The 71,159-nt window shown below is 48.2% G+C and overlaps 1 protein-coding gene and 1 long non-coding RNA gene across 24 annotated transcripts; one reads left to right on the top strand and one right to left on the bottom strand.

Moving 5' to 3' along the window:
* Positions 1-12,058: 12,058 nt before the first annotated feature.
* On the bottom strand, positions 12,059-12,701 carry LOC115640515. Its single transcript, XR_003997891.1, has 2 exons — positions 12,604-12,701; positions 12,059-12,488 (listed from the first exon to the last, which is right to left on the bottom strand). It is a non-coding gene; the product is annotated as an uncharacterized LOC115640515 (long non-coding RNA).
* Positions 12,702-35,887: 23,186 nt separating this feature from the next.
* Positions 35,888-67,742, top strand: LOC115640488 (uncharacterized PPE family protein PPE40-like). 23 transcript variants are annotated; one of them, XM_030543283.1, is made up of 24 exons: positions 35,899-36,065; positions 36,488-36,508; positions 37,910-37,966; positions 39,063-39,086; positions 39,534-39,590; positions 41,369-41,392; positions 43,449-43,472; positions 43,914-43,970; positions 45,976-45,999; positions 46,448-46,504; positions 48,270-48,293; positions 50,418-50,441; positions 50,890-50,946; positions 52,864-52,887; positions 55,034-55,057; positions 55,492-55,548; positions 57,326-57,349; positions 59,486-59,509; positions 59,958-60,014; positions 61,728-61,751; positions 62,202-62,258; positions 65,868-65,891; positions 66,198-66,254; positions 67,463-67,742. In XM_030543283.1, the coding sequence occupies exons 1-24, from the start codon at positions 35,994-35,996 to the stop codon at positions 67,472-67,474; spliced, it is 906 nt and encodes a 301-aa protein (XP_030399143.1). In that variant the 5' UTR covers positions 35,899-35,993; the 3' UTR covers positions 67,475-67,742. The 23 variants fall into 23 exon arrangements, with proteins under 23 accessions (XP_030399164.1, XP_030399152.1, XP_030399159.1 ...); XM_030543286.1 differs by lacking the exon at positions 48,270-48,293 and having other exon boundaries at positions 35,893-36,065; XM_030543287.1 differs by lacking the exon at positions 43,914-43,970 and having other exon boundaries at positions 35,895-36,065.
* Positions 67,743-71,159: the final 3,417 nt, after the last annotated feature.

Here is a 71,159-nt window from a genome sequence, read left to right as displayed (position 1 = left end):
TTCCTTGTGTTCGTAAAATCCGTCAGGGCATCTGCTGCTCGGGGCTGATCAGACACCCGGCCTCTCCTGCCGCTCCGAGCGGCTGCGCTCTGTTCTCAGGCGCTAGCTCTCTCCGCGCTCGGGTGCCGACGGCTCTCTGAGGAGGGAACCCCCCTCCAGCGCAAAGCGGGGATCTGCCCGGAGCGTCTCCTGTTCATGTTGGGGTGAACCAGTGGGACGCTCTGACACAAATACCCTGAGAACTGGAAATTCTCAGTTTCAAACAGGGAATCAGATCCCGTCAGGTCTACAGAGCAAATGCTGCTCATCCACCGGGAGTGTAGAGTAGGCCCCGGTCAGAGTGGGCGACCATGAGATCCCAGGGCTGGGCTAGCAGGGGGCTGCGGGACGGGGGGGGAGGGGCTCTGGCAGAGTTGGGTGTGAGGAGCCCAGGGCTGTGCAGGTAGGGGGCTGTGGGGGGGGGGCAGGGAGTGAGGGGCTCAGGAGAAGCTGGGTGTGAGGAGCCCAGGGCTGGGCAAGCAGGGGGCTCTGGGTCCAGGTTAAGGGACAGCAGTAGCAGGGCTGCCCAGAGGATTCAGGGGGGCTGGGGCAAAGCAATTTTAGGGGCCCCTTCCATAAAAAAGTTGCAATACTATAGAATATTATAGTCTCGTGGGGGCCTCTGTGGAGCCCAGGGCCTGGGACAAATTCCCCCACTTGCCCCCTTCCCGCCCCCCAGGCAGCCCTGAGCAGCAGAGCTGAGAGTTGGGGCAGCTCAGATCTGAGCTAGTCAGGGGCTATGGGGAGGAATGAGGGGCTCCAGCAGAGCTGGTTGGGGCGGGGAGCCCAGGGGAGCCCCGTGCTGTATGTCTCTACTTTGCAGCCTGTCAGAGACCTCCCAGCCCCTGCCTGGCACCCCCGTGCGGGGCATTCCCAGATTTGCAGCCCAATTAACCCCTGAACCCGCCTGGGAGCCAGGCATGGGCCAGGGGCTGGATCTTTGCTCTCTGCCTTTCACCCGCACCCCACAGGGTGTCTGAGAAGTGGGGCCACCTGGCCTTTGAATTTAGGGGTGTCTAGGGATCTGGGCTGTTTGTAATCCAAAGGTAAAGGGGTGACTCCCCCCGCCAGTCTATGCTGGTAGGGGAATGGGGATCTGGCTGTGATATCACCTCTGTACATGGCATTACTCAGAATCATGGGGTAACCCAACTAAATCCCAGGGGCAGGGAGTCCCAAGAGTTAACCCTGCTACTATCCAGTGACAGAAAGTTCGGGGGTTAACCCCACTGATACCCAGCGGCAGGAACTCCAACAGGTTAACACTATAAATATCCAGTGTAGGGAGTCACGTGAGTTAACCCACTAATAACCAGTGGAAGAGGATCCCACCGGTTAACAGCACCAGTGCATACTGGCATGGAGTCTCGCAGGTTAACACCACTAATACCCAAAGAAAGATAGTCCTGCCATTAACAACTCCGGACGGCCTAGATTTGCTCAGAGAGAGCGAGCTCAGCACAGCCCCTGCAGTGTGAGCATGAGAAGGGGGGCAGGGGAGAGGATGGGGCAGACCAGGGCCAGCTGCACCTAGACCCTTCTCTGACTGCAGCCGTCTCTGAGCTGCCACCTCCCCGAGTGGGATCTCGCGCTCGGCCACAACAACCGGGACCTAGACAACACTCCTGGGGGATGAGCAGCATTTCCTCTGCCAACCCGATGGGATCCAATCCCTGTGAGGAGTCGTGTCTGAAAGAATGACTGTCTCTGGCTGTTTCTGGGCAGTACCCAGCACAACATGGCCTGATCTGTTGCGGTCTATCTGTGCAGCTCTGTAATATAACTAACAACAAGTCCTCACAGCACTGGAGTCTGGGAGAGCAGCACCTCCCGGAATCTTTTCTAAGCTGATCCACCTGAAAATGTTGCCCTGTGTCCTGCTAACAAGAAGGCCAGAGCATGGAGTGTCTTAAAGGGGGCTCCCCATTCCCCTGTCAGCCCAGCCTGGCGGGGCATTCGCCCCTGGAGCTTTGGATTAAAAACAGCCCAGATCACCAGACACTCCTAAATTCAAAGGCCAGGTGGCCTCACTTCTCAGACACCCTGCGGGGAGCGGGTGAGGGGCAGACAGCAAAGATCCAGCCCCTGGCCCATGCTCAGCTCCCAGGCGGGTTCAGGAGTTAATCGTTAACCAGGCATGTTCCAGTAACAGGCCGAGATCCTGGCTCTGGGGCTGCAAATCTGGGAATGCCCCACACGGGGTGTCGGGGAGGGGCTGGGAGTCTGGACTAGCCCCAGCTCTGGGAGGATCCAGTGGGGGTGGGGCTGAGAGTCAGGACACCTGGGTTCTCTACCCCTGGTTTCAGGACCCCTTGTGGTTCCTGGCCAAGAAAGAGCAGGGCCAGTGCTACTCGCGGTGTGACCCCTCTGGTATCAGCGGGATTGTCAGTGCCTGGCAGAGCCGCAGAGCTGGGGGCAGCACGTCCCCTCTAAGGCAGGACCCCAGTTTGCACGGTCGAGCCCACACGCCCCCTGCCCTGCTGTGCTGTCTGCGGAGGGGACTGATCACATCCTGTCAGGGTGTAAATCCAGCACTCGTGGCTCCGCTTTATTTGCTCAGGTCTCCGACAGTCTGCGAGGTAGAGACAATTGACCACTGAGAACAGTCTAGATCCATCCTCTTTGGAACCCCCTTTCAGGTAGCTGAAAGCAGCTGTCAAGGGATAGCTCAGTGGTTTGAACATTGCCCTGCTAACCACAGGGTTGTGAGCTCAATGCTTGAAGGGGCCACTTAGGGATCTGGGACAAGATTAGTACTCGGCTCTGCTAGTGAAAGCAGCGGGCTGGATTCAATGACCCTTCCAGTTCTAAGAGACAGGATATCTCTATTAATTTAAAAATAATACTGGGAGAGAGGGGCAGCTTTCTTACCAGGCACATTGCTACTCCCAACAGATAAATTGCTGCTCCTCCAGCAAATCACAGTTACCTTTTTCAGGTTCACTTTTACAAGCTGTACTAGCCAACAATCCATCACCCATCAAAAATCTACCCTTTACATCCTCAGTTAGGGCTCTATCTTGACTATCCACTTTAATCTGCTCCTGAGAAATATTTTCCTGAACAACGAGATCTTTCTGTGCATGATCTAATTCCAGATTCACTTCTGAGACATTTGACAGACATTCAGAAACTTCATTCACAGACAAACTGCTCTTTTCCTTAGACAGACATTTGGAGAAACCCTCCCCAGGCAAATCATTGCCCATAATAGACACAGGTTTAAGATCATTCCCTTTCTGTGACTGGCTCCCTGGACTGAACAAAGCTTTAATATTCTCCCCAATCAAAAGATCCTCTGACAATAACATCCTTACACCAGCTATAACTTCATGTTTAGCACCATTCCATTCAAGGTGGATTCTGGCTAACGACACACGTACAGAAAACTCATGGAGGATCACAACATTCACACTGATTTGGTAAGTAATCTTCCTCTTTGACAAGATCCACTTTTACAAGGGTGATGTCAGAAGCCATAATTTGCCCTAAACACTTTTTACCATTGACTTTTACACTCTCCATGAATTTTTCATTACCACTCCCGTAACTAGCTTCTACTGAACTGACAGTAACAGTATTTACATAAAAGGTGGCAGTGTTGGGGTACATTTGGTTACACCCAGACAATAGCTCAGAGTTATACAACATAACAACATTGTTATAACCTGAACTTTCAGGATAGCGTTTCTGCTGTTCTGCACTTGGAGCTGAAGTCCAGCCGTGTCCTGTTGCTATTGGTGAGTCTTCTGTTGCATTTGGTGAGCTTTCTCCTCAGCAGCCAGCAGCACCAGATGCCCCTATGAGCTCGCTCTTCTCTTTTAGCAGCTTCTCTTTCGAATTCAGCATTCCTTTCTTTGGCTTCTTTCCATAGCTGGGCCAAGGCTTGCTTCTCTCTCATTCAAATTTCTGCCAGTTTTTGTTCATGTTCCAATGTCAGGCTCTTTCTCAGGGCTTGCAGCTTCATTGCTTCTGCAGGTTCTGTAATATCAGGTGTGGGCTGTGCTGCTGCCTTCTGATCAATGGCCATATAGAATCAGATCTTACCCACAAGTCACGTTGTTGCCAATCCTTTCGAATCTAAAATTTAAAGGTTTATTAATAAAAGGAAAAAGGTAGAGATGAGAGCTAGAATTGGTCAAATGGAATTAATTACATACAGTAATGGCAAAGTTCTTCGTTCAGGCTTGCAGCCGAGCTGGAACAAACTGCAGGTTCAAATCAAGTCTCTGGAGTATGTCCCCAGATGGGATGGGTCATTCAGTCCTTTGTGTAGAGCTTCCCTTTGTAGCAAAGACCCTCCAGAGGTAAGAAGCAGGACTGAAGACAAGATGGTGATGAGGCATCAGCCTTTTATAGTCTTTTCCAGGTGTTAGAATATTTCTTTGTTTTTACTTTGGAAAATTACAGCAAAATGGAGTTTGGAGACACATGGGTAAGTCCTTGCACACTTTGCTGAGTCACCAGGTGTATCTGCCTTCTCTCAATGGACCAATTGTATAGCTGATGGTCCTTAATGGGCCATCGAGGAGGCTAGGCAGAGCTGACATCAGCTTGGCTGGGGTGTCACCCAGAAGCACAACATAAGTTTGAAATACAGACAGTATAGAGCCAATATGTACAACTTCAACTACAAAAATGAACCACACATATGGACAGCATAATGATACCCGCAAACCATAAGCTCTTCATAGACCATTTACACAACAACCTTTAGACAATATTTTGCTGCAAATATATAACAGTGGTCGCAACAGTGATCTATACAGTTACAGGGCTTGGCTACACGTGAGAGTTGCAGCGCTGGTGGTGGTTTTACAGCGCTGTAACTTACTCCCTGTCCACACTGGCAAGGCACATACAGCGCTGTATCTGCCCGGTACAGCGCTGGTTGTACTCCACATGGACGAGAGGAATAAAGAGAACAGTGCTGGTGATGCAGCGCTGGGGTGCCAGTGTAAACAGTGATTAATATTACGACGCTGTAACTGACCTCCGGAATTTTCCCATAATGCTTTTAACTGAAGAACTGTCTTTGGTTTGTTGTGAACTCGGGTTCTCCCGGAGCTGCTTATCTAAAAAACAAACACAGCAATTGTTTGCCGGAGCAGAGGCAGGCAGGGAATGTCCACAGCTAGTGTTTGCTTGAGGAGAGAAAAAGCGGGGCGGGGAGGAGTGGGGAGGGAGTCCTTCGGAGCAGCTGCTTAGCTGGTCTGAAGGCTATTTGCATTTAAGAGTGAATGGGAGAGGGGTGGGGGAAAATCCACCCTCTCTCTCTCTCCCACGCTCCCTGTCATACTCCACTCCACCCACCTCTTTTGAAAAGCATGGTGCAGCCACCTGAACGCTGGGATAGCTGCCCATAATGCACCACTCCCAACGCCGTTGCAAATGCTGCAAATGTGGCCACACTGCAGCGCTTTCCCTACACAGCTGTACGAAGACATCCTTAACTCCCAGCGCTGTACAGCTGCAAGTGTAGCCAAACCCACAGATTGTGTCAATAACGTCATATGTGGGGAGTAAGAACTGCCTGAGCTAGCAACTGCCTGAGCTCAGGGGCCAGAACAGACAGAGGTGGGGTGAGGAGCAGGTGTTGTATGTGGGAGGAGAGATATAGGGGGTGTCTGTACAGCACCTGGCACAGCCAGAGCTGGTGCAACCACTAGGCAAACTAGGCGGTCGCCTAGGGTGCCAAGTGGTTGGGGGTGCCAAAAAGCGGCGAGCCCTAGCAATGGAGGAGCCGGCCTGGTGCAGGGTGGGCAGCAGCCCTGAAAAGGGGGCGGCACCACTAGCAGGGAGCAGCCGCACCCCCCCTCCCCTCCTGCCCAGGCTGCAGCTGGCGCCCCCCCCGACTCCTGAAGGCTGCAGCAGATGCATGTGGGTGGCAGGCAGCCCCCATGGGCCCCCCTGGCTCTCCTCTCACCACGCTTGGGCTCTGCAGCTCCTGGGCATATGAGCCACCGCCACCACCTGGGCGCAGGGCCCTGAGCCTGCTCCTGGGAGCCGCAGAGCCTGAGTGCGGTGAGGGGAGGAGCTGGGGGGGCGCACGGGGGCTGCCAGCTGCATGCATCCGCTGCAGGAGCCCTCAGGGGGTGCACTCCCCAGTTCCCCCCTCACCGCACTCGGGTTCTGCGGCTTCCCGGCGTGTGAGCTGCCGCCACCAGCATCACTGCCCCTGCTGGAGGGCTCCGGTGATCTGCGGGGGACAGAGGTGGTAGGCAGCATCCAAGCACGCAGCCACCTCCTCCTCGGGCTCCAACTTTCCCGACTCCCGCTGCTCTCCAGCCCGTGCGCTCCCAGCCAGGCCATTCCCCAGTGCATCAACAGCTGGAGCTGAGGAGCGATTGGGGTGGCGGGGAGGCAGGAAGTTGATTCAGGCCCCGTGGTTCAGGGAGCCGGGAAAGTTGGAGCCCGTGGAAGAGGTGGCTGCGCACTAGGATGCTACCCGCTGCCTCTATCCCTTGCAGATCGCCCGAGCCCTCCGGGAGGGGCACTGGTGGTGGGCGGCATCCAAGTCCGCAGCCGTCTCCTCCCTGGGTTCCAACTTTTCTGGCTCCTGCCGCTCTCCAGCCCATGTGCCCCCAGCCGGGGGCTTCCCCTGTGCAGCAGCAGCTGTGAGGGTTGGGGTTGTGGGGGAGGCAGGAAGTTGATGCGGGCCCTGTGGTTCAGTGAGCCAGGAAAGTTGGAGCCCAGGGAGGAGGCAGCTGCGTGCTCGGATGCCACCTGCCGCCTCTGTCCCTCGCAGATCACCGGAGCCGGGGTTGGCTCCTGACCTGGGAGCAGCAGCGGGAGGTGGTGCAGGACTAGGAGAGATGCTGCCATGGACTGTGGCCACCAGGCAGAGTGGGGTTCCCGGGAAATGTTCCTGACCATCCCCGTCTGTCTGGCTTGGCAGGAAACTGTCATGGCGCCGACTCCTATGGCCGATGACCTGAACCTGGGAGTTGTAAGTTGCAGCCCTGTGAGGGCCCTTCCTCACATGTTGCACGGGCCAAGCCTCCGCAGCTCAAAAGAACACGTGGAGTTTCTAGTTGTATTTCCCTATATGGATTAATCTGGGCTCTCTATGAGAAAACAACCTATTTAAAAAGTTACATGATTAAATTATTGATATTTGCATTAACCTAACTTTCAAAAATATGCCCCAACTTTTTTTATTTGCAGTGTTTAAATCAAGAAAACAATTCCAGTGCCATGATGTATCCTGCTCTTTAAACTGTTCAGAAAGCCACAGCATATAAAGAAATTAATGTAGCTAGCATTTTAAAAAGTAATTCAACTGAGTATAAAACACAGCCACAAAACTAGGAATATCATGCCAAGACAGTTGGTTTCACACTTCCCACATAAGGAAGTGATCAGTAAAGTAAGAAACACACATGCATAAGCGGAGTCAATGGCAAATAGAAACAGAAGTTTCAGTAAATATTAGTTTAAACTTAAAGACAAACTTTAGAATCATATGGGAGGGGCCTATTTTATGAAGAACATTTCAAAAAAACACTTTTCATCAGTTGTTGGAAAGTTGTCAGGTCATTTTTAAGTAGAGATATCAAAGGTCTGCAAATCTGTCGTTGAACTTATTACTATGAACACTTGAAAGGTATGAAGATCATGATTTTTAATGTCTAGCAACGTTCTGAATTCAAGCTCCCAGACTCATCTTTTGAAAAGCGTTTTGCAGGTTTCCTTTGAGGATGAGGACTGATAGGTCAGATATTGAGTGATTTTTGTGGGGGCCCAACTCATGAGTTTGAGGTTGGCAATACGGAATATTACATCATGTCACCAAAGAAATTTAAGTCATGGTTTCTCAAACTTTTTCACAGGCTGCATCTTAATACAGTTATTATTTCATGGGCCAAATCTTCCCTCTCTGTATTAATTCTAATGAACAATGCCATATTATGCCATATTCATTTTTCAAAGTTTATACTAAGCGATGCTCGGGAGGAAAGGAGGGAGACGGGGGCACAAGGTAGAAGTTTCACCTAAGGTGCAAAAAATCCTTGCACCGGCCCTGGGCACAGCGGGGCCCGATTTCAGCTGGGGCCGGGCCTGTCTCTCACTGTGTGCCAGGGGAGGGCCCGGTTCAGGGGGCATATATTTCTCAGAGGAGTTGGTGAATGGGAAAATCTGTTTTGCAGCAAAACAGGCGATTGTGGTGCGAGTGCTTGGGGGTCTGTATCTCAGTGAGGGGTGATTGGGATGGGGGGGCTGACAATTTTATGGTTCTCTCAGCAGCCCTGAGGGTGAGAAGGGGGGATTACGATCCCCAGGTGGGGCCCCCAGGTTGGGATCCTGTGAGCCAGCCCAACGGGGTCACACCTCCCTAGGCTGATACCCAACAATATTACTGCAGAAAGGTCATGGGGCCATGTTACCCATCCCCTGGCTCAGGCCCAGCTCCCATCCAGCTCTCCCTGGGGCTCCCTCAGCCCCTCCGGGCAATAAGCAATGGGTCACCACAACTCCCCACTGCCCCTCCCTGCCATGCAGGGGGCAGCCAGCAGGGGCAGGGGCAGGGACAGCCCTGCTCAGGGCACGTCTAGCTCGGGGGCTGCAGAGGAGGCAGCAGGAGCTGTGAGGAGGCAGCCCCAAGTGCCTAGGTGTAGATCTAGTACGATGACCTGGGAGACACCATGAGTCCATGGGGCAGAGTAGCCCCCAGGGCCTGGACTGTACCAGAGCCCCTGCTCCTGGGCATCTGCTGAGGGTGCAGAAGGGGTGAGTAGGGTCCCATTTGCTCAGGAAGTGTCCGTGGGAGGCTGTGAAGTCCTTTGCATTTAGGAGGCAGAACGTGCGTCACCCACAGGCTGCGTGCGGATCTGGGTTCCCTTCATGGCCGGGTCACCTGCTGAGCCACCTGCAGAGTTCCCTGGAACTGCGTGAGAGGGAGGGAAAGAACCGAGCTGTGTAATGTAACTGTTGCTGGGATGAGGGTTTGTGTCTCAGGGAGGGATGATTGGGTGGGGGTGGCTGGGGGGGTCTGTGTCTCAGGGAGGGGTGATTGGGGTGGGGGTGGCTGGGGGGGGTCTGTGTCTCAGGGAGGGGTGATTGGGTGGGTGTGGCTAATGAGATCTGTGTATCATTGAGGAGGTAAGTGGGATGGGTGGTTGGCTGAGGTTTCTGCCAGCCCTTTAACAATCCATTCCTCTCACCCCAGACAGTAACACAAACCCCTGAGTCTCCTGCTCTGCCCATAGCCAGCTGTTTAACCCTTTGGCACCCGCTGGGTAGCAACTCCTAGACAAGTAGTCCCTGCCAGGCATCTCATCCAGAAAAACATTGCAGAGAATTCCCGCTCCCCCCCAGACACAGAAACCCTCTGTCCTCTTGTCACTAACGGTGCACAAGTGGGAGCAGACTCAGCCCCAGCCTCAGACACCCAGGTTCTTCTCCCCAGGCTGCCCAGGTCTGAGGCAGGCAGGGTGTGTGAGAGTGAGGGGCTCCTCTGTGGGCTGAGGGCAGACAACCGCTCTCTGCTCATCGCCAGAAGCTCTGTGATCAGCGAGGTCAGTGCGATCTCCCTGCCCTGCCCAGGTGTGAGGTCAGACAGACAGGGTGAAGGGCAGCAGAGGCTGGAGCTTGCCAGAGCCAGCGAGCTGCAGCCTTCAGCCCTCCAGCCCAAGAGAGGCCGGCACAGACCAGGCTGCAGGGGCCAGGTCATTAGAATCCAGGACGAGGTTCTGGAGACTGGGTCTAGCCATTGCTCAACGGTGGTGCCAGGGCCAGGTGCTCACAGTGCCTCTTGCTCTTACCCTAATGCTCTTCCTCAGCACTGCCAACACCGGGGGCCAGCCCAGCCCCCTGCCAGCATTGCAGGGTCCAACGTATCCCTGGCACTGCCAGTGCCTGACTCTGCCAGTGTCTAAACCCAGCTGTGGGGTCTGTGACTGTGGGGCTGTGCTAGAGCCAGGCCCTCTCATAGGTCCAGAGAAGCCTGGGCCACTTCCACCTCTTGAGGCCCCCAGCCATAAGAAAAATAAAAATGATGGCACGTGAAAACAAAATAAGGTACAAAAAAAAGAGTGAGACAGAATTTGAATATTGGTTTATTTAACTGTAACCCTTCTGCCCGTCAGAGCTGGCAGCACTAGGGGCCGGGTGAAGTATCCAGGGGTTCCGTTTCAATAACGCAATGCATAACCGGCTCGAGCCCCCACCCAGTGACCTGGGACAATTATATACCCCCCCCCCGGGCGCCTCTAAGCTGCAATTCTTTCCCTCTCCAAGCACAGTCTGAGTGTAGCAAAAGTCTTTTAATAAAGGAGGGAAACAACGTGGCGTTATCTTGGGGAAACACCACAAACACGAGTCATAACACAAACTATGAGCAAAGACCCACCCCCAAGTGAGTTTGGCAGTGTGCTTTTCCCCTCAGGGTCTTAAGTCCAGCAACCAACCGTCACCCCTCCCACAGTTTCTGACCTTGGTCAGTGCAGCCCCAGAGTTCAGAAGTTCATCTGCAGAGTTTACCTCCCAGCCTTTGTTGCCGGCATAGATAGTGCCCAAGGCCAAGCAACAGCGGGGGGTCCGTCGCCCAGTGTGCCGCGCCAATAAACACACCAGGGTGGAGAAGCAAACAAAGTTTATTTGAGATCTCAAAGCGGTGCAGGGAGGCTGACGCCTTAAATCATGCACACCTAACACAAGCAGTTTCCTCCTTTTATATCCCAGTTGCTTTCTGAGAATTTTTTCTTGCTGACTAGCTGATCTCTCACTCCCTCCTCCTTTCCCATCCAGCTGCAGTATCTTTTCTCACTCAATCTTTTGTCTTCCCCCTTCCTCCCCCCTCTCTGCTGCTGAGACATGTACACAGTATTTTAAAACGGCCTTGAGCGGGCTTTAGCCTAGCTTCAATGTATTACAACCGAAAACTAACTGCTAATGCTACATTTTTGCAGCTATTAGTACATTAGGTTACACAAAGTGTTTAACACGGAGGAACATTGGTTTATTGAGGCCTGAGCAGGAGGCCTTCATCGACACTCGTGATCGTCCACCCTCCCGAGCTACCTAGATTTATGCCTAGTGACACCAACAACTCCCTCCTTTGAGAATACTCAACAAACTTTTGGCTGAGTGTTGTTACATTTAAAGGATAACATGTGATTAAGCTTTAGGGAGCTGGAGTGCTTTACAACAAGCAAGCAAGAGAAGAGTAACGATACACAACACCACACCAGTGAGCAGGAGGTGAACAATGCCTTCCCCTAGTTTTTCCATGTTGAGTAACCAGCCGCAGAGGGAATCAGAAATAGCGGGTTTTCTTTTCTGGGCCTTTTACTGTTTAAAAGCTTGTTTGACTGACAGGATGTGCTTGTTAATATTCTGTGTGTTTTCTGGGACATAAGTACAGCATTTATTTCCTATAAGGGCGCACACCCCGCCCTGTGAAGCCACACTTCCACCCAGGAAGTGTCCATGTATGTCTCCATGATCACAGATTAGATGGTATTCCTGATGCGTCTGTAAGGGCAGTGGGCCAAGTCTGGTACTTAAGATTACTTTGAATGGCCATCAGCTGGTTATTCAGGAAATTCCAAATTTCTAAACATACTAGATTTCACTGCAATGTCTTTTTAGCTTTAGTTATATTTAATACCTTTTTTTTGGTGTAGTACTATAATACACCTGTTATTTAACTATTTTTAAGTACTGTTAAAAGGCATTAACATTAATAGCATAGGAGGGGAAAGTTACTGGAATGGTTTTAATATGGGTAAAATTTCTAGTGGCAGAACAAACTTTTTGGGTACTTGTTATTTAAACTTTAATTAGAGAGAACTATACATGCTGAAGGATTTATTCAAAACACAGGGAGCAGCCTGTAGATTAAACCCCAAAATTTAATTAATACCACATTCCCAAGCATGGGTTCCACAAATGTTCTTCTGCCAGTGTATAATTTTTTGTTTTTTTTACCAGGGTCAGTCTTTAATTTTTTTTTTAGTTAGGAATTTCTGGACTTAATGGCAATTTTAGTAGAGCTAATGTTTCTTTTTTTAAAAAAAAACAGTCGTGGTTTAGCATTTTACAGAGGAGAGGTTACCAGCACATCACCCTGTAATGGTTTTGATTTTTCTAGAAAAAATTCAAAGGCATAGTAGATTTGTCAGTGGACAAGGGAGAGGTTACTAGCACTTTACCTTGTACTTTTTCCCTGCTGTCCAGAAGGCACAGTGGAGCTAGAAGGCGAAATAGGCTAATCATTAGTAGGAGAATTTTTCCGATGTGGAGGGGTTTTTTTGCAGTGAGAATCTTGGGTTCAAGCAGTCAGTCTTTGGCACTTTACAGTGGTGTTGGTAGTCAGCGGGACTTAATAAGGGCCTTTTCAGGGTGGAGCCAGAGCAGTTTTTTATTGGTTGACCTTTACATTGATCCTGTCTCCTGGTTTCAAGGAGTGGCAGGACTGCTAGGGTTTTTGGGTAGCGCTTCTTTATCTGTGAGAAAAGAAACTTAACACATTTTATTAGTGCCTGGCAGTGTTTTTTAGATTTCATAGCTGCGTGGGCAAATTTAAGCCCTTCTTTTTCTGATTGTCAGCAAAGTTTTAACTGTGAGCAGTGTTTTTGAGTGGAGTTAGTGTTTTATTTATAGCCTGAGCTTGCTATTTTATTTTATTTTATTTTATTTTGTAGTTAATTTATTTTGTTTTTTGTGTTTTTCTTGGCTTTTTTTTTAACCTACAAAGGAAACTTTTACTTTTTACTTATACACCTTTTTCCAACAACGCACACATAAACATTGCCATTATACAGTATATTAGTTTTATTATTGAATGTATGCCACATATATCCTTTTACTAAAGTAACCTTATTACAGAGCTTTGGAGCCACAAACCAGGACAAGCACACCCACTTTGAGGAGTTTACTCAATACAACCTCTAGTCCAATAGCCTCCCACCATTCCCAACCCTCTGGCTAGAAATTTAAGGTAGCCAGAAGGATTCCATATACAATATGGGGAGTGGGTTAACTTTTTATGTTTTTGCTTTTAAAGACTGTTGGTATGCAAATTTTAACAACAATTTTTGCAATTAACAATTTGGCCAATGAAATTTTTTTTCTTACTTAAGGAAATGCATTAGACTTTAGTATATTACATTTTTCTGATTTATTTAAACACTTTGTATTTCAAGTTGAACAAAACAAGTATTTGCATTTTAATTTAACCTTTTTGTTTGATTTTAAACTAGACTATTCTGTAAAAATATTAAACACTACAATTCCGGCCACAAGACAAACACCACAAGACAGAACATAGAACACAAAACATAATTTCTATTGTGCCAGTAAATGCATGGTACGTTGAATGCTGTTCAGCTGGCATCAGTTTTCTCTGATTATCTGAAGGACAAAAAAAAAAAAAGGTTTACCCCTTCTAGGCAGACAATTATTGCTTAAAATATACAAATACCCTTGTTGACTTCAGGCAAAACAGAGGAATTACCCCATATTTTTTTGTATTTGTTTTATAGGCAGCCCAGGTTTTTAATTACATTACACTGTATATACATTCTTTAGCTAATTTAACTAACTTGTTTATAGCCAAATTAAATTATTGCAATCCAATAATTTTTTTGCCTGAATTTATTTACAAACATTTTACAGACACCAAGAATTTTTTTTTAGCATTTTTACAAAGTTTAACTACTGTTTCCTTCAGCAACTACAGAGTTAACTTTTTACTCTCCTTTAAATTACTTGCTTGTCTTCCAGTAGCCACTTTTATTAACTTAACTTACCATTTTAAGTAAGTCCTGGGTATTTGAAATCCCCATGCTTACACTTACTGACTTCTTTCTTCCACTACACCCTCAAAGTTTTCCAACCTGTTTTTCAATCTTTCTGTCTGTTGCCTGCCCGCCTGGGCCCGATCCTGCTTTTTTTGCTGAACCGTCCCTTCCATGGGCACCAACTTGTTCCACTACCAGTTTAGCTAGGAGGGTGGGCTTCTCAACTAGCCCCCACCCCTCCTGGTCTCTTCCCTTAAACATTCTTACTCACAAGGCTACCCGAGTTCTCCCTCGTGAGGCTTGTCACCTGGACAAAAACACATGGCTCACTGGGCAAAGGCCATTTACTTAATACATAATTTAAAGGACTATCCTTAGAGGGTTTACCCAGAGACTTATTCATCTGTCTGACACTTAAACAGGAGAGAGAATTACACAGAGCAGAGGAACTTACAATGTAAGCCAGGCTTTCCCACTTCTATACACTGACCGCTACAGGGGACGGGACAGAAGGATTTCAATTTAACCTCAGAGCTTCCTCGCACGCATGGCATCCACTCTGAGAAATTACGAACGAGAAGCTCAGTTCCACCCACACTTCTAATGCCCAAATGAACAGAGCAGAAAAACAACAGTAACCGGTTAAACAGAACAGAACCAGAACGCGTTTTTTTATCCTATTAGGACTCACTTTTACTTATGCAATTTTTAACATATAACACCAACACTACCAAGCAAAGCAAACACAAAATAACAAGGGTAAAACAAATAGATGGTGTAAATTCTGCAGGGCTCCCCCCTTTTTAATTGCTTACCAAACTGTGACAAATTTCTGTTACCAATCTATTCCTTGTGTCAGGTGATCAGGCTGACACTACAGGATCATTGGGGGAAGATAAAGAAAACACACCATATAACTGAATTTTAAAGCTTCATTAATAAAATAATAGAACGACAATGGAGAGCATTGGGAATGCTCCCTTATTACTCAGGAAAACATTAATGCCCCAGGCCCTAAGCCCCTTTTTTACTCACACACATACGTCCAGACTGGTCACTTCTGTGTATAATGTTCAGAGAAGGGGGAGAGATGGATGGGAGATTATTCTGTATACAGCTTGTCCAGAATTTCCAACATGCTTCTGCTCTTGGGAGGGCTGTTCTCTTACACCCTGGAATCTCCTGTGGCATTTTTTTTAGAGATTCCAGTCCAGGTTGGCTGCCTGTGGCTTTTTTGGTGTCACCAAGCCACATCGGCTCTGGGGTCACAAAGGCACACTGTGGGATCTTACTGGACAGTTAAGCTTTGCAAATGTAATCTTAGTTCTGTAACTTGTATTGCCTTTGGTTCGCCTTTGTCTATATTTTTTTCACAGCCAGCTGGGGCTGAAAGCAGCCCCTCCCTGCACCAAGCACAGTCCGCACCGATTCCTGACCCTGAACGCAGAGAAATCACCCCCTTCATTCCTGGGCCAAGATGAATTTTAAATTAACCCGTTTCTTTTTTTAATAGACAAATTTGCTCATGCTGTGTTAGGGCTTTTTGGTGATTAAAAGCTCCTCTTAGATGTATGGTCTTATCTAGATTAAAGTACGTTCCAGTGGGCATTGTTTAGATGGATTTTCACACCTGTAAATATTTCAATTCTTTAAATACCTGCAGGTTGATGAACCATAATGTACGTACATGTAATATGCTGGGGTACCCTTAGGGGGTGAGATGGAATGTTTAGACTGTCCCCCCCCCCATTTTCCACTTACACACACAGGGAGGGTGCCCTGTCCGCACTAGCGGCTCATAAACTAAGGATTTCTCCCTACAGGGTACTCACACAGGAGAGGCTAACGAGGATGGCCACGACCCTCCTACACCTCCCTTCAGCAAAGAGCGTCGGCTAGTCTCTGGGAGACGGTGCCACTTACTCTGATTGCATCCTGTGAGATGATCAGACTGTCAGTAGCCCACACGGAAAGGAAAGGGGGAGGGAAGATGGGTTCACACACTCCTAGACCCAGGTAGCTTCCTCACCGGACGATGCCAGGCCGAGTCAGCCCACCATGGGTCGGACCTCATAAAGATCCACTGGTTACCGGGCTTGCGTTAGAGTAGTCCTGGTCACGAGCTTTTGCTTCACAGGGTACTCTGGGCATCTTCCGGTAACAGTCGCTCACACTGGCCCCCAGTACCATTCTGCATCTGATCTTGCTTTTTAGCTACAATAGGGAGAGAGTGCACTAGGACATAGGGTCTCCCCTTTCTAGACAGGTCTCTCCTTTGTCCCTGCACTATCCCTAACCTGCTTTTAAATCCTTGCACTCCGCCAGACAGGGGGAAGAACGGGAGCTATGATGGGGGATTTTTTTTACAAGAGCTCTTCATACAAACAGCTTCAGAAGCTACCCGTTCACTGACAAAACAGGAGTAATTGGAGGATCGTGTTATAATTAAGTGATCCTTCCGGTGGCCACCTTTTCTGGTCCTCTAGCTGATATTGAGGCCAGTTTACTGTACAGAACTTTTTCAGTTTATTTTTAGTCATCGGATTCGAGCCAAACACCTTCCAATTCTCCAGAATGCATTCTAGGGGTGTACACCGTACCTGGCGCCCCATACCATGCCCTTGATCCATTATATGACGCTCTATCGTCTAATGGGAATTACAATGACTGGGCGTCCCCAGCCCCGGGCCTAAGTCCACACTACTGGACTGTTCCTACCTTATCCAAGGGACCGGTTCCTCACTGTCGCCCACAACTGCTTCTCCACTACTCGAGCGCGTTGCACCGTTGTGCCCTTTGGGGTCACTCACACCGCATCTCCGCCGAGGCCCCCGGTGAAGTCACCGGTGCGAGCTGGGCGTCGGCATCGCTGCAATCCGTCGACCACCAAGAGGGATCTGGGCAAGGCTAATTTTCATCTCCGCCCACCGAGGGACGCCAAAACTGTTGCAGGCACAAAGGGTGCCTGAGGCGAGCAACAGTGGTTCGTTGCCCAGAGTGCATAGCGCCAATAAACACACCAGGGTGGAGAAGCAAACAAAGTTTATTTGAGATCTCAAAGCGGTGCAGGGAGGCTGACGCCTTAAATCATGCACACCTAACACAAGCAGTTTCCTCCTTTTATATCCCAGTTGCTTTCTGAGAATTTTTTCTTGCTGACTAGCTGATCTCTCACTCCCACCTCCTTTCCCATCCAGCTGCAGTATCTTTTCTCACTCAATCTTTTGTCTTCCCCCTTCCTCCCCCCTTTCTGCTGCTGAGACATGTATACAGTATTTTAAAACGGCCTTGAGCGGGCTTTAGCCTAGCTTCAATGTATTACAGCAGAGAACTGGCTCTTACAACCGAAAACTAACTGCTAATGCTACATTTTTGCAGCTATTAGTACATTAGGTTACACAAAGTGTTTAACATGGAGGAACACTGGTTTATTGAGGCCTGAGCAGGAGGGCTTCATCGACACTCGTGATCGTCCACCCTCTCGAGCTACCTAGATTTATGCCTAGTGACACCAACACCTTGGTGGAAGTGAGAGAGGTATGGGGAGCTTCTTACATGCTCCACCGCTCGGGTTGATGGCCGAGTGCCACGTCTCTCCGTGGGGTTCTGCTGTTACCTTCACTACCAGCTGCACCTCTCCACCAGCCACCCTGCTTTCCGCTCTGCTCCGCTGTCCACCAGCCACCCTGCTCTCTGCTCTGTTCTCCGTTCCTCTCCGCCAGCCGCCCTGCTATCCGCTCCGCTCCGCTGTCCACCAGCCACCCTGCTCTCTGCTCTGTTCTCCGTTCCTCTCCGCCAGCCGCCCTGCTTTCTGCTTTGCTCTCCGCCAGCAGCCCTTATCTGCTCTGCTGTCCACCAGCCACTCTGCTCTCTGCTACGTTCCTCTCCGCCAGTCAACCTGCTATCCACTCCGCTCCCCTCTCCACCAGCTGCCCTGCTATCTGCTTCGCTCCGCTATCTGCCAGCCAGCCTGCTATCTGCTCCGCTCTCCGCCAGCCACCCTGCTATCCACTCCGCTCTGCTCTCCACCAGCCGCCCTGCTATCTGCTCCACTCTCCGTTCCTCTCCATCAGCCGCCCTGCTATCCGCTCTGCTCCACTCTCCACACCTCTCTGCTAGCCGCTCACCAACTTGTCTTCAGTCCCCGCCAACACACTTAACCCAGCTCTCAGTGATCTCAGCTCTTTGTAATGCCAGCATTTTAGTGACTTCCACTCTCAGGCCATGGCTACACTAGAGAGTTGCAGTGCTGGTGAGGGGGTTACAGCGCTGCAACTTAGGATGTGGCCACACTTGCAAAGCACGGCCAGCGCTGCAACTCCCTGGTTGCAGCGCTGGCTGTACACCCGGTCGAGCCTCGGGTGTAGGGATTCCAGTGCTGGTGATCCAGCGCTGGTCAGCAAGTGTGGACCCCACCAGCGCTTTTATTGACCTCCGGGGTATAAGGAGGTATCCCAGAATTCCTGTCCACAACAAACCGGAGGAAAGGGAGAGCTCGGAGTTCAGCCAAACTGCTTATTTAAAAAACAAACACAGCTCCTGTTTGCTGAGCGAGCGGAGGCAGGCAGGGGAATTACTTTGGAATGTTCACAGCTGTTTGCTTGAAGAGAGAAACGGCATGCTCACACGGCAGAGGGGGAGGGGGAAGTCCGTGTTGAGCAGTTGCTGATCTGGTCTGACGGGTATTTAGCAATATATAATTTGCATTTAGTGAATGAGAGAGGAGTGGGGGAAGGGAGTTAGAACTTTTAAAATGATTGAAGGTAGGCACAGTCCTTAGAACTTGCAAGGCAGGGAGCTGAGAACAGTGTCAACTCCAAAAATCCATTCTCTCTGTCTCCTCCACGCTCCCTGTCACATTCCACCCCACCCCCCTCTTTTGAAAAGCACGTTGCAGCCACTTGAATGCTGGGATAGCTGCCCACAATGCACCACTCCCAACAGCGCTGCAAGTGCTGCAAATGTGGCCACACTGCAGTGCTGGTAGCTGTCAGTGTGGCCACATTGCAGCGCTGGCCCTACACAGCTGTATGAACCCAGCTGTAACTACCAGCGCTGCAAAACTGTAAGTGTAGCCATGGCCTCAGTGAGTTTAGCTGGTAGTAGAGGAGCCTCAGTGTTAGCGCACCACTAGCCCAAAGTAGGTCTAACACTTAGACCCAGGTATCAGAGATCTCAGCTCTGCAGCCTGTAACAAGACTCCTAATGGAATCAAAATTATTATTACACAGTTGCGAAATAAGGGGTCAAAATAGTTTTTAGAACCCTCAGACAGGGCCCATACTACCAGGTATACATACCTGTCTCCAGCCTCCCTCAGTTCACTGGGCTTTGGAACCCATGTCCCTTGTCTAGCGAGTGCTGCTAAGTTGAGGACAAGTCCCTCGATCATAAAATGCCAAGTACAATTCTACTGTCCTTGATTCACATAACCAGGACAACAACCCTTTATTATTCCTGCCCCGATAACAAAGAGACTGGGGATCCCACAGCAGCCAAAATGACCATTTGGGCAGGCAGTCCATCATGTTAGGCAGGGAGGGTGTGCCCATGCAAACAAGATCAGCTCCTGAAGTCCTTGTCCACAGCTCACCACCAGATGCTCATTCTGACTCTGCTTACATAACAAATGCCTTGATGTCAGTAGGGCAGGATCTGTTTTTCACTGTGTGACTCTGCTGTGCCTGGCACAATGGTTCCCCGATCTTTGAGGCCTCTGTGTCCTGTCCAATCCAACTCACAACACAACCCATTGGTGTGAGCTGTGAGAGCCCAGCGTGTGCTCCATCCAAAATGGTGTGAAGTTCAGTATTTCAGGATGTCCTGTAGTACCCACCAGGCAGCAGAAGGAATCCCTGGAGCTGGATGGATTTATCATGGATGCTTGGTGGGTGCTAGTTATAGAGAAGTCCTTGGGACATCACCCTGGCGTGGTTCTCTGCAATGCCACACAGCCACTCTGGCAGGGTCGCTGCTCAAATGGGACCAAAAACTGCACCTTCCTCAGGAGAGTTCGGAATGGGCATTGTTTCTACAAGGACATGACTCGTGCTGATCAAAAATCTCCAGGGCGTGAAGGCACACAGTGTGACGTTGCAGTCTATATGATTTTATAAAAAATTGATGAGGGAATATAATGTAACCAAAATATGCTTCATGCAAAAGGTCTCTTGTAAGGTATCATTACAAAGCTTATTGCCTACTGAGTGTGGTCGTCCTATTTGTATAAAGGTATCACTCTTGTATCTGAAACTAGAAATATGAAATAAAACTCTGAGAGCCTATTGTCATTATGCAAAGTGTGGGCCATTAATGGTGGTATGGAATCTTAATGGCTCCCATCAACAGAACAATTGACTGGATGGCTCTGTTTGCAGGCAGGCCTTCCTGTGAGTCAGGCTGGGAGGAATGAAGGCTTGGGGTCTGAGGGCTTGGCTACACTGGTGCTTTACAGCGCTGCAACTTTCTCACTCAGGGGTGTGAATAAAACACCTTCCTGAGCGCTGCAAGATACAGCGCTGCAAAGCGCCAGTGTAAACAGTGCTGCAGCGCTGGGAGCGCAGCTCCCAGTGCTGCAAGCCAAATCCCATGAGGATGTGGAGTACATGCAGTGCTGGGAGAGCTCTCCCCCAGTGCTGGCGCTGCGACCACACTCAGGCCATGGCTACACTGGAGAGTTGCAGCGCTGGTGGTGGGTTTACACCGCTGCAACTTAGTAACTGTCCACACCTGCAAGGCACATCCAGCGCTGCAACTCCCTGGCTGCAGCGCTGGCTATACACCTGGTCTGCTTGGGGTATAACGATTGCAGCGCTGGTGATGCAGCGCTGCTCGTCAAATGGGGCCACCAAAAGCGCTGTTATTGGCCTCCAGGGTATTAGGAGGTATCCCAGAATGCCTGTTCACAACAAACCGGAAGAGTGGCTGAACTCCGGGCACCCCGGAGCTGCTTATCTAAAAATCAAACACAGCTGCTCTTTGCTCCAGTGAGCGAGCAGAGGCAGGCAGGGGAATTGCTTTGGCATGTTCACAGCTGTTTGCTTGAGGAGAGAAGCCACATGGCGGAGGGGGAGGAGGGAGTCCGTGTTGAGCAGCTGCTTATGTGGTCTGAAGGCTATTTAGGAGTGCATAATTTGCATTTAGTGAATAAGAGAGGGGTGGGGGAAGGGATCGAAACTTTTAAAATGATTGAAGGTAGGTGCTGTGTATCTTCCAGTCCTTAGAACTTGCAAGGCAGGGAGCTGAGAACAGCGTCAGCTCCAAAAATCCATTCTCTCTGTCTCCCCCACGCTCCCTGTCAGACTCCACCCCACCCCCTCTTTTGAAAAGCACGTTGCAGCCACCTGAACGCTGGGATAGCTGCCCACAATGCACCACTCCCAACAGCGCTGCAAATGCTGCAAATGTGGCCACACAGCAGCGCTTTCCCTACACAGCTGTACGAAGACAGCTGTAACTCCCAGCGCTGTACAGCTGTAAGTGTAGCCACACCCTCACACTTCAAAGCGCTGCCGCGGCAGTGCTCCCCGTGGCAGCGCTTTGAAGTTCCGAGTGTAGCCATACCCACACAGTAATATGTGATCATGTCACCTGAACTGGAATCCATCTTTAACCTGGTGCTTTTCCAGTGTGGGGAGCGGGAGAGTTGAAACCCAGAGGGACAAAGCATTCCTGCCTTGTGCAAAAGATATATAAATGGGTGGAACAGAACAGAGCGGGGACAGGAGCCATCATGAAGAATCCCCTGGCTACCACCTGAGCTGGAACAAGAACTGTACCAGGGGAAAGAATTGTGGCCAGCCCTGGAAGGCGTCCAGTCTGAGGAAAAAACTTACTGAAGCATCTCTGAGGGCGAGATTATCTGTATTTAGTTTGGTTAGAAATAGATATTTGCATTTTATTTTATTCTGCTTGGTGAGTTACTTTGTTCTGTCTGTTATTACTTGGAACCACTTAAATCCTACTTTCTGTATTTAATAAAATCACTTTTTACTTATTAATTAACTCAGAATATGTATTAATACTGGAGGGAGCAAATAACTGTGTATATCTCTCTATCAGTGTTATAGAGGGCGAACAATTTATGAGTTTACCCTGTTTAAGCTTTATACAGAGTAAAACAGATTTCTTTAGGTTTAGACCCCACTGGGAGCTGGGCATATGAGTGCTAAAGACAAGCACACTTCTGTTAGGTGCTTTCAGGTAAACCTGCAGATTTCGGGCAAGCAATTCAGACCCTGGGTCTTTGTTGGAGCAGATGGGAGTGTCTGGATCAGCAAGACAGGGTGCTGGAGTCTTGAGCTGGAAGGAAAACAGGAGCAGAGGTACTCTTTGCACATTGGGTGGCAGCTCTCAAGAGGGTTTCTGTGATCCAATCCGTCACACCCGGTCCCTCCTCTTTTCTAGGAAGCCCAGCGCATGCCCTGACCTTCCCCCAGGCTAGCAAACCTCATATCTTGGGAGCAAAGGAGACTATATAAGTGCAATTTGGCTGCTGGGGAAGGAACATTTCCAATCTGAGCATAGGACCAGGCCACAACATTTTGGCACCTGAGGCAGGCAGCTCAAATGACGCTCCCATGCCACATCACTTGGGTCAAAACTTTGAAGGGTCTCAGTTCTGCCTTCTTTCTCTTCTACTTCTCTCATAGTACTGCTCTGCTACCTACCCCAATAAAGGAGAACTAACAACTTAAAATGCCTTGTTCAAAAATTTTATCTGTTTTAATAATCAAAGTGGTGCCTTCCATGCCTTCACGGTTGCAAAGATTTGAACGGCTTCCTGAAGGTCCACAGTCTGGGCCAGCTCATGCTCTATTGAGATGGTTGCAAGGCCAACCAGCCTCTCCTGTGTCACTGTGGAGCATAGATGTGTTTTTATTAATTTCAGCTTGGAAAAGCTGCATTCTCCACTGGAAACTGTTACAGGAAGTGTTAGAAGTATGCATAGAGCAACGAAAGCATTTGGAAAGAAGGTGGTCATTTTATTTGTGCACATACATTCCAGAACAGCCTTTGGCACCTAAATCACTCACATCAATATCACACGTCATCACGTGTCAACACTGTCTCTAGTGCCCTGCATTGCTGGTGCAGGTCTTCATCAGGTATAATGAGGAGTTTTGGACTATCATACAACATCCCAAATATACTGCTGTGTTCCTTGAGCTGCATGAAACATTGTTCTGTTGACTGTATTGCACAATCTAGCATTTGGTTAAAGAATTCAACTTTGAATTGTTGTTTGGGGTCTCCTATGGGATTATCCCGTGCCTCGTAATCAAAATGTCGTCTTCTTCGGTGACTCTTGTATTCTTGAATGGGTGGGAAAATAGTTTCAGTGTGAAGTTCCTCTGCCAATTCTGTGCACTCTTCAGAATGTTTTTAAATCCCTCATCTGACTGGTAAGACTGTAGGAATGTCTTTGTGTTGTCCACTTGTTCCATTGCTCCAGATGTATCAAGGTCAACACCCTGGAGTCTCTTGCTTACAACGTTTATTTCAAACAGTATGTCAGGCCACAGCACTAAGCCACACAGAAATGTGAAGTTATGTATGTTTCTGATGGTTCCATTTCCCTCTGCCACTGTTCTCCCACAAACAGTTCCTGTCATAGCATTCTCCTCCATATTGGCAACTATGGCATCATCTATCTTCCCAATTTGGTGTTTGATAGGCTTTATTGCCTCCACGTGACTTTCCCATTCAGTGGTTACAGTGTCAGAGAGGATATTCCCAGATGTTGCTTCAAAATTTGCCATCAATGAGTTGATGCAGAGAAATATGCTTTGAATTACATTAAAAACCTTCAGCAGCCTCACTAGAAGCTGATGCTGCATCACTGACCACCAAGTTCAAAGAATGAGAACTGCATGGGACAAAAAAAACCCTCAAGGTTTTAACTCTCGGCTCTATGTCTGCACTCCTCTGTTCTTTCCTCTCATGTTGGCACCATTATTGTAGTCCTGACTTCCCATGTCAGCTATCGCAATTTCCATATCTTCCAGCTTTTTAAGAAGCACATTTGTCATACCAGCTCCTGTAGTATCATCTATGTCAATAAATTCTAGAAAATGCCCTCTGACAGTCACTACCGCAGGGGAGTTTTCACTTGGTTCTGTTGTCGTTACAAAACACACCATTCAAGTAATTTGTTCCATATGGCTGATGTGAGGTGTGCAGTCCAGAATCACAGAGTAATATCTTGCTGACTTCTGATCTGCCACAATCTTCTGTTTGACTTTCGTTGACAGTAACTGGATGATCTCATTTTGAATTGTTTTCCCAAGGTAGTGGTGTGTGTACATTTCTTGGGTGGTAACCCTTCTTAGATGCTCCTGAAGTACAGCATCAAACTCAGCCATCAGCTCCACAGTTTTAAGGAAGTTTCCATTGTCTGGCACATACAGCTGATCTGAAGTGCCATGCAGTGCTAGGTTTGAGTAGCAAGCATTCTCACATTGGCAATGAGCCTTTTCAGAACATTTTGCCAGTAAAGCGCCCGGCAATGTAATCTTCTCTTGATGCTGATCATCTATGGTGGCCTTTAACCTTGGTCTCATTTCAAATTCTTTCCACCTATGGAATGCTCTCTGGTGATTTGCTGCCTTCTCATGGCATGCCAGATTTCTAGACAGATTTTTCCAGTCTTTTGTTCCTGTAGAACCCAATGTGGCTGGAACATTAGACTGGAAGAGTTTGCAAGAAAAACAGTATGCAGCATTCTGGGTTTTTGAGTACATAAGCCATGGCCTCTCCACTTTGCCACCATTGGGGATTTCACTCCAGTAATATGTTGGATGGAAACTTCTATTTTCATTGTCTTTGGGGCACATGACGTTTTTCACTTGCTGTGGCCCAGGCAGTACAAGGAAGTCCCTCAGGCTGCTGCTCAAGTAGGTCCACAGTCCTGGATCATCTAGGCTTAAGAAACAAAGCTGTTTCTTGTGCCTCCACCACACTCTTCTCAGGGTACGTCTACACTACGGGATTATTCTGATTTTACATAAATTGGTTTTATAAAACAGATTGTATAAAGTCGAGTGCACGCGGCCACACTAAGCACATTAATTCGGCAATGTGCGTCCATGGTCCGAGGCTAGCGTCGATTTCCGGAGCGTTGCACTGTGGGTAGCTATTCCGTAGCTATCCCATAGTTCCCGCAGTCTCCCCCGCCCCTTAGAATTCTGGGTTGAGAGCCCAGTGGCTTATGGGGCAAAAATCATTGTCACAGGTGGTTCTGGGTAAATGTCGTCAGTTATTCCTTCCTCCGGGAAAGCAACGGCAGACAATCATTTCGTGCCCTTTTTCCCTGGATTGTCCTGGCAGATGCCATAGCACGGCAACCATGGAGCCTGTTCAGCTTTTTTTTTTACAGTCACCGTATGTGTACTGGATGCCGCGGACAGAGGCGATACTCCAGCGCTACACAGCAGCATTCATTTGCTTTTGCATGATAGCAGAGATGGTTATCAGTCGTTCTGTACCGTCTGCTGCCAGTGGAATTTGGCAATGAGATGACGGTTATCTGTCCTTCTGTGCTGTCTGCTGCTATCATGGGTGCCCCTGGCTGAGATCGGCCAGGGGTGCAAAAGCAAAACTGGGAATGACTCCCAGAGTCAATCCCTCCTTTATGGTTTCTAAAAATAGTCAGTCCTGCCTAGAATATGGGGCAAATGTACTAGAGAAGCAGTGTATCAGAGAGTACAGCTGCTCTGTGGCCACGTCCAGACTAGGAATTAAAATCGATTTTAGATACGCAACTTCAGCTACGAGAATAACGTAGCTGAAGTCGAATTTCTAAAATCGAGGTACTCACCAGTCTGGACGGCGCCGCATCGATGTCCGCAGCTCTCCGTGTCGATTCCGGAACTCCGTTCGGATTGATGGAGTTCCGGAATCGATGTAAGCGCGCTCGGGGATCGATATACCGCGTCCAGACTAGACGCGATATATCGATCCCCGAGCAATCGATTCTAACCCGCCGATGCCGCGGGTTAGTCTGGACGAGGGCTGTGTCAGATCCCGCAGAAATGATGAGCTACATGCCATTCACGGGGGGTGCCCCTGCAATAACCCTACCCGTTGCTTCCCTTCTCCCCCAACCTTCCTGGGCTACCGTTGCAGTGTCCCCCACATTTGTGTCATGAAGTTATAAAGAATGCAGGAATAAGAAACACTGAGTTTTTAGTGACATAAAACGAGGGGGAGGCAGCCTCCTGGTGCCATGATAGTCCAGGCAGGACATTAAGCCGTGTGGGGGAGAGGAGCCCAGCATCCCACTGCTATGATAGTCCAGGCAGTACAGAATCTTTTCTTTTCACATGAAAGGGAGGGGGGTGATTGAAGCTCAGCCCACAGTTGCTATGATGAAGACGGTTACCCGCCATTCTGCACCGGGAGTCATTCCTATTTCCACCCAGGCGCCCCCGGCCAGCCTCACCTGAAGCCAGCCAGGAGCGCTCACCGGTTGATAAGAAGGACGGTTACCAGTCCTACTGCACCGTCTGCCACCGGGGAGGGGAGAGGAGCGGATACTTCTCTTCACTGCCGCAGCATCGCGTCTACCAGCAGCATTCAGCAGACATAGGGTGACATTGAAAGAAGTCAAGAAATGCTTTCTTTCCCTTTTCTTTCACGTGGGGGGGGGGAGTAAATTGACGAGCTATTCCCTGAACCACGCCGGACAATGTGTTTGAACCTACAGGTACTGGGAGCTCAGCCAAGAATGCAAATACTTTTCGGAGACTGCTGGGGACTGTGGGATAGCTGGAGTCCTCAGTACCCCCTCCCTCCCTCCCTCCATGAGTGTCCATTTGAGTCTCTGGCTTCCCGTTACGCTTGTCACTGTGTAGCCTGTAGATTTTTTTTCCAAACGCTTTGGCATTTCGTCTTCTGTAACGGAGCTTTGATAGAATAGATTTGTTTCCCCATACAGCGATCAGATCCAGTATCTCCCGTACGGTTCATGCTGGAGCTCTTTTTGGACTTGGGACTGCATCGCCACCCGTGCTGATCAGAGCTCCACGCTGGGCAAACAGGAAATGAAAATCAAAATTTCACGGGGCTTTTCCTGTTTACCTGGCCACTGCATCCGAGCTGAGATTGCTGTCCAGAGCGATCACAGTGGTGCACTGTGGAATACTGCCCGGAGGCCAATACCATTGATTTGCGGCCACACTAACCCTAATCCGATATGGTAATACTGATTTTAGCGCTACTCCTCTCATCGGACAGGAGTACAGAAATCAATTTAAAGAGCCCTTTATATCGACATAAAGGGCCTCATAGTGTGGACGGGTACAGCGTTAAATCGGTTTAACGCTGCTAAAATCGGTTTAAACGCATAGTGTAGACCAGGCCTTTGATCTACACTTTTGTTCAGGAATGTGCATGGTTACATCCATTTGAGATGGCGATATGGATGCTGCAGTAGCTGACTGGTCACCTGAACTCTGACTAACTGGAAGATCAGGCATCTCCTCACCACTCACATCCTCACTGGGGCTGGAAGGCTCAGCGTGAACATTTGTGTCTATGTATCTCAGGAGAGCTCCTTCCTGCTTAGATAGAAAAGCTTCCTTTGCTTGTTTTCTTTTTCTAAATGCTGCCCCAGCGGGGCGTTTTCTTCTTTCGCTCATGGCTGCTGTTCTGTGCCAGCTATAGTGGCTCTCAACACTCAATTGAAGGGGACAAATAAGCAGGCTGGTAGCAGGGCCTGAGTGAGGGAAGATATCAGTGTCTTAAGGGCCTAACTGGCTCCTACTACTTCAGCTGACTGCCTGTTCTCCTCAAGTGGGTTCAGGGAAGCAGCAGGAAACAGGAATCTCCCAGAGAAGCTGGTGTGAATCAGTCCAGGCTCCTGGGAGGGCTAGAGAGGTACCTCTCCCTGCAGCTCCTGCTGCTTTCTGTTATTCCCTCCCACCTCTTCTCCTGCCTACCTGTTGTATCTCTTGTGCCCTCCTTCCTCCAGCACAGCCCTCCCCATCTCTGTGCATCCAGAGCAGAGAGAAGACATATGCACCAGCAGCAGACACAATTTTCTACACTCTGGGTCCTAGTGGCATTTTCCTCCCCAACACACACACAGTCTGGCACCTGAGGCGGCTACCTCAGTTTGCCTCATGCTAAGGCCAGCCCTGTCTGAGCATCCAGTGACTTCAAACTCTGACTGATGGCACGGCAGAACAGCATGGCAAAAACTGCCATATTCCAAATGTACACTTCACCAGCTGTGCAGATCTCTGAAGAGAAACCACTTATAATCAAGGAATTAACTGATTCCACGGTCCAGAATATCACTTTGGTGAGAGACCCCTGGGTTTTCTTGGATTTGCTCAGTTATGGAAGAGACTTTATAATCTACAAGGAAGGAAAAGATCAACCATTCCCTACTACACTCAAAGGCAGGATCATCAAATCTATGTGCATGATCAATGGGGGAAATCGACAGCTCCAAAATCACCTTGTATCCTCACCCTTTTTTCAAGGGTACAGAGGAGTCATTTCAAAGTAAGACACCTCAAGTAGAGGGCACATATTTTTCTCTCAAAGTTGCTGAAGGAGCTGTGGTTTTCTTTGATGACGAAAACTACACAGGAGAAAAGAGGATCCTGCTGAAAGGAGACAAGGTGCAGAATTTCAGTGCTGTGAAGTTAACCTCCATTGGCAAATCACTGAAGACTGCCTGGGACATGGGGCCGCAAGGAAAACGGGTGAGAACGCTCCTCTTCTCTGCACACAGAGGAACGGCTCCAGGTCCCCACCTGGTCCCTAGAAGAGGATTCACTCCCTGCTCTGACGATGACGGGCGCTGATTGCAGACATTCCCCTGCCTGACCGTGCGACCCCTCCCTGAGCACACAATGGGCACTGACCCAGGAGCAGAATCAACCCAGCTGAGACGATGGGAGGAAGAAAGAACCTGTCCCAGCCACTGTCCCCAGCCAGCTGGACTCAGCACCCCAGAGCTGACCCATGGAGCGGAAGCCCCTCACCACTGCGGCACTGAGGTCCCTGCCTTTGCGGCCCCAGGGAAAGGCAAGGCCGGTAACATGCAGTCAGAGCCCATGGGCGAGAGCCCATCTCCCCACTGTTTGTCACCAAGGGGGCTGCAGACACCCCAGAGGAGCCAGGACAGTGACTCCCTGTCCATCTGGGCCTCCCCAGCCAGCTGCCTGACACAGACCCTGCCCCAGCTTCTCCTGTTAGTTTGCAACAATAAACACAATTTTCAAGTAGAATCTGCATCTAATTATTAATGAAGAAGGCAGGGGAAAGGAAAGGGGGTAACCTGTGTCTCAGTGAGGGCTGAGTGGGTTAGGTGGTGGCTGGGGGGGTCTGTGTCTCAGGGAGGGGTGATTGAGTGGGTGTAGCTAATGAGATCTGTGTATCATTGAGGAGGTAAGTGGGATGGGTGGTTGGCTGAGGTTTCTGCCAGCCCTTTAACAATCCATTCCTCTCACCCTAGACAGTAACACAAACCCCTGAGTCTCCTGCTCTGCCCATAGCCAGCTGTTTAACCCTTTGGCACCCGCTGGGTAGCAACTCCTAGACAAGTCAGTCCCTGCCAGGCATCTCATCCAGAAAAACATTGCAGAGAATTCCCGCTCCCCCCCCAGACACAGAAAGCTTCTGTCTTCTTGTCACAAATGGTACACAAGTGGAAGCAGACTCAGCCCCAGCCTCAGACACCTGGGTTCCCCTCCCCAGGCTGTCCAGGTCCGAGGCAGATGGGGTGTGTGAGAGTGAGGGGCTCCTCCGTGGGCTGAGGGCAGACACCCGCTCTCTGCTCATCGCCAGAAGCTCTGTGATCGGCGAGGTCAGTGCAGTCTCCATACTGTGCCCAGGTGTGAGGTCAGACAGTCGGGGCAAAGGGCAGCAGAGGCTGGAGCTTGCCAGAGCCAGCGAGCTGCAGCCTTCAGCCCTCCAGCCCAAGAGAGGCCGGCACAGACCAGGCTGCAGGGGCCAGGTCATTAGAATCCAGGACGAGGTTCTGGAGACTGGGTCTAGCCATTGCTCAATGGTGGTGCCAGGGCCAGGTGCTCACGATGCTGCTTGCTCTTGCCCTAATGCTCTTCCTTAGCACTGCCGATGCCGGGCACCAGCCCAGCCCCCTGCCAGCACTGCAGGGTCCAACGTATCCCTGGCACTGCCAGTGCCTGACTCTCCCTGTGCCTAACCCCAGCTGTGATCAGGAGCGGGCCCGGCTGCCAGAGCTGTGTGGGGAACGGTGATTCCACTGCTGGGAGGAGTTGCTAGCTGAAAACCCAGCTTGGTTCCCATTTGGGGAAGAACCTGAAATGCTGAAATTTGCCATGAGAGGGAAGGTTGTGGGGTCCATGACTGTGGGGCTGCCCTATAGCCCAGAGCCTGCGTGCCCTGGGATCCATGACTCTGGGGCTGTCCACCTGTCACGGTGCCCTGGAGGCCAGAGCCTGTAGGCCCCGGGTGCTGTAAGGCTGCAAGCCTAGGATCATCATGGCCAGCGCTGCCAGGGGGATTCTGGGCACGTCGAGGGGACTGGGGCCCTGGGAGGCTGGGAAGAGACTTCGTCAGTTTATACCTCCCCTGTTGCACAGCAGCAGAGTGGGAAGGGGCATCTAGTACCCCGGGAGCTGCAGCACCCTCGAAACACTGTGTATAGGAGCAGTGAGACTGTCTACTTTCCAAGAACACTATCCTGCATTCCCCAGAAGGGAGTGGTTTTATAACTGCCAGGGCACAGATGGTTTAGAGTGTCCGGGTGCAGACTTCGGTTCCGGCGAACTCTGCAGGTGACTCATCATGAAGGGAACCCAGAGCCGCACGCAGCCCGTGGGTGATGCACGTTCTGCCTCCTTCATGCAGAGGACTTCACAGCCTCCCACGGACACTTCCTGAGCAAATGGGACCCTGCTCGCCCTTTCTGCATCCTCAGCAGATGCCCAGGGGCAAGGGGCTCTGCTACAGTCCAGGCCCTGGGGGCTACTCTGCCCCATGGACTTGTGGTGTCTCCCGGGTCATCGTACTAGATCTACACCTAGGCACTTGGGGCTGCCTCCTCACAGCTCCTGCTGCCTCCTCTGCAGCCCCCGAGCTAGACGTGCCCTGAGCAGGGCTGTCCCTGCCCCTGTCCGTGCTGGTTGCATGACAGGGAAGGGCAGTGGGGAGTTGCGGTGACCTGTTGCTTGCTGCCCGGTGGGGCTGTGGGAGCTCCAGGGAGAGCTGGATGGGAGCTGGGCCTGAGCCAGGGGATGGGTAACGTGGTATGTGGCCCCACGACCTTTCTGCAGTATTAACTGCTTTGTCTTGACCCCAAGACGAAGTAGCAAAAGACACAAGATTAACAGCTATTTTATGAAGGACAGATTCTGTTCACACAGCCAGGCTTGCCCAGTGTCCACTGCATTTTTTAATCCCTTTGTGTACCATGATAGGGGCTTAGACACAGATCCTCCTGCCTTTCCGGAGAAGGCTCTCAACGTTTTTCTTTCCCCAGCCCTGAAGAGGCAGTCTTATCTTTAACAAAGGTAGCACAATGGAATGCTTTGGACTGGTAAGATCCCCTCAGTTACCCCACTCTCTGTTCCCAAAGGTCAGCTGGGAGAACACTTGCCTCCAGGAAATCAGACCCCCAGTCTTCCCTTAAAACCTGATCCACAAGTGAGGGGTCTGGCATTTCAAATGCAGATCTTTCACCCTTCTCCTGAGAAAAATTCTCCCTACAAAAGGAGGGCAGATCCTCCTGTTCCACCTCACCTTCCATCTGGACTTTCCTCTGTGAGCACCCCTCTGATGCAGACACCCCTCTGTCCCCCAAAAGGGAAGGTGACCCTGATCCAGCTGTGGGCTCACAGCTACCAGCTATGACAGACTCTTCACTGGTCAGCAAAATCCTTCCCGTTCACTCAGGTTGGGCTTGCTTCCAGCCACAGCGCCCTTCCCACAACAGTGGACACCAGGACCTCAACTTCCATCTCCGGGATACATGTCTCTGTGCACCCCAGGGCAGGGCCTGTCCCCTGCTGACCTGTAACTTCCTGGCAGTCAGCAGTTGGGACGCCCTCCCTCTTACAAGGTGAAACATTCCCCCGCCACCTGAGATGATCACGGACAGGAGCTGGCTGTATCCAGTCCTTCCTGCAGGGACCTGCCTTGAGCCCTAGAGCTGCAGGAACTGCTTAGACCATCCGTGCTGCTACCGAGGAATTAAAGAAACACTCTACTATTCCCCCAGCAGCACCTGTGACTTTACCCTCCCCTCGGAGATTTTCAGCACAAGATTCCTTCTTGCTGCTAACAAACCCTGGGACAGATTCTGCCACATCAAAAACATCATTCCCCAGTAGAAACAGTGCAAACATGTGTGCCACCGCTGCAGCAGTCAGTTCAGCCTGCTGATCACCAGTGTCCATGCGCACCTTAGCTAAAGGTGCAAGGACTCTGTAACCTCCCACCAGTTCTAATTCTCCCATTTGTCCTGGTAACAAATCCTTCTCCTGGATCAGGTCCCTCCTGACCACAGAAATTTCTGCACAAGTCTCTCTCCATCCGTGGAGCACTTTCCATCAAGCTTAACAGCAGGCATATGCTCACTGCTTAGCTGTGTAGAAGCAACCTTTACAAATCCTGCCTGGAAAGAGGCAGTAGCCCAGGATACCCCTGTGCTCTGGGAAGCAGCAGCTTCATGTGTTACCTGCTGCCTGTTCCCACTTAGCCTCAGACATTTATTCCTCAGGTGATCAGTGGACTTACAATGATAGCACCTCTTGGGCTCCTCTGCTTGTACAGGAGACTTGGAACAAGTAACAGGGGAATGGAGGAGATGAACGTCCAGCCTCCTTTTTCCCAGGGGTGAAATGGTGATTCTGCTTTCCACCAACCCTCTACCCCTCTGCCAGTGGTTTATGTTTAAGTGCAGCTTGTGATTGCTTGTAAGAGTCTGCAAACTCAACTATTTCCCCCACTGCACCCACCTTTTTCTCCCACAAATACTGTTTTACCTCTTCACTGCACATATTCAGGAACCGCTCCTGAGCAACCAAATCACACATTTCTTCAAAGCTTGTAATGCCTTTTCCTCTCACTCACTTGTCTAACAAATCTCTCATTTCATTTAAATAGGCCACATTACTTAATACAGATCCCCTCTTAAGACTCCTGAATTTAACCCTGTAGGTTTCAGGTGTAATCTGAAACTGTTCCAAAACCAGTTCCTGAAATTTACCATAGTTCGAAACATCTGCAATAGGCATCTTATTGAATATGTCCAGAGCTCTCCCAGTCAATTTTGCAATTCAAGTAGTCATTTTTGATCTTCAGGAATCACATGGAGAGTGCATGGTCTCTCAGAGGTGATGAAATATTCAGCAATATCACTGCATTCATCATACTGCAGGCATAATCGTTCCCAAGGGTGGATTTTGGGGGAAGCAGAGCCAGCTGCTGAAGGGTATGTCTCTTCATCTCCATTACAGACAGTTCATGCTTCTGGGTCTCAATTTGGGCCTGTAGTTCTCTGTATTTTAACTCCAGGGCTTGATGCCTCTTTCTTTCCTTCTCCTCCTGAGCATGTTGCCTCTCCCTTTCCTTCTCTTCCTGGGCAGCTTTCTGTGCCTCAACTTCTATTTCTTTTAAGTCTATGGCTTTTTTGTGAGCAGCTTCCTCCCTGGCTGCCTCTGCTTCTTTTTAGCCTCATTTGAAACTCACAGTCCTTTGCCTTCTCTTCCGCTTCCAGTCTGGCCAGCTCTAGTTTTGTAGCTGTCTCACTGGTAGTCATTTTCCTGCTTTCTTGCGCTTATTTCACTTACCAGAAATAAATAAACAGAAAATAATAAACCAGTAACCACTTTGTTTGTTCTCCAGCCACCACACTCAAAACTTACTTACAATCACTACCAGTATCTCAAAGCAATCATCTGTGCGCAGATCCTGCCGACTACGCCACTGTGATGGGTTCAGTCACAGAGACCCCCCTTGGGACTGTCACCTGATGTGCTGAGACTACCTCTGAGTCTGTTTTCTCTGTCAATCTGGGCCTCCAGAACCCTGCCTTGTTGAGCCAAACACGCTATCCTGATGGAACACAGACCCAGGGTCTGAACCACGCCTCCAAAGCTGCAGACTTAACTGAAAACAGCTTAAGAAGTGCTCCTGTCTCCAGCACTCAGACACTCAGCTACTAAGGGGATCCAAACCCCAAAATAAATATGTTTTACTCTGTATAAAGTTTATACAGGGTAAACTCATAAACTGTTCACCCTCTATAACACTGATAGAGACATAAGCACAGCTGTTTGCTCCCCCAGGTATTAATCACTTACTCCGGGTTAATTAATAAACAAAGGTGATTTCATTAAGTATAAAAAGGATTTAAGTGGTTTCAAGTAATAACAGAAAAAACAAAGTAAGTTACCAAGCAAAATAAAATAAAATATGCAAGGCTAATGTTACTGAAATATTGGGTCTGCCTAGCTGAGGGCCAATAACAGCCTGACAGGGATAAGGAAAAGATGCTTTATTTTGCAGAAGAAAGGAGAGCCTTGTACCTTGGTACAAAACACTTTACTCAGTACAAAAATTAAGATTTTTTTATACACACTCACACACAGGCTTCGGTCGTGCTAGCATTTGATTGGTGGTTAACAAACCCTGCACTTCGGCAATTTGCTCAGCAAAAACCAACTAAGAACCAGCTTTAACTGCCTCAAAATTGATAAGGGGAGACAGTTTAAAAGTTTAGGGTACTGTGTCCGTGAGCCTTTTCCTTTTTTTACTGGCTGCTTGTAAGCTGTTAAGGGGGGCTAACAGTGACTTTCACACTAACTTAATACACTAAGGCTCTAGTTACAAATACTAACTTCTCACCCTAGATGTTATCTCAGGTACAAGCCTTTTGAGGCCAATGTTGTAGTTTATGGCCTGGATCCAGCAATCACTCCTCTCCCCTGTAGTTTCTTGAGCCACCTGAAGACAGGGCCTTTTATATTCTCTCTCTTGTGGATGGAAACCCCTTTGTTCTTTTGCGCAAAATCACAGAAACAAGATGGAGTTTGCAGCCACCTGGGTAGGCCACATGTCCATGAATGATTCAGCGTTTTGCAGGCAGATGCCATTGTTTACATGTTAGGTTGAACGTTACCAGGAAAGTTCAGATGTGCATTGGCATCTCTCCAAGTTCATTGTTAGTTAAGCACTCCCAATACTTGAATTGTCCCTTCACAATATGTTGGGCAAACCTCCCTTGTGTTTACCCTAGAGCAAACACTTCAAATACAAGCATGGAGCCAACACTCCTAACTTCAGAAATAAAAATGATACATACCTACAAATAGGGTGAATATATTCAGGAAATCATAACCTTTGCAAAGATACGTTACATGACATATCTAGCACAAAGCACGTTCCAGTTATGTCATATTTACACTCATAAACATATTTCCATAAACATACAGGGTGGAACATCACAGTCTCATAAAACCACTGGATCCCAGGAGTGAGAGGGAACAATTAGGTCATGTCTACACTTCTGTGTGGTGAAGATGCTCTATGCCGACAAGAGAGAGCTCTCCCGTCAGCATAAAAAAACCACTCCCGCAAGCAGCATAAGCTGTGTCAGGAGGAAAAACTCTCCCGCTGACATAGTGCTGTGCACACTAGCGCTTTTGTCAGTGTAACTTATGTGGAATATTCACACCCTTGAGCGACATACGTTTTGCTGACATAGGCAGTACTGTAGATACAGCTTACATAATAATTCTGTATAGTAATAAGCAATACTATTAGGGGAGTTGTACCACTTGAATTATATCAACACAAAGTGCCTGGGAGACTTGGGAACCTACTTCCCATTTTCAGATGTCTGCTCCAGGCCAAGAAACACTGGGGTTGTAACCTGTTTCCTACGGCCTGACCTAGCTCAGCCACTCTTGATTCTCAAAAGCCTGGGGTTGCTGCAGAATGAAAAAGTGAGTGTGAAAGTCTGGGCTACAACAGGATGTGGTGGAGGAAAGAAAGGAATGAGGATGTGATAAGGAGGAATGGGAGGGTCTAGGGGAGGAGAAGGAAGCAATTGGATCTCACTGCAATCAGGTTATCAGGGGTTGGAACAACGAAGTGTGCAGTGCCCCGCCCAGCATACAGTATAAATACAGTGCTCAGCCTTGCCATCTCCCACAGAGCGTGCCAGACCAGAAACAACTCCGCTCCAGAGAGAGTAAAGACGCAAAGATGAAGGTGTCATATGTGGCCGCTTTCCTCATCGGGCTCCTCTCCCTGGAGAGCACCAGAGCAGTTCCGTTGGTGAGATGATGTACCTATTATTTATATTACAGTAGCATTTAGATGGTCCATCTGAAATCAGGACCCCATTTTGCTGGGCGCTGCCCTGACACAGGAGAGATAGTCCCTGCCCACACTCTGGTGAGGATTTATTCTGCTGGGTGTTCAACAGACAGAGAGCGAGGGACAGATGTAAACCCAACTGGAATGAGGGGTCCTTATGCCAGGTGCTGCACAGACACACCACGAGGGCAGCACTGCAAAACTGGCCCATTTAGGAGGCAGGATACCAGAGCAGAGGGGCCCCTTCCTCTGTTTTAGTCCCAGCAGGATATCAGGCTGACCCATCGGTCTCATCTAGAGCAACAGTTCATAACTTACTGCATGTAGGCTGGTGGGGGCCGACCAGCATGCACTCCTAACTTTTCTTTCTCTTGTTGCAGAAAAACCAGTTGTGGTCTGTGGTGAGTATCAGCTGTCCTCTTTGCTATCAGACTTTCATGCTTTGCCTCACCAGTATCCTACATCGCTGCTCAGTAACAGCACAACCGTATTCCGGGAAAACCTTCTAGGCAACTGTCCTCCTGCTCTGCTTTATCCATTAATCTGACTTGGTGAAACAAATTATGCTGCCTTGGGATGTCTGGGGTTTTTTTCTGAAGATCATCTCTAGGTTTCCAGAAGTAGATAGAATGATGTTGGGAGCACGGCCAAGCTGTTCTAAATGCCCCATAGCTCTATTGGAGCGAATGAGACCAGCTCCCCTAGATGATGTAAATTGTCTGTAGCTCCATTTGGTCAATGGATTATCAGGAGGGGGCCTCTAGAAGTTACCATAAAACACATAATAAATACCTCTCATCTTACAGGGCTCTGGTAGCTTCAATAACAAAGTGGGTGATAGCAGCTTTAATGACAACAGCATAAATATCAGTGATTCCCTCCTCACACCATGTAGCTTTATAAATATCAGGTCAATCAAGCCTGCTCCAGCCGGTTTCTTGTCTGCTAAACTTTACCAAGCAAGGAGCATTTCCTGCAGTTTTTCCATGTTACAAAGGCAATTTAGAAATGCCACCTGCTGCAGGGGGCTTATGAAAATCTCCACAGGCGTATGGCAGGTTGACCACCTCTGCCACAATTCCCCTGCACTGCTATAAATACCCCACAAGCGGATTTCCAATATCACCCAGAAGACACTGCTGCTTGGAGCTACTTTAGAAGGTCCCCATCCCATGTGAACACAGAGTAGGTTAAAGGAGGCTTATGAGAGAAGGACTCATTTCTCTGCCCCAATTTAGGCAGGGATTTCAAAACAGACTGGCCCATTGTTCTGACTAGGTGTGGCAATTCTTTAATTACTCAGTGATACAACCCCTGATACACTGGTGGGGAGCTGAACAGAATGTTTTGCTAAGTTTTCCTTCTATTGGAGCAAAAAAACCAGTTCTGGTCAGCGGTGACTATCAGCTGTCACCTTTCCTATTGGACCATCATCCTTTGCCTCAAAAGTACTCTGTAACACTGCTGACTAACAGCCCAGACCTCTGCTGGAAAAGTTCTCTGCACAAATGCCATCCTAAACCCTTTTTTCCCCATCAGTCCAGCCTTGTATAACAAATTTACGGCCTTGGAATGTTGGAGCTTTACCAAAAATTCTCTCTTGGTTTCCACCAGTGGATGAGAATGAAGTTGGTGCAGATCTCCAGTTCATGTAAATTTGCTGTAGTTTCATAGGAATCAATGGAGCCAGGTTCAAATTGGTGTAAATTGTTCAGAGAAGCACTGGAATCAATATGCCACATCCTAAGATGCTATAAATCATGGTTACACAATAAATGTATTACAAATTCCCCACTTTGCAGGGCTCTGGTAGCGTAAAGACCGGTGACGTGGGCCACGGCAGCTTTAACGACAACAGCGTAAGTGGCTGAGATTACCTCTCCATGCTATGTAGCTTCAAACACATCAGTGAATTGACCCCGTTTTGGCTAGTTTGATCTCAGGTAATGTTTGCCTTCGAAGAGCATTGGTGCCATTTGCCCATGATGCGAAGGTAGCATGGGAAGCCCTCTCACTCCACAGGGCTTATGAAATATTGAGAAACTTAACGCAGGTTGACCTCCCTCTCACACAGTTCCCAGGGTAATAATTAGGAATGTCAGACGAGGCTTTTTTATATTACCCAGAAGGCATTTCTGCTGGGAGCTACCTGAGAGGTTCTCCAGGTGAAAGCATATTTGGGAGGCTTGTATAAGATTGGCCAGGTTGATGGGAGCTTGTCCTCCCAACAATTCCTTTGGGCACCAATGAAATATCTTGCATGGGTGATCTCTGACATCAACCACAATGCATTGCACCTGGGAGCTATCTCAAGAGCTTTTGCATAGATGTACATACCCACTGGGTGCCTAATGACAATTTCCCATAGCCTCAGGGGAGGATGATCTCTTCTTCTACAAGTCCACTGGACAGGCATGAAGTGTCCCACAGTTCCTTTGAATACTCACTAAATATCTCACACGAGATCCTTCTGAAATCACATGGAATTAACTGCTCTTGGCAACATTCCTAGGAACTCAAGGTAAATTGTGCCCTATCAAGGATACGTAGGCTGACTTCTTTCCAATTAATTTTGCCATGTATCATCTGAGTGCGAATAACACGTGGCTTGTTTCTTGCAGAACAAAAGAGGAGATCCAGATATCTATGAATAAGAAACATACTTAGCTGTGAGGGGATCTAAGCATAGCATAAGAGTTAAAGTGCTAGATTAGCACCGAGTTGATATTATTTATGTCAATAGCATTGATGAGGTCAGCACTGGAATACTGGGCCTTTTAGGAGATATAATTGGGGGACTCATTCCTCTGTTCCAGCCCGGGGAGGGATATCAGGTTAAATTGGCCTATTGGACTGATCAGGTGTGGCTATTCTGAAGTTACTAGATGATACAACCGCTCCTACCCTGGTGGGGAGTTGAACAGTGTGCATTCCTAACTTCTCTTTCTCTTGCAGAAAAACAACCAATTCTGGTCAGTGGTAAGTATCGCTAGTTATTTTTCATATCGAACTAACATGCTTTCTTGAATAGTATTCTGCGTTGCTGCTCATTAACAGACCACCCCTACGCTGGCAAAGCTCCCTATACAACTGCCATCCTGAACCATTTTATCCCATCAGTCCAGCCTTGTATAACAAATATACAACTTCAGAATGTGGGCCTTTACCAAGGATTATATCTGGATTCCACCAGTGGATCAGATTGATGTTGGGGCAGATCCCCAGTTCATGTAATTTTGCCATAGTTTAATGGGAATAAACAGGGTCAGTTTCCCATTGATGTTAATTGTTCCGAGAAGCACTGGAATCAATATGCCACAACCTCAGATTCTTTAAATTATCCATGACCCACTGGGCGAATGTAATATCTGTTGGAGCCCTATAGGTGTTACACAATAAAAACAATAAACATTCCCCATCTTGCAGGACTCTGGTAGCGTAAACACCGGTAACGTGGGCCACGGCAGCTTTAATGACAACAGCGTAAGTACCAGAGATTACCTCTCCATGCTATCTAGCTTCACGCACATCAGTGGGTGGACCCCATTTCAGTTAGTTTGATGTCTCATAATGTTTGCCTGTGAGGAGCATTGGCTACATTTGTCCATGTTGTGAAGGCAGCATGGTAAGCCCTCCCACTCCACAGAGCTTATGAAAATCTCCAGAGCTTATAGCAGGCTGACCTCTCTCTCTCTCACAGTACCGGGGTAATAATGAGGGATGCCAGATGAGGCTTTTTTTATATCACCCAAAAGGCACTTCTGCTGGGAGCTCCTTCAGAGGGTCTCCAGGTGAACACATATTTGGGAGGCTTATATGAGATAGCTAGGGTTGATGAGAGGTTGTCCTCTCCACAATTCCTTTGGGCATGTCGCAAGTCACTGGCGCAGCACCTCCTGCTGGTCATCTCGGGAGTCAGCTCAATCCAGCCCAGAGCGCCCTTTAGAGGCCGATGTCTTGCCTGCCGCTGGCCCCATGTCCCACCTCCACGCACTGCCCTTCTAGGTCCAGGTTTTGCCCCGCCTGCAGTAGCGCACCATTTGGGTCTCACCACCTAGCAGAACCCCAAACCCTCTATCCCCACTTTGTCTCAGTGGTTACTGCCAGTCACCATCTAGCCCCCGCCCTCGGAGACAGACTGCAATCTGTAAACCTCTCAACATCGGCAAGGGGGGCTGGACCAGCTGCCTCTGTCTATATCAGGACTATCTCTCTGCACTCCTAGTTCACTCTTGCGGGCCCTTAACTCGCCCTGCAGCCTGGGGTTTTGCTAGGCTGGAGCTAACCCGCTCCTTCTCCCCTTCTCAAACACCGCTCCACTTCAGCTACTCTTCCCAGCTTTCCAGGCAGCAAGGACCTCCTCTCTTAAGGAAGCTAGAGAGTGTGTTCTCTCAGCCTCAGGCCATCAGCCCTCTTATAGAACCAGCTGTGCCCTGACTGGGGCTGGCCCCACCTGTGGCCGCTTCCACCAATCAGACTAGCATTTCTCCTGCCCCAGCCCCCATCCAGGGCTTTTTTAACCCCTTCCAAGGCTGGAGCAGGGTGACCACCACGCTACAAGGCACCCATGAAATATCTTGAAAGAGGGTCTTTGATATCACACACAATGCATTGCACCTGGGAGATATCGCAAGAGTTTTTGCATATATGTCCATACTCACTGGGCGCCTAATGAGAATTTCCCATGCCTGCATGGGAGAATGATCTCTTCTCCTACAAGTTCACTGGATAGCCATGAAGTATGCCACAGATCCTTTGCGTACCCACTAAATTTCTCACAAGAGATCCTTCCAAAATCACACAGAATGCACTGGTTTTGGCAACAGTCCTAGGAACTCAGGGTCAATTCTGTTGCCACCTCTTTCCTATTAGATTAATTTTTGCCTCATATCATCTGAGTGGGAATAACACGTGGCTTGTTTCTTGCAGAACAAAAACAGAGACCCCTTTATCTATGAATAAGGAACATACTTAGCTGTGAGGGGATCTAAGCATAGCGTAAGAGTAAAAGTGCTAAATTAGCACCAAGGAGATATTATCTGTCTATAGCATTGATGAGGTCAGCATTCGAATACTCAGCTTTTTGGGAGATATGATTGAGGAGCCCATTCCTCTGTTCCAGCCCGGGGAGGGACATCAGGGCTGATTGGCCTATTGGTCTGATCAGGTGTGGCTATTCTGAAGATAATAGATGGTATAACCGCTCCTACCCTTGTGGGGAGTTGAACAGTGGGCATTTCTAATTCCTCTTTCTGTTGTAGATAAACAACAAATTCTTGCCAGTGGTGAGTATAAGCATTTATTTTTCTTATCAGACTATCATGCTTTGCCTCAATAGTATTCTGTATTGCTGCTCACTAACAGCCCAGCCATTTGCTGGCAAAGCTCCCTAAACAACTGCCATCCTGAACCCTTTCATCCCATCACTCCAGCCTAGTATAAACAAGCTTTATATACAGGTTTGGAATGTCGGAGCTTTACCAAGGATTCTCTCCTGGTTTCCACCAGTGGATGAGAATGATGTTGGGGCAGATCCCCAGTTCATGTAAATTTGCTGCAGTTTCATAGGAATCAATTAGTCCAGGTTTGCATTGGTGTAAATTGTCCAGAGAAGCACTGGAATCAATATGCTACATCCCCAGATGCTATAAATTGTACATGGCACATGGCGTGGATGGAATATCTGTTGGATTCTGTCATAAACATACAGCTCAGGATAGCATAAAATCCCTCTTTACCCTGTAAAGGATTAATTCCTCTTTTACCTGTAAAGGGTTAAAAAGCTCAGATAACCTTAGCTGCACCTGACCAAAAGGACCAATAAGAGTAAAAACACTTTCTGTTATTTTAGCCTTTCTGCGCTTTGCCTAACTTAGAGCTAGAAAAGAAAACAAAAAACAAAAAAAACACTTGTGATTTTTCTTGCAGGAAGTTAACTATCCTGCCCTCAGGCAGAGAAATAAACTCCAGCTGCTCACAGCTTAAAAAAATAGTAAAAATAAAAAAAAAAACTCTCTGCTTTTTAAGAAGCAAAAAAGGAAAAAAATATTGTTCTTTAAAAATTTTACTGGGCTTCTCGTTTAAAATGATCCCACCTCTCTCACAATGTCAGAGTTTCTTCCCCACTCAGAACTCAGGGGTACAGATGTGGGAACCCGCAAGAAAGACCCCCTAACCTTATTTATACCAACTTAGGTTTAAAACTTTTTAAGGCATATGCTTAGATTTACCGACAACAGCGTACGCGGCTGAGATTACCTCTCCATGCCATGTAGCTTCATACACATCAGTGAATGGACCCAGTTTCAGCTAGTATGATGTCTGACAATATTTGCCTGCGAGGACCATTGGCAGCATTTGCTGATGTTACGAAGGCAGCATGGAAAGTCCTCCCACTCCACAGGGTTTATGAAAATCTCCAGAGGCTTATAGCAGCTTGACCTTCCTCTCCCACAGTACCCGGGTTATAATGAGGGATGCCAGAACAGGCTTTTTGATATCACTCAGAAGGCACTTCTGTGGGAAGCTGCCTCAGAGGGTCTCCAGGTGAATGCATATATGGGAGGTTAATATGAGAGTGCCATATTTGATGGGACGTTCTCCTCTCCACAATTCCTTTGGGCACCCACGAAATATCTTGCAAGAGGGTCTTTGACATCACCCACAATGCACTGCACATGGGAGCTATCCCAAGAATTTTCGCATACATGTCCATCCCTCACTGAGGAGCTCAAGAGAATTTACCATGACATCATGGGAGGATGATCTCGTCTCCTACTAGTCCACAGGACAGGTATGAAGTGTCCCACAGATCCGTTGGGTACCCACTAAATATTTCACATGAGATCCTTCTGAAATCACATGGAATACACTGCTCTTGCCAACAGACCTAGGGATTTAGGGTCAATTGTCTCTTGTCAAGGATACCTAGGCTGACTCCTTTCCTATTAGATTAACATTGACTCATGTCATCTGAGTGGGAACAACATGTAGCTTGTTTCTTTCAGAACAAAAGAGGATTCCCAGATATCTATGAATAAGAAATGTACTTAGCTGTGAGGGGATCTAAGCAAAGCATAACAGCTAAAGTGCTAGATTAGCAACGAGTTGATACTATTTATGTCAATAGCACTGATGAGGTCAGCACTGGAATACTTGGCATTTTAGGAGATATGATTGGGGGGCCCATTCCTCTGTTCCAGCCCGGGGAGCGACATCAGGGTAGATTGGCCTATTGGTCTGATCAGGTGTGGCTATTCTGAAGTTACTAGATGGTACAACCGCTCCTACCCTTGTGGAGAGTTGAACAGTGTCCATTCCTAACTTCTCTTTCTCTTGTAGAAAAACAACAAATTCTGGTCAGTGGTGAGTATCAGCAGTTATTTTTCCTATTGGATTATCATGCTTTGACTCAATAGCATTCTGTATTGCAGCTCACTAACAGCCCAGCCCTTTGCTGGCAAAGCTCCCTATACAGCTGCCATCCTGAATCCTTCTATCCCATCAGTCTAGCCTGGTATAATCAATTTACAGGTTTGGAATGTCAGAGCTTTACAAGGGATTATCTCCTGGTTTCCACCAGTGGATGAGAATGATGCTGGGGCAGATCCCCAGATCATGTAAGTTTGAGGAAGTTTCATAGGAAACAACGGGGTCAGTTTCCCATTGATGTTAATTGTTCCGAGAAGCACTGGAATCAATATGCCACAACCCCAGATTCTTTATATTGTCCATGGTCCACTGGGTCAATGGAATATGTGTTGGAGCCCTTTAGGTGTTACACAATAAACATTCCCCATCTTGCAGGGCTCTGGTAGCGTAAAGACTGGTGACGTGGGCCACGGCAGCTTTAACGACAACAGCGTAAGTAGCAGAGCTTATAGCAGGTTGACCTCTCTCTCTCACAGTACCGGGGTAATAATGAGGGATGCCAGATGAGGCTTTTTTTATATCACCCAGAAGGCACTTCTGCTGGGAGCTACCTCAGACGGTCTCCCGGTGAACACATATTTCGGAGACTTATATGAGATAGCTAGGGTTGATGAGAGGTTGTCCTCTCCACAATTCCTTTGGGCATGTCGCAAGTCACTGGCGCAGCACCTCCTGCTGGTCGTCTCGGGAATCAGCTCAATCCAGCCCAGAGCGCCCTTTAGAGGCCGATATCTTGCCTGCCACTGGCCCCATGTCCCTCCCCCACCCACTGCTCTTCTAGGTCCAGGTCTTGCCCCACCTGCAGTAACGTGCAATTTGGGTCTCCCCACCTAGAAGAACCCCCAACCCTCAATCCCCACTTGGTCTCAGTGGTTACTGCCTGTCACCATCTAGCCCCCCCTCTCTGGGGCAGACTTCAGTCTGTAAACCACTCAACATCGGCAAGGGGGTTTTTACCAACTACCTCTGCCTATATCAGGACTATCTCTCTGCACTCCTTGTTCCTTCTTGCGGGCCCTTAACTCGCCCTGCAGCCTGGGGTTTTGCTAGCTGGAGCTAACCCGCTCCTTCTCCCCTTCTCAAACACCGCTCCACTTCAGCTACCCTTCCCAGCTTTCCAGGCAGCAAGGTCCTCCTCTCTCAAGGAAGCTAGAGAGTGTGTTCTTTCAGCCTCTGGCCATCAGCCCGCTTATAGGGCCAGCTGTGCCCTGACTGGGGCTAGCCCCACCTGTCGCCGCTTCCACCAATCAGACTAGCATTTCTCCTGCCCCAACCCCCACCTAGGACTGTTTTAACCCCTTCCAGGCCGGATCAGGGTGACCACCATATTACAGGGCACCTATGAAATATCTTGAAAGAAGGTCTCTGATGTCACCCACAATGCACTGCACCTGGGACATATCCCAAGAGACTTTGCGTACATGTCCATACCGACTGGGTGCCTCATGAGAATTTCCCATGACTTCATGGGAGAACGATCTCTTCTCCTACAAGTTCACTGGACAGCCATGAAGTATCCCACAGTTCCTTTGCGTACCCAGTGAATCTCTCACAAGAGATCCTTCCGAAATTACACCGAATGCACTCGTTTTGGCAACAGTCCTAGGAACTCAGGGTCGATTCTGTTGTCACTCCTTTCCTATTAGATTAATTTAGCCTCATGTCATCTTAGTGGGAATAACACATGGCTTGTTTCTTGCAGATCAAAAGCAGAGACCCATTTATCTATGAATAAGAAATGTACTTAGCTGTCAGGGCAGTGCCCGCTTTAGGTCTATTCCACTAATTTCTCCAAATTTGGCCCCGCGCCTAAGAGGGCCCCGTGCCCAGTGAGAATCCCTTCCCTGGCTAGAGACATCTTTTTAATTTTTACTCATCTAGCAGCGCTTCAGGTCTTCAGCAGCACTTCGGCGATGGGACTTTGCTTGCTCTGGGTCTTCGGTGGCGGGTCCCTCAGTGTCTCCGAAGACCTGAAGCGAGTGAAGGACCCACCGCTGAAGTGCCGCCAAAGACTCAGAGCACCTCCTAGTGAGTACAGTGAGTACAAGCCCCACATTTTTTTTTACATGTGAATTTATTTTTAGTCATTCCTGCCGGGGGTATGTCAAAACTGTTCAAATTGGGCCCCGCACTTCCTAAAGCCGGCCCTGTGTGAGAGGATCTAAGCATAGCATAATAGTTAAAGTGCTAGATTAGCACCGAGTTGATATTGCTTATGTCAATAGCATTGATAAGGTCAGCACTGGAATACTGGGCCTTTTAGGAGATATAACTGGGGGGCCCATTCCTCTGTTCCAGCCCAGGGAGGGACATCAGGGTAGATTGGCCTATTGGTCTGATCATGTGTGGCTATTCTGAAGTTACTAGATGGTACAACCGCTCCTACCCTTGTGGGGAGTTGAACAGTGTGCATTCCTAACTTCTCTTTCTCTTGTAGAAAAACAACCAATTCTGGTCAGTGGTGAGTATCAGCAGTTATTTTTCCTATCGAACTAACATGCTTTCTTGCACAGTATTCTGTGCTGCTGCTCATTAACAGCCCAGCCCTATGCTGGTAAAGCTCTCTACGCAACTGCGATCCTGAACCATTTTATCCCATCAGTCCAGTCTTGTATAACACAAATTAACAGCTTCAGAATGTGGGCCGTTACCAAGGATTATATCCGGATTCCACCAGTGGATAAGATTGATGTTGGGGCAGATCCCCAGTTCATGTAATTTTGCCAAAGTTTCACAGGAATCAACAGGGTCAGTTTCCCATTGATGTTAATTGTTCCGATAAGCACTGGAATCAATATGCCACAACCTCAGATTCTTTAAATTATCCATGACCCACTGGTGAATGTAATATCTGTTGGAGCCCTATAGGTGTTACACAATAAACACAATAACCATTCCCCATCTTGCAGGACTCTGGTAGCGTAAACACCGGTAACGTGGGCCACGGCAGCTTTAACGACAACAGTGTAAGTAGCAGAGATTCCCTCTCCATGCTATCTAGCTTCACGCACATCAGTGGGTGGACCCCATTTCAGTTAGTTTGATGTCTCATAATGTTTGCCTGAGAGGAGCATTGGCTACATTTGTCCATGTTGTGAAAGCAGCATAGTAAGTCCTCCCACTCCACAGGGCTTATGAAAATCTCAAGAGGCTTATAGCAGGTTGACTTCTCTCTCCCACAGTACCCGGGGTAATAATGAGGGATGCCAGATGAGGCTTTTTTTATAAAACCCAGAAGGCACTTCTGCTGGGAGCTACCTCAGATGGTCTCCAGGTGAACACATCTTTCGGAGACTTATATGAGATAGCTAGGGTTGATGAGAGGTTGTCCTCTCCACAATTCCTTTGGGCATGTCGCAAGTCACTGGCGCAGCACCTGCTGTTGGTCATCTCGGGTATCAGCTCAATCCAGCCCAGAGCGCCCTTTAGAGGCCAATGTCTTGCCTACCGCTGGCCCCATCTCCCTCCCCCACCCACTGCCCTTCTAGGTCCAGGTTTTGCCCCACCCGCAGTAACACGCGATTTGGGTCTCCTCACCTAGCAGAACCCCCTACCCTCTATCCCCACTTGGTCTCAGTGGTTACTGCCAGTCACCATCTAGCCCCCGCCCTCGGAGGCAGACTGCAATCTGTAAACCTCTCAACATCGGCAAGGGGGGCTGGACCAGCTGCCTCTATCTATATCAGGACTATCTCTCTGCACTCCTAGTTGCCCTTTGCAGGCCCTTAACTCGCCCTGCAGCCTGGGGTTTTCCTAGGCTGGAGCTAACCTGCTCCTTCTCCCTTTCTCAAGCACTGCTCCACTTCAGCTACTCTTCCCAGCTTTCCAGGCAGCAAGGTCCTCCTTGCTTTAGGAAGCCAGAGAGTGTGTTCCTTCAGCCTATGGCCATCAGCCCTCTTATAGGGCCAGCTGTGCCCTGATTGGGGCTAGGCCCACCTCTGGCCGCTTCCACCAATCAGGCTAGCATTTCTCCTGCCCCAACCCCCACCCAGGGCTGTTTTAAGCCCTTCCAGGCCGGAGCAGGGTGAACACCGCGCTACAGGGCAGCCATGAAATATCTTGAAAGAGGGTCTTTGACGTCACCCACAATGCATTGCACCTGGGACATATCCCAAGAGTTTTTGCATACATGCCCATACCCACTGGGCGCCTCATGAGACTCTCCCATGACTTCATGGGAGAATGATCTCTTCTCCTACAAATTCACTGGACAGCCATGAAGTATCCCACAGCTCTTTTTCATACCCACTAAAACTCTCACAAGAGATCCTTCCGAAATCTCACAGAATGCACTGCTCTTGGCAACAGTCCTAGGAACTCAGGGTCAATTCTGTTGTCGCTCCTTTCCTATTATATTAATTTTGCCTCATGTCATCTGAGTGGAAATAACACATGGCTTGTTTCTTGCAGAACAAAAACAGAGACCCATTTATCTATGAATAAGGAACGTACTTAGCTATGAGGGGATCTAAGCATAGCATAAGAGTAAAAGTGCTAAATTAGCACCGAGTTTATTTTTCTATGTCAATAGCATTGATGAGGTCAGCACTGGAATACTGGGCCTTTAGGAGATATGACTGAGGAGCCCAGTCCTCTGTTCCAGCCCGGGGAGGGACATCAGGGTTGATTAGCCTATTGGTCTGATCAGGTGTGGTTATTAAATGGTACAACCGCTCCTACCCTTTTGGGGAGTTGAACAGTGGGCATTTCTAATTCCTCTTTCTGTTGTAGATAAACAACAAATTCTTGCCAGTGGTGAGTATAAGCAGTTATTTTTCTTATCAGACTATCATGCTGTATTCTGTATTACTGCTCACTAAAGCCCAGCCCTTTGCTGACAAAGCTCCCTAAGCAACTGCCATCCTGAACCCTTTTATCCCATCAGTCCAGCCTGCTATAACCAATTTTCAGGTTTGGAATGTCGGAGCTTTACCAAGGATTCTCTCTTCATTTCCACCTGTGGATGAGAATGATGTTGGGGCAGATCCCCAGTTCATGTAAATTTGCTGCAGTTGCATAGGAATCAGCTGGCCCAGGTTCGCATTGGTGTATATTGTCCAGAGTAGCACTGGAATCAATACGCTACATCCCCAGATGCTATAAATTGTCCTTGGCACACTGCGTAGACAGAATATCTGTTGGATCCTGTCATAAACATACAGCTCAGGATAGCATAAAATCCCTCTTTACCCTGTAAAGGATTAATTCCTCTTTTACCTGTAAAGGGTTAAACAGCTCAGATAACATGAGCTGCACCTGACCAAAAGGATCAATAAGGGTAAAAACACTTTCTGTTATTTTAGCCTTTCTGCGCTTAGCCTAACTTAGAGCTAAAAAAGAAAAAAAAAACAAAAAAAACACTTGTGATTTTTCTTGCAGGAAGTTAACTATCCTGCCCTCATGCAGAGAAATAAACTCCAGCTGCTCACAGCTTAAAAAAATAGTAAAAATTAAAAAAAAAAAAACCTCTGCTATTTAAGAAGCAAAAAAAAGGAAAAAAAGTTGTCCTTTAAAAATTTTACTGGGCTTCTGGTTTAAAATGATCCCACCTCTCCCACCATGTCAGGCTTTCTTCCACACTCGGAACTTTGGGGTACAGATGTGGGAACCCGCATGAAAGACTCCTTAACCTTTTTTTTACCAACTTTGGTTTAAAACTTTTTTAAGGCATATGATTAGATGTATGTTTGTAACAGATGAGTATAGGTGTTACACGATAAACATAATAAACATTCCCCAAATTGCAGGGCTATGGTAGCGTAAATACCAGCGACGTACGTAAGCGACTGAGATTACCTCTCCATGCCATGTAGCTTCATACACATCAGTGAATGGACCCAGTTTCAGCTAGTTTGATGTCTGATAATGTTTGCCTGTGAGGAGCTTTGGCAGCATTTGCTGATGTTACGAAGGCAGCATGGAAAGTCCTTCCACTCCACAGGGTTTATGAAAATCTCCAGAGGCTTATAGCAGGTTGACCTCCCTCTCCCATGGTACCCGGGTTGTAATGAGGGATGCCAGAACAGGCTTTTTGATATCACTCAGAAGGCACTTCTGCTGGAAGCTACCTCAGAGGGTCTCCAGGTGAATGCATATATGGGAGGTTAGTATGAGAGTGCCATGTCTGATGGGACGTTCTCCTCTGCACGATTCCTTTGGGCACCCACGAAATATCTTGCAAGAGGGTCTTTGACATCACCCACAATGCACCGTACATGGGAGTTATCCCAAGAATTTTCGCATACATGTCCATCCCTCACTGAGGAGCTCATGAGAATTTCCCGTGACATCATGGGAGGATGATCTCGTCTCCTACTAGTCCACAGGACAGGTATGAAGTGTCCCACAGATCCGTTGGATACCCACTAAATATTTCACATGAGATCCTTCTGAAATCACATGGAATACACTGCTCTTGCCAACAGTCCTAGGGACTCAGGGTCAATTGTGTCCTGTCAAGGATACGAAGGCCGACTCCTTTCCTATTAGATTAACTTTGACTCATGTCATCTGAGTGGGAACAACATGTATCTTGTTTCTTTCAGAACAAAAGAGGACTCCTAGATATCTATGAATAAGAAACGTACTTAGCTGTGAGGTGATCTAAGCATAGCATAAGAGTTAAAGTGCTAGATTAGCACCGAGTTGATATTATTTATGTCAATAGCATTGATGAGGTCAGCACTGGAATACTGGGCCTTTTAGGAGATATGACTGGGGAGCCCATTCCTCTGTTCCAGCCCAGGGAGGGACATCAGAGCAGACTGGCCTATTAGTCTGATGAGGTGTGGCTATTCTGAAGTTACTAGATGGTACAACTGCTCCTACCCTGGTGGGGAGTTGAACAGTGTGCATTCCTAACTTCTCTTTCTCTTGTAGAAAAACAACAAATTCTGGTCAGTGGTGAGTATCAGCAGTTATTTTCTTATTGGACTGTCATGCTTTGCCTCAAAAGCATTCTGTATTGCTGCTCACTAACAGAGCAGGCCTTTGCTGGGAAATCTCCCTACACAGCTGCGCTCCTGAACCCTTTTATCTCATCAGTCCAGCTTGGTATAACCAATTTACAGGTTTGGAATGTCAGAGATTTACCAGGGATTATCTCCTGGTTTCCACCAGTGGATGAGAATGATGTTGGGGCAGATCCCCAGTTCATGAAATTTGCCGAAGTTTCATAGGAATCAACGGGGTCGCTTTCCCATTGAAGTTAATTCTTCTGAGAAGCACTGAAATCAAAAAGCAACAACCCCAGATTCTTTATATTCTCCATGGGCCACTGGGTCAATGGAATATCTGTTGGAGCCCTATAGGTGTTACACAATAAATAGAATAAACATTCTTCATCTTGCAGGGCTCTGGTAGCGTAAACACTGGAGACGTGGGCCACGGCAGCTTTAACGACAACAGCGTAAGTAGCAGAGATTACCTCTCCATGCTATCTAGCTTCACGCACATCAGTGAATGGACCCCATTTCAGTTAGTTTGATGATGGAAAATGTTTGCCTGCGAGGAGCATTGGCTACATTTGCTCATGTTGCGAAGGCAGCACGGTAAGTCCTCCCACTCCACAGAGCTTATGAAAATCTCCAGAGGCTTATAGCAGGTTGACCTCTCCCTCCCACAGTACCCGGGGAAATAATGAGGGATGCCATATGAGGCTTTTTTTATATCACCCAGAAGGCACTTCTGCTGGGAGCTACCTCAGTGGGTCTCCAGCTGAACACATATTTCGGAGGCTTATATGAGATAGCTAGGATTGATGAGAGGTTGTCCTCTCCACAATTCCTTTCGGCATGTCTCAAGTCACTGGCGCAGCACCTCCTGCTGGTTGTCTCGGGAATCAGCTGAATCCAGCCCAGAGTGCCCTTTAGAGGCCGCTGTCTTGCCTGCCGCTGGCCCCATGTCCCTCCCTCACCCAATGCCCTTCTAGGTCCCCTGGATGCAGTAACGTGCAATTTGGGTCTCCCCACCTACCAGAACCCACAACCCTCTCTCCACACTTGGTCTCAGTGGTTAATGCCAGTCACCATCCAGCCATTGCTCTCTGGGGCAGACTGCAGTCTGTAAACCACTCAACATCGACAAGGGGGGCTGGACCAGTTGCCTCTGCCTATATCAGGATGATAGATTATTAGGGTTGGAAGGGACCTGAAGAGATCATCTAGTCCAACCCCTTGCTCAAAGCAGGACCAATTCCCAAATCCCTAAATGGCCCCCTCAAGGATTGAACGCACAACCTTGGGTTTAGCAGGCCAGCGCTCAAACCACTGAGCTATCCCTCTGCACTCCTAGTTCCCTCTTGTGGGCCCTTAACTCGCCCTGCAGCTTGGGGTTTTGCTACGCTGGAACTAACCCGCTCCTTCTACACTTCTCAAGCAATGCTCCATTTCACTTACCCTTCCCAGATTTCCGGCAGCAAGGTCCTCCTCTCTCGAGGAAGCTAGAGAGTGTGTTCTTTCAGCCTCTGGCCATCAGCCCGCCTATAGGGCCAGCTGTGCCCTGATTGGGGCTGGCCCCACCTGTGGCCGCTTCCACCAATCAGACTAGCATTCCTCCTGCCCCAACCCGCACACAGGGCTGTTTTATCCCCTTCCAGGCCGGAGCAGGGTGAACACCATACTACAGGGCACCTATGAAATATCTTGAAAGAGGGTCTTTGACGTCACCCACAATGCATTGCACCTGGAACATATCCCAAGAGTTTTTGCATACATGTCCATACCCACTGGGCACCTCATGAGAATTTCCCATGACTTCATGGGAGAATGATCTCTTCTCCTACAAGTTCACTGGACAACCATGAAGTATCCCACGGTTCTTTTGCGTACCCACTAAATCTCTCACAAGAGATCCTTCCGAAATCTCACAGAATGCACTGCTCTTGGCAACAGTCCTAGGAACTCAGGGTCAATTCTGTTGTCACTCCTTTCCTATTAGATTAATTTTGCCTCATGTAATCTGAGTGGGAATAACACGTGGTTTGCTTCTTGCAGAACAAAAACAGAGACCCATTTATCTATGAATAAGGAACGTACTTAGCTTTGAGGGGATCTAAGCATAGCGTAAGAGTTAAAGTGCTAGATTAGCACCGAGTTTATTTTTCTATGTCAATAGCATTGATGAGGTCTGCACTGGAATACTGGGCCTTTAGGAGATATGACTGAATAGCCCAGTCCTCTGTTCCAGCCCGGGGAGGGACATCAGGGCAGATTGGCCTATTGGTCTGATCAGGTGTGGCTATTCTGAAGTTATTAGATGGTACAACCGCTCCTACCCTTGTGGGGAGTTGAACAGTGGGCATTTCTAATTCCTCTTTCTGTTGTAGATAAACAACAAATTCTTGCCAGTGGTGAGTATAAGCAGTTATTTTTCCTATCAGACTATCATGCTGTATTCTGTATTGCTGCTCACTACAGCCCAGCCCTTTGCTGACAAAGCTCCCTAAACAACTGCCATCCTGAACCCTTTTATCCCATCAGTCCAGCCTGCTATAACCAATTTTCAGGTTTGGAATGTCGGAGCTTTACCAAGGATTCTCTCTCTATTTCCACCTGTAGTTGAGAATGATGTTGGGGCAGATCCCCAGTTCATGTAAATTTGCTGCAGTTTCATAGGAATCAGCTGGTCCAGGTTCGCATTGGTGTATGATGTCCAAAGTAGCACTGGAATCAATACTCTACATCCCCAGATGCTATAAATTGTCCACGGCACACTGCTTCGACGGAATATCTGTTGGATCCTGTCATAAACATACAGCTCAGGATAGCATAAAATCCCTCTTTACCCTGTAAAGGATTAATTCCTCTTTTACCTGTAAAGGGTTAAAAAGCTCAGATAACCTGAGCTGCACCTGACCAAAAGGACCAATAACGGTAAAAACACTTTCTGTTATTTTAGCCTTTCTGCGCTTAGCCTAACTTAGAGCTAGAAAAGAAAAAAAAAACAAAAAAAACACTTGTGATTTTTCTTGCAGGAAGCTAACTATCATGCCCTCATGCAGAGAAATAAACTCCAGCTGTTCACAGCTTAAAAAAATAATAAAAATTTAAAAAAAACCCTCTGCTTTTTAAGAAGTAAAAAAGGGAAAAAAATTGTCCTTTAAAAATTTTACTGGGCTTCTACTTTAAAATATTCCCACCTCTCCCACCATGTCAGGGTTTCTTCCACACTCGGAAATCTGGGGTACAGATGTGGGAACCCGCATGAAAGACTCTCTAACCTTTTTTTTACCAACTTCGGTTTAAAACTTTTTTAAGGCATATGATTAGATGTATGTTTATAACAGATGAATATAGGTGTTACACGATAAACATAATAAACATTCCCCAAATTGCAGGGTTATGGTAGCGTAAATACCGGTGACGTGGCCTATGGCAGATTTAAAGACAACAGCGTAAGCAACTGAGATTACCTCTCCATGCCATGTAGCTTCACACACATCAGTGAATGGACCCAGTTTCAGCTAGTTTGGTGTCTGATAATGTCTGCCTGTGAGGAGCTTTGGCAGCATTTGCTGATGTTACGAAGGCAGCATGGAAAGCCCTCCCACTCCACAGGGTTTATGAAAATCTCCAGAGGCTTATAGCAGGTTAGCCTCCCTCTCCCACAGTACCTGCGGTATGAATGAGGCATGCCAGAAGAGGCTTTTTCATATCACTCAGAAGGCACTTCTGCTGGAAGCTACCTCAGAGGGTCTCCAGGTGAATGCATATATGGGAGGTTAATATGAGAGTGCCATGTTTGATGGGACGTTGTCCTCTCCACGATTCCTTTGGGCACCCACGAAATATCTTGCAAGAGGGTCTTTGACACCACCCACAATGCACTGCACATGGGAGCTATCCCAAGAGTTTTCGCATACATGTCCATCCCGCACTGAGGAGCTCATGAGAATTTCCCATGACATCATGGGAGGATGATCTCGTCTCCTACTAGTCCACAGGACAGGTATGAAGTGTCCCACAGATCCGTTGGGTACCCACTAAATATCTCACATGAGATCCTTCTGAAATCACATGGAATACGCTGCTCTTGCCAACAGTCCTAGGGACTCAGGGTCAATTGTGTCCTGTCAAGAATACGAAGGCCGACTCCTTTCCTATTAGATTAAGTTTGACTTATGTCATCTGAGTGGGAACAACATGTAGCTTGTTTCTTTCAGAACAAAAGAGGACTCCCAGATATCTGTGAATAAGAAACGTACGTAGCTGTGAGGGGATCTAAGCATAGCATAAGAGTTAAAGTGCTAGATTAGCATCGAGTTGATACAATTTATGTCAATAGCATTGATGAGGTCAGCACTGGAATACTGGGCCTTTTAGGAGATATGACTGGGGAGCCCATTCCTCTGTTCCAGCCCAGGGAGCGACATCAGGGTAGATTGGCCTATTGGTCTGATGAGGTGTGGCTATTCTGAAGTTAATAGATGGTACAACTGCTCCTACCCTTGTGGGAAGTTGAACAGTGTGCATTCCTAACTTCTCTTTCTCTTGTAGAAAAAGAACAAATTCTGGTCAGTGGTGAGTATCAGCAGTTATTTTCCTATTGGACTACCATGCTTTGCCTCAACAGCATTCTGTATTGCTACTAACTAACAGCCCAGCCCTTTGCTGGCAAAGCTCCCAGCTGCCATCCTGAACCCTCTTATCCCATCAGTCCAGCCTGGTATAACAAATATACAGGTTTGGAATGTCAGAGATTTACCAAGGATTATCTCCTGGTTTCCACCAGTGGATGAGAATGATGTTGGGGCAGATCCCCAGTTCATGTAATTTGCCGAAGTTTCATAGGAATCAACGGGGTTTGTTTCCCATTGACGTTAATTGTTCCGAGAAGCACTGGAATCAATAAGCCACAACCCCTGATTCTTTATATTGTCCATGGTCCACTGGGTCAATGGAATATCTGTTGGAGCCCTATAGGTGTTACACAATAAACATTCCCCATCTTGCAGGGCTCTGGTAGCGTAAACACCGGTGACGTGGGCCACGGCAGCTTTAACGACAACAGCGTAAGTAGCAGAGATTACCTCTCCATGCTATCTAGCTTCACGCACATCAGTGAATGGATCCCATTTCAGTTAGTCTGATGTCTCATAATGTTTGCCAGCGAGGAGCATTGGCTACATTTGCTCATGTTGCGAAGGAAGCATGGTAAGTCCTCCCTCTCCACAGAGCTTATGAAAATCTCCAGAGGCTTATCTCAGGTTGACTTCTCCCTCCCACAGTACCCGGGATAATAATGAGGGATGCCAGATGAGGCTTTTTTTATATCACTCAGAAGGCACTTCTGCTGGGAGCTACCTCAGACGGTCTCCAGGTGAACACATATTTGGGAGGCTTATATGAGATAGCTAGGGTTGATGAGAGGTTGTCCTCTCCACAATTCCTTTGGGCATGTCGCAAGTCACTGGCGCAGCATCTCCTGCTGGTCGTCTCGGGAGTCAGCTCAATCCAGCCCAGAGCGCCCTTTAGAGACCGCTGTCTTGCCTGCCACTGGCCCCTTGTCCCTCCCCCACCCACTGCCCTTCTAGGTCCAGGTCTTGCCCCGCCTGCAGTAATGTGCGATTTGGGTCTCCCCACCTAGCAGAATCCCCAACCTTTCTCTCCCCAGTAGGTCTCAGTGGTTAATGCCAGTCACCATCCAGCCCCTGCTCTCTGGGGCAGACTGTAGTCTGTAAACCTCTCAACATCAGCAAAGGGGGCTGGACGAGCTGCCTCTGCCTATATCAGGACTATCCCTCTGCACCCCTAGTTCACTCTTGCGGGCCCTTAATTCGCCCTGCAGCCTGGGGTTTTACTAGGCTGGAGCTAACCCGCTCCTTCTACCCTTATCAAGCAATGCTCCACTTCACTTACCCTTCCCAGCTTTCCAGGCAGCAAGGTCCTCCTCTCTCGAGGAAGCTAGAGAGTGTGTTCTTTCGGCCTCTGGCCACCAGCCCTCTTATAGGGCCAGCTGTGCCCTGACTGGGGCTGGCCCCACCTGTGGCCGTTTTCACCAATCAGACTAGCATTTCTCCTGCCCCAACCCCCACCCAGGGCTGTTTTAACCCCTTCCAGGCCGGAGCAGGGTGACCACTGTGCTACAGGGCACCTATGAAATATCTTGAAAGAGGGTCTTTGACATCACCCACAATGCATTGCACCTGGGACATATCCCAAGAGTTTTTGCTTATATGTCCATACCCACTGGGCGGCTCATGAGAATTTCCCATGACATCATGGGAGAATGATCTCTTCTCCTACAAGTTCACTGGACAGCCATGAAGTATCCCACAGTTCCTTTGGGCACCCACTAAATCTCTCACAAGAGATCCTTCCGAAATCACACAGAATGCACTGCTCTTGGCAACAGTCCTAGGAACTAAGGGTCAATTCTGATGTCACTCCTTTCCTATTAGATTAATTTTGCCTCATGTCATCTGAGTGGGAATAACACGTGGTTTGCTTCTTGCAGAACAAAAACAGAGACCCATTTATCTATCAATAAGGAACGTACTTAGCTGTGAGGGGATCGAATCACAGCATAAGAGTTAAAGTGCTAGATTAGCACCGAGTTTATTTTTCTATGTCAATAGCATTGATGAGGTCTGCACTGGAATACTGGGCCTTTAGGAGATATGACTGAGGAGCCCATTCCTCTGTTCCAGCCCGGGGAGGGACATCAGGGCAGATTGGCCAATTGGTCTGATCAGGTGTGGCTATTCTGAAGTTATTAGATGGTACAACCGCTCCTACCCTTGCAGGAAGTTGAACAGTGGGCATTTCTAATTCCTCTTTCTGTTGTAGATAAACAACAAATTCTTGCCAGTGGTGAGTATAAGCAGTTATTTTTCCTATCAGACTATCATGCTGTATTCTGTATTGCTGCTCACTATAGCCCAGCCCTTTGCTGACAAAGCTCCCTAAACAACTGCCATCCTGAACCCTTTTGTCCCATCAGTCCAGCCTGGTATAACCAATTTACAGGCTTGGAATGTCGGAGCTTTACCAAGGATTCTCTCTCTATTTCCACCAGTGGATGAGAATGATGTTGGGGCAGATCCCCAGTTCATGTAAATTTGCTGCAGTTTCATAGGAATCAGCTGGTCCAGGTTCGCATTGGTGTATATTGTCCAGAGTAGCACTGGAATCAATATGCTACATCCCCAGATGCTATAAATTGTCCATGGCACATTGCGTAGACGGACTCTATGTTGGATCCTGTCATAAACATACAGCTCAGGATAGCATAAAATCCCTCTTTACCCTGTAAAGGATTAATTCCTCTTTTACCTGTAAAGAGTTAAAAAGCTCAGATAACCTGAGCTGCACCTGACCAAAAGGACCAATAACGGTAAAAACACATTCTGTTATTCTAGCCTTTCTGCGCTTAGCCTAACTTAGAGCTAGAAAAGAAAACAAAAACCACTTGTGATTTTTCTTGCAGGAAGCTAACTATCGTGCCCTCATGCATACAAAATATACTCCAGCTGTTCACAGCTTAAAAAATAATAGAAATTAAAAAAAAACCCTCTGCTTTTTAAGAAGCAAAATAGGAAAAAAAATTGTCCTTTAAAAATTTTACTGGGCTTCTGGTTTAAAATGTTCCCACCTCTACCACCATGTCAGGGTTTCTTCCACACTCAGAACTCTGGGGTACAGATGTGGGAACCCGCATGAAAGACTCCCTAACCTTTTTTTTACCAACTTAGGTTCAAAACTTTTTTAAGGCATATGATTAGATGTATGTTTGTAACAGATGAGTATAGGTGTTACACAATAAACATAATAAACATTCCCCAAATTGCAGGGCTATGGTAGCGTAAATACCGGCGACGTGGGCTATGGCAGATTTAAAGACGACAGCGTAAGCGACTGAGATTACCTCTCCATGCCATGTAGCTTCACACACATCAGTGAATGGACCCAGTTTCAGCTAGTTTGATGTCTGATAACGTCTGCCTGTGAGGAGCTTTGGCAGCATTTGCTGATGTTATGAAGGCAGCATGGAAAGTCCTCCCACTCCACAGGGTTTACGAAAATCTCCAGAGGCTTATAGCAGCTTGACCTCCCTCTCCCACAGTACCCGGGTTATAATGAGGGATGCCAGAATAGGCTTTTTGATATCACTCAGAAGGCACTTCTGCTGGGAGCTACCTCAGAGGGTCTCCAGGTGAATGCATATATGGGAGGTTAATATGAGAGTGCCATATTTGATGGGACGTTGTCCTCTCCACAATTCCTTTGGGCACCCACAAAATATTTTGCAAGAGCGTCTTTGACATCACCCACAATGCACTGCACATGGAAGCTATCCCAAGAGTTTTCGGATACATGTCCATCCCCCACTGAGGAGCTCATGAGAATTTCCCATGACATCATGGGAGGATGATCTCTTCTCCTACTAGTCCACAGGACAGGTATGAAGTGTCCCACAGATCCGTTGGATACCCACTAAATATCTCACATGAGATCCTTCTGAAATCGCATGGAATACACTGCTCTTGCCAACAGTCCTATGGACTTAGGGTCAATTGTGTCCTGTCAAGGATACGAAGGCCGACTCCTTTCCTATTAGATTAACTTTGACTCATGTCATCTGAGTGGGAACAACATGTAGCTTGTTTCTTTCAGAACAAAAGAGGATTCCCAGATATCTATGAATAAGAAACATACGTAGCTGTGAGGGGATCTAAGCAAAGCATAAGAGTTAAAGTGCTAGATTAGCATCGAGTTGATACTATTTATGTCAATAGCATTGATGAGGTCAGCACTGGAATACTGGGCATTTTAGCAGATAGGACTGGGGAGCCCATCCTCTGTTCCAGCCCAGGGAGGGACATCAGGGCAGACTGGCCTATTGGTCTGATCAGGTGTGGCTATTCTGAAGTTACTAGATGGTACAACTGCTCCTACCCTGGTGGGGAGTTGAACAGTGTGCATTCCTAACTTCTCTTTCTCTTGTAGAAAAAGAACAAATTCTGGTCAGTGGTGAGTATCAGCAGTTATTTTCCTATTGGACTATCATGCTTTGCCTCAACAGCATTCTGTATTGCTGCTAACTAACAGCCCAGCCCTTTGCTGGCAAAGCTCCCTACACAGCTGCCATCCTGAACCCTTTTATCCCATCAGTCTAGCCTGGTATAACAAATATACAGGTTTGGAATGTCAGAGCTTTACAAAGGATTATCTCCTGGTTTCCACCAGTGGATGAGAATGATGTTGGGGCAGATCCCCAGTTCATGTAATTTGCCAAAGTTTCATAGGAATCAGTGGGGTTTGTTTCCCATTGACGTTAATTGTTCCGAGAAGCACTGGAATCAATAAGCCACAACCCCAGATTCTTTATATTGTCCATGGGCCACTGGGTCAATGGAATATCTGTTGGAGCCCTATAGGTGTTACACAATAAACAGAATCAACATTCCCCATTTTGCAGGGCTCTGGTAGCGTAAATACCGGTGACGTGGGCCACGGCAGCTTTAACGACAACAGTGTAAGTAGCAGAGATTACCTCTCCATGCTATCTAGCTTCACGCACATCAGTGAATGGACCCCATTTCAGTTAGTTTGATGTCTCATTGTTTGCCTGCGAGGAGCATTGGCTACATTTGCTCATGTTGTGAAGGCAGCATGGTAAGTCCTCCCACTCCACAGAGGTTATGAAAATCTCCAGAGGCTTATAGCAGGTTGACCACTCTCTCCCACAGTACCCAGGGTAATAATGAGGGATGCCAGATGAGGCTTTTTTTATATCACGCAGAAGGCACTTCTGTTGGGAGCTACCTCAGAGGGTCTCCCGTTGAACACATATTTCGGAGGCTTATATGAGATAGCTAGGGTTGATGAGAGGTTGTCCTCTCCACAATTCCTTTGGGCATGTCGCAAGTCACTGGCGCAGCACCTCCTGCTGGTTGTCTCGGGAATCAGCTCAATCCAGCCCAGAGGGCCGTTTAGAGGCCTATTCCTTGCCTGCCACTGGCCCCATGTCCCTCCCCCGCCCAGTGCCCTTCTAGGTCCAGGTTTTGCCCCGTCCGCAGTAATGCGCGATTTGGGTCTCCCCGCCTAGCAGAACCCCCAACCCTCTATCCCCACTTGGTCTCAGCGGTTACTGCCAGTCACCATCCAGCCCCTGCTCTCTGGGGCAGACTTCAGTCTGTAAACCACTCAACATCAGCAAGGGGGGCTGGACGAGCTACCTCTGCCTATATCAGGACTATCCCTCTGTACCCCTAGTTCACTCTTGTGGGCCCTTAATTTGCCCTGCGGCCTGGCGTTTTGCTAGGCTGGAGCTAAACCGCTCCTTCCACCCTTCTCAAACACCGCTCCACTTCAGCTACCCTTCCCAGCTTTCCAGGCAGCAAGATCCTCCTCTCTCGAGGAAGCTAGAGAGTGTGTTCTTTCAGCCTCTGGCCACCAGCCCTCTTATAGGGTCAGCTGAGCCCTGACTGGGGCTGGCCCCATCTGAGGCCTCTTTCACCAATCAGACTAGCATTTCTACTGCTCCAGCTCCCACCTAGGACTGTTTCAACCACTTCCAGGCCAGAGCAGGGTGAACACCGCGTTACAAGGCACCTATGAAATATCTTGAAAAAGGGTCTTGACATGACCCACAATGCATTGCACCTGTGACATATCCCAAGAGTTTTTGCATACATGTCCATACCCACTGGGCACCTCATGAGAATTTCCCATGACTTCATGGGAGAATGATCTCTTCTCCTACAAGATCACTGGACAGCCATGAAGTATCCCACAGTTCCTTTGCGTGCCCATTAAATCTCTCACAAGAGATCCTTCCGAAATCACACGGACACTGCTCTTGGCAACAGTCCTAGGAACTAAGGGTCAATTCTGTTGTCACTCCTTTCCTATTACATTAATTTTGCCTCATGTCATCTGAGTGGGAATAACACGTAGGTTGTGAGGGGATCTAAGCATAGCATAACAGTTAAAGTGCTAGATTAGCACCAAGGAGATATTATTTATGTCAATAGCATTGATGAGGTCAGCAGTGGAATACTGGGCCTTTTAGAAGATATGACTGGGGGGCCCATTCCTCTGTTCCAGCCTGGGGAGGGACATCAGGGTAGATTGGCCTATTGGTCTAGTCAGGTGTGGCTATTCTGAAGTTAATAGATGGTACAATCGCTGCTCTCCTTGTGGGGAGCTGAATAGTGTGCATTCCTAACTTCTCTTTCTCTTGTAGAAAAACAACAAATTCTGGTCAGTGGTGAGTATCAGCAGTTATTTTTCCTATTGGACTATCACACTTTGCCTCATTAGCATTCTGTATTGCTTCTCACTAACAGCCCAGCTCTTTGCTTTCAAAGCTCCCTACACAGCTGCCAGCCTGAACCCTTTCATCCCATCAGTCCAGCCTTGTATAACCAATTTACAGGCTTGGAATATCGGAGCTTTATCAAGGATTATCTCCTGGTTTCCACCACCGGATGAGATTGACGTTGGGGCAGATTCCCAGTTCATATAAACTTTCCGTAATTTCATAGGAATCAATGGGTCCAGCTTCCCAATGGTCTGTATTGTCCAGAGAAGCACTGGAATCAATATGCCACATCCCTAGATGCTATAAATTATCCATGGCCAACTGAGTCGATGGAAAATCTATTGGAGCCCTATAGGTGTTACACAGTAAACATATTAAACCTTTCCCATCTTGCAGGACTCTGGTAGCGTAAACACCGGTGACGTAGGCCATGGCAGCTTTAACGACAACAGCGTAAGTAGCAGAGATTACCTCTCCATGCTATCTAGCTTCACGCATATCAGGGAATGGACCCCGTTTCAGCTAGTTTGGTGTCTGGCAATGTTTGCCTTCGAGGAGTATTTGCTCATGTTAGGAAGGCAGTATGGAAAGTCCTCCCACTCCACAGGGCTTATGAAAATCTCTAGAGGCTTATCGCAGGTTGACCCCACTCTCCCACAGTACCCGGGGCAATAACGAGGGATGCCAGACAAGGCTTTTTTTATATCACCCAGAAGGCACTTCTGCTGGGAGCTACCTCAGATGTGCTCCAGGTGAACACATATTTGAGAGGCTTATATGCGATAGCTAGAGTTGATGGGAGATTGTCCTCTCCACAATTACTTTAGGCATGTCGCAAAGTGACAAGTCACTGGCGTGGCACCTCCTGCTGGTCGTCTTGGGTATGAACTCTTTCCAGCGTAGGACACCTTCCACAGGCCAATGTTTCACCTGCCGCTGGCCCTTGTCCCTCCCAGAGCAGGGGCCCTTCTATTTCTATGTACGGGCTCTGCCCCATTCAGAGAAACCCAGAATTTGGGTCTCCCCACCTACCAGAACCCCCAACCCTCTATCCCTCCATTACCTCAGTCATTACTGCCAGTCACCACCTAGCCCCCGTTCTCTGGGGCAGACTGCAGTCTGTAAATCACTGAACATCGGCAAGGGAGGTTGGACCAACTGCCTCTGCCTATATCTGGACTGCCCCTCTGCACCCCTAGTTCCCTTTTCTGGGCTCTTAACTCGCCCTGCAGCCTGAGGTTTTGCTAGGCTGGAGCTAACCCGCTCCTTCTCCCCTTCTCAAACACTGCTCCACTTCAGCTACCCTTCCCAGCTTTCCAAGCAGCAAGGTCCTCCTCTCTCTAGGAAGCTAGAGAGTGTGTTCTTTCAGCATCTTATAGGGCCAGCTGTGCCCTGATTGGGGCTGGCCCCATCTGTGACCGCATCCACCAATCAGCCTAGCATTTCTCCTGCCCCAACCCCTACCTAGGACTGTTTTAACCCCTTCCAGGCCAGAGCAGGGCACCTATGAAATATCTTGAAAGAGGGTCTTTGACATCACCCACAATGCATTGCACCTGGGAGATATCCCAAGAGTTTTTGCATACATGTCCATACCCACTGGGCGCCTCATGAGAATTTCCCATGACTTCATGGGAGAATGATCTCTTCTCCTACAAGTTCACTGCACAGCCATGAAGTATCCCTGTCATAAACAGATAGCTAAGGGTTAATGTTCTTTTTCCTGGAAAGGAGTAGCCTGAAACACCTGACCAGAGGACCAATCAGGAAATAAAACTTTTTCAAATCTGGGTGGAGGGAAGTTTGTGTGTAAGTCCTTTGTTTTGTTCTGCCTGTACTCTCTCTCGGCTATGAGAGGATTTCTGTCTTCTGCTTTTCTAATCTTCTGTTTCCAAGTTGTAAGTACAAAGATAGGTTTGGGTTTTTTTGTATTTACATGTGTGTAGTTGCTGGAGTGCTTTGAATTGTATTCTTTTTGAATAAGGCTGTTTATTCAATATTCTTTTAAGCAATTGACCCTGTATTTGTCACCTTAATACAGAGAGACCATTTTTATGTATTTTTCTTTCTTTTTACATAAAGCCTTCTTTTTAGGACCTGTGGAGTTTTTCTTTAGTGGGGAACTCCAGGGAATTGAGTCTGTAGCTCACCAGGGAATTGGTGGGAGGAAGAAGTCAGGGGGAAATCTGTGTGTGTTAGATTTACTAGCCTGACTTTGCATACCCTCTGGGTGAAGAGGGAAGTGCTTGTGTTTCCAGGACTGGAAATAGGAGAGGGTGGACTCCCTCTGTTTAGATTCACGGAGCTTGCTTCTGTGTATCTCTCCAGGAACCCAGGGAGGGAACACCTGGAGGGGGAAAGGGAAATGGTTTATTCCCCTTTGTTGTGAGACTCAAGGAATTTGGGTCTTGGGGTCCCCAGGGAAGGTTTTTGGGGGGACCAGAGTGCCCCAAAACACTCTAATTTTTTGGGTGGTGGCAGCTTTACCAGGTCCAAGCTGGTAACTAAGCTTGGAGGTTTTCATGCTAACCCCCATATTTTGGACGCTAAGGTCCAAATCTGGGAATAGGTTATGACATGGTGGGAGCCGTGGGATAGATAGAATCCAGAAGCCAGTAGGAATATTATATTTTTCTTTTCTCTGCTAGGGGCTTTTTAGCAGAGAGGGTTTGGTTTTAAAAGGAACCAGAAATAATTTTTTTTTCTGCTCTCTCTGGCAGTTGTGGCTTGCCTATCAAGCAAGGAACCATTAAGGAACTATTACGGGTCTTTTGTCAGACAATAGCACTCCCATTAGGGGGCAATTACCAGCACAATACACATGCAAATAAAGTGGTTTTTCTGGTTTACTTTACATTTAAAAGATTAGCTAGAGGAAGAAAGGGGAAAAGGCACTGTTGCTAGGCAGACCCTAGGAGGCAACAGAGAAGCTGCAGTTTAGACAATAAACACCAGAGGGCGCCTCAGCACAAAAAAGCAGAAAACATAAGTTCCAAAAAAAGCCTAAGGCAGGAGAGAGCACTGGCAACAAGCCATAGACAAAGAAAATGAACATAAAAGACGGATAGAACTAATTAATGCAGAACTAGCCAAGGAAGAGGCAGCCCACAAAAGAAAACAAACCTACCTTTGTACTTACAACTTGGAAACAGAAAATTAGAAAAGCAGAAGACAGAAATCCTCTCATACCCAAGAGAGAGTACAGGGAGTACAAAACAAAGGACTTACACACAAACTTCCCTCCACCCAGATTTGAAAAAGTTTTATTTCCTGATTGGTCCTCTGGTCAGGTGTTTCAGGTTACTCCTTTCCAGGTAAAAAAACATTAACCCTTAGCTGAGCAGGGTGACCATCGTGCTACAGGGCACCTATGAAATATCTTGAAAGAGGGTCTTTGACATCACCCACAATGCATTGCACCTGGGAGATAGCCCAAGAGTTTTTGCATACATGTCCATACCCACTGGGCGCCTCATGAGAATTTCCCATGACTTCATGGGAGAATGATCTCTTCTCCTACAAGTTCATTGGACAGCCATGAAGTATCCCACAGTTCCTTTGCGTACCCACTGAATCTCTCAAGAGATCCTTCCGAAATCACACAGAATGCACTGCTCTTGGCAACAGTCCTAGGAACTCAGGGTCAATTCTGTTGTCACTCCTTTCCTATTAGATTAATTTTGCCTCATATCATCTGAATGGGAATAACACGTGGCTTGTTTCTTGCAGAACAAAACCAGAGACCCATTTATCTATGAATAAGGAACGTACTTAGGTGTGAGGGTATCTAAGCATAGCATAACAGTTAAAGTGCTAGATTAGCACCGAGTTTATTTTTCTATGTCAATAGCATTGATGAGGTCAGCACTGGAATACTGGGCCGTTTAGGAGATATGACTGGGGAGCCCATTCCTCTGTTCCAGCCTGGGGAGGGACATCAGGGTAGATTGGCCTATTGGTCTGATCAGGTGTGGCTATTCTGAAGTTATTAGATGGTACAACCGCTCCTTCCCTTGTGTGGAGTTGAATAGTGTGCATTCCTAACTTCTCTTTCTCTTGTAGAAAAACAACAAATTATGCTTAGTGGTGAGTATCAGCAGTTATTTTTCCTACTGGACTATCATGCTTTGCCTCAATAGCATTCTGTATTGCTGCTCTCTAACAACCCAATGATGTCGGGGCAGATCCCCAGTTCATGTAAATTTGCCATAGTTTCATAGTAATTAATGGGTCCAGGTTCCCACTAGTGTAAATTGTCTGGAGAAGCAGTGAAATCAATACGTCATATCCCCAGATAGTATAAATTGTCCATGGCCCACTGGGTCGATGGACTATCCATTGGAACCATACAGGTGGACACAATACACATTATAAACAGTCCCCATTTTGCAGGGCTCCGGAAGCAAAAAGACCGGCAAAGTGGTCGACAGCAGCTTTGACAACAAAAGCGTAAGTAGTAGAGATTATCTCTCCATGCTATGTAGCTTCACACATATCTGTGAACAGACCGTGTTTCAGCTAGTTTGATGTCTCGTAACCTTTGCCTGCGAGGAACACTGGCTGCATTTGCCCATGTTGTAAATGCAGCATGGAGAGTCCTCCCACTCCACAGGCTCCTCCCCACAGCTCCCATTGAATGGTTTCCAGACAATGGGAGTGCCGATCTGTTGCTTATAGTGGGGGCATAGCTTCATGGCCCCTCTTCCTAGAAGCTGGACCTGCTGCTGGCTGCTTCCGGGGCGCAACGCGGTGTCGGAACACGTAGGCACTAGGCTGCCTTAGGTGGGCAGCATTGACGACAGGACTTTTAACATCCCCGTCGGTGGTGCTGACCAGACCTACCCAGTGTCTTAAATGCCCATCCCCGCTGGGGTAGTGGGTTCATACATACTGAGAGCTGTGATTTGCTGCAAATGCTGTCATTCTGAACCTTTGGAGTGGGGATAATATTATCACCATGGACAATCATACACATGATTTCAACTGCACTTCTGGTCCAGTAACCGAGCCACTAAACGACACTGCCCTCTAGACTGCTGGGTACATAAGCACCCATTGCGCTTTTGAATCTCCTGCTAACCTAAGTGAGAGTTCAGGAAAGACTCTTATCTCTTCTCAGGTGTAATAAGATTCAATTAAACACCTTCCAGTTCTTTTTATGGGGCCTTTTTTTTTGGTTTTTCAACAGAAAACAAAATCATAATTTTTTTTCATTTGCAAAAGAACACTGTTGTTAAATTTTTGAGGTGCTGACTTTCTAATGTGCCCCCAGCTCTGCCCCAGCCCCTCCCCCCACTCCACACCTCCCCCTAAGGCCCCACCCCCTCCCCATCTCTTCCCAGCCCCACTCTACCCCACTCCACCCCTTCCCCCAAGTGTGCCCCACCCTCGCTCTCACCCCCTCGCCTCCAGCACCTCCTGCACACCACTGCACACCTCTGGGGGCAGAGGGGAGGAGCTGATCGGCAGGGTTCTCACTCCCTTTTCCAGTCTATCAATAACACAGTTTGCAAAGGGCACTGATGTAAAATGCACCCAGCTGTCTGGGGATGGAAAGGGATGGAATTCCTTCAGGGTATGAGGAAGAGTACTTGTCTAATTCCCAGTGGGTTAGTGGGACCATAATTGCTGTTTGCCATCTCTCCCTGGCCCTGCAGACCCTGGAATGATTAATTAATAAGAGAGACGCTGATGAAACCACATTTGCTGAATACGGCGATGATGCCTGCCATTACGCTTCCTGTGCTGCTGCCTCTCACCTCTCCTGACCAATCAAATGGCACATGAGAATCATCAATTGGACTGATTGGGACTCTAACGGATTACTGTGCTGTTCATTGATTGTGGTTTCTTTCGATGTAACAGAGGGCAAAGAACTCTGTCCCTCTCTTGCCCTGGCGAATGGCAAGAGCTTTGCAAAAACACAAATAAATGCAACTGCACAAAAAGCTTTGGGATTGTTTCTTTTAAAAATATTTCTCGATAAATTGATTTTACTTCCAGATTCGCACAGGATTTGCTCCATTCTCAGGACGTGTCCACACTTCAGCCTTAAGTCAACCTATGTTAGTAATTACTGTGGTGGCAGATGTCCACACTACCCTCCTTCTGTCTGTGATGCGTGTTCTCACCAGGAGCGCTTCCACAGACTTAAGAGGGGCAGTGTGGGAGGCTGAGAGCCAAAGCTCTCGGTTCCCTGCAGCTCCTCTCCAGGAGATCACCTGTCTCCCCTGCCCTGTCACCCCCACTGAGAGCGGGGTCCAGCTGCCCGGGGTTCTTGACTCTGTGAACGGGAAGCAGGGAGCCTCCTGGCAGCAGCCTGGCTGAGAGTGGGGAACCGGGGGTAACCGTGCTCAAGACAGCAACAGCCGCTGTAAATAACAGTATTTGCACAGACATTGTGTCACTAACTACACCAACAGAAGTGCTACACCTCTCGTGGGGTTATGATGTCGCTGTAGTAGGGCACTTTCATCAGCAGGACAAAGCTGCAGTGTGGACACTGACATAATGAGGTTGAGGTGAACTGCCTCACGTTTAGACCAGGCCCAAGTGCTGTCATTTCTGTTCGGCAATTCTGAACTTTGCACAGGTGAGGCAGGGGGAACAGGTTGTGCTCTCCAGTATCCTTCCCTCTCCCTCAGTTGGGAAGCACCGAGAAAAAATAAATAATTGAGCAACTCACAAATCCAATCGAGCAGGGAGGAAAAGGGTCTGTAAACGGAGCTCCAGAGCGACAGTTCCCAGGGCTGTGACTGGGAGAACAAGTGGCAATTTTCCTTTCAGGGTAGATGTTCCAGCACATACTCCCCAAAGGTCTGGAGATATCTCCCTGCACTCCGTAAAACAAACCCTTTCCCGAACAATTACACTCTTTTGGCCTAAACATCACACAGGTATTCGCTGCCATCAAAACCACCCATAAACTGCACTTCAGTCTTGCTTCTTCAAAGGTCCAAATGTATCCCTGGCACTGCCGGTGCCTGACTCTCAGGGTGTCTGACTCCAGCTGTGATCAGGAGCAGGCCCGGCTGCCAGAGCTGTGTGGGGAACGGTGACTCCACTGCCGGGAGGAGTCGCTAGCTCAAAACCCAGCTGGGTTCCCATTTGGTACAGAACCTGAAATGCTGAAATTGGCCATGAGGGGGAAGGTCGTGGGGTCCATGACTCTGGAGCTGCTCACCTGGCAGACAACCCTGGAGGCCAGAGCCTGTAGGTCTGGGGTGCTGTAGGGCTGAAAGCCTATGAACATCACAGCCAGTGCTGCCAGGGGGATTCCAGGCACGGCAAGGGTTAGGAGGCCCTGGCAGGCTGGGGAGAGACTTTCCCAGTTTATACCTCCCTGTAGCGGAGTGGTTACCTGCTCTAGCCCTGACAGGTTAGAAGCCAGTCCTGGAAAAGGGCTCCGGGCTAGGAGAAAAAGCCCAAGGTGATTGGAGAAGAAGCTACACCTGGGCTATGCCCCAATCAGGGCATCTGGGCCTTATAAGAAGGCCAGGGTCACCAGAAGCTGAGCAGAGTTGCTCCTCTAGCTGTGGAGAGAGACTAACCTGGCTGTAGGGGTGTAAGATGGTACCTGGGAGTGAAGTAGGGCTGGGAAGAGCTAGAGGAGCAGGGGAGCTCCAGGCTGGTGACTCTCCAGGCTGCAGGGCCTAGTTCCAGGCCCACAGAGGTGCTGGGTGGTAGAAGAAGACAGCAGGTCAAACCCCCTTGCCTGTGAAGAGTGGCTTTTATACTGCAGTCTACCCCAGTGAGTGGGGCTAGGTAAGGACTGGCAGTGTCCCAGACTGAGGTGAGGGTAGTGGGTGGGGGTTCCCTAGGGAAGGGAGACCCACAGAGAGTGTTGGGGTATTGCCAGGGGGCAGCACCTCAGAGAGAACAGGGTCTGGGAAGGACACGGGCAGCCAGCTGTGGCAGATTACTGCCCTGCAGAGGGTGCTCCAGGCTGGAAATTGAGCTAATTCACTGAGAGACCAGCAAGAGGTGTTGCTGGGTGAGTCTATGCATGCTTACACTCCCCTGCACAGCAGCAGAGTGGGAAGGGGTAACTCCCACACTGGGAGCTGGGAAACGATATGTAATGGAGTATGTGGGGCACAGGTGCTCTCTCTGCACCCTTAGATCAGTGGTTCCCAAACTGGGATTTAAGAACCCCTGGAGGTTTGTGAAATATTACGGGGGGTGGGGGGAATTCCTTAATGGCGAACAGAGCTAGAGCTAAGCTGATCAAAGCAAGCATCTCTATCACACTGAGGAGATCTAAATTTCAAGACTGCTTATCAGAAATGGAAAGGAAGGTGGCTATTTTTTGCTGTTTTTAAAATTAAATAGGCAGCCAATATTGTTTTGGAAATTATTATGAAGAAGAAGTTTAAGCTTTGTGGTGTTTGCCTGGATGGCTCAAAGCCTGAATGCTCGTGTAGGAGGAACTCTTTGAGTTGGCTTCTTAAATACCTTCCTGCTGTTTCACATCTGATACTCCTTGATGAACCATAGGAGCCTTGTCTTATAACAGGCTGCTTCAACGTGATGCAAGCTACGAAAGTGAGATCTTGGAAGAGTGTTGCTGTTTTCATAATGTAATAAAAATACTGTAACTATAAATAATAAGTATGTCATAAAAACAATTTTTATATTTTCCAGATCACTGATTTTATAATTTATACTCACATAAAGGAGAAAATTCATGGCAATATTCATTTTTTTTTAGGAGGGGGTTCACGAGACTTGACATTTTAGAGAAAGAGGTTCACAGGTTGTTAACGTTTGGGAACCATTGCCCTAGGGGAACGTCGCACATTCCCCAGAAGGGAGCAGTTTGATACCTGCCTGGGCACAGATGGTGCAGGGAGGCCAGTTCCTCAGAGCTCTCGGAGGGGATTAGGGGCAGGATCCCTTGGCACATTACACAACTCAGTTCATTCCCACCCTCCCGCTCACTAGCAAGGAACCATTAGGTGACTTAGCAGGAAACCCAGCCATGAAGGGCACCTAGCTCCACATGCAGCTTGTGGGTGATACATGTTCTGCCCCTTTCACACAGAGGATTTCACAGACATGCCCTGAGTGAATGGGACCCTGCTCGCCACTTCTGCATCCACAGCAGATTCCTAGGGGCAGGGGGCTCCAGTACACTCCAGACCCTGGGGCTACTCTGCCCCATGGACTTGTGCTGTCTCCTGAATCATTGTCCCAGATCCACACTCAGGCACTTGGCATCATCTGTCCACCACTCCTGCTGCCTCCTGTGCAGCCCCCAAGCTAGATGTGCTCTGAGCAGGGCTGTCATGTCCCAGCCCCTGCCTGCTGCATGGCAGGGAGGGGCAGTGGAGAGTTGTGGGGACCCATTGCTTG

The sequence above is a fragment of the Gopherus evgoodei genome, unplaced genomic scaffold (genome assembly GCF_007399415.2).
Source record: "Gopherus evgoodei ecotype Sinaloan lineage unplaced genomic scaffold, rGopEvg1_v1.p scaffold_31_arrow_ctg1, whole genome shotgun sequence".
In the NCBI taxonomy this organism is placed as follows: Eukaryota; Metazoa; Chordata; order Testudines; family Testudinidae; genus Gopherus; species Gopherus evgoodei.
This window is presented reverse-complemented; position numbering and strand designations above follow the sequence as displayed.

Coding starts and splice junctions, on each gene's coding strand:
- LOC115640488 (XM_030543283.1), top strand. CDS start 35,994: ATGAAGGTGTCATATGTGGCCGCTTTCCTCATCGGGCTCCTCTCCCTG. Junction 39,087..39,533: donor ACAACCAATTCTGGTCAGTG/GTAAGTATCGCT, acceptor CCCATCTTGCAG/GACTCTGGTAGCGTAAACAC. Junction 59,510..59,957: donor AGAACAAATTCTGGTCAGTG/GTGAGTATCAGC, acceptor CCCATTTTGCAG/GGCTCTGGTAGCGTAAATAC.